Here is a 71,524-nt window from a genome sequence, read left to right on the forward strand (position 1 = left end):
GAGCTGCGGGTGGAGGTCACTGACGCACGTTAAAAAAACTACGCAAATAAAATGAATACTTGTCTCTCGTCGGGCCTGGGAACGCCTTGGGGTTGCACTGGAGGAGCTGGAGGAAGTGTCTGGGGTGAGGGAAGTCTGGGGGGGGGGTCCCTGCTTAGACTGCTCCCCCCGCGACCCGGCCCCGGATAAAGAAAAGGAAGGAAGAAAATGAAAATGGATGGATGTTTGTGTCTCAATGCTAACGCTAATGCTAATGCTAATGCTAATTTCGAGGCATAAATAATAAAATTTAAAACGACACCACAAACTGAAGTATTCAACATTTTAAAATAATTGCGTTGTCTTTATTCTAATTAATTTGAATTTCAATAGATTGTTTATTTCATGTTTTCCAATTTTAATAAACTAGCTAGCTTAAGTTAGCTTTGACGCTAGCTACGGAGCCTATTGTCATTAAAACTAGAGGGTTGGTCGTTCAATTCCCGCTCAAACAGCTCCCAACTGTGTCCTTGAGCAAGACACTTCGCCCGCCCCGCCCGTCTGAACGTTCTGCGTGAATGAGGTTGACGGTTCTATCTCCGTTTAACATTACCGACCTATAGAGGATTGTTGCGTAATCTGAAAAAAAAAACCCGGCAAATTGCATTGTTTCGTTTCTCTCTTTCTCCGCTGTTCTCTCACAGTTCGTCCCGTTTGCCCTTTGACCTGCCGCTCCCTCTGCTGCGCTCGGAGGGAGGGGTCTGGCTGCGTCCGCTCCGCCCCTGCGTAGCGCCCCCTTCTGTCTCCTGCTCTGCCTGTGCGGCCTCCTCCAGGGTTTTTCCGCTCCACAAAGCCTCCGCCTCGTCTCGCTCCTGCACGGAAAATATATATTGAACAAATGAAAACATAAATACGTAAAAACAATCACAACATGGTGTTTAAAGTAATAATCATAGTACTGTATTTTCCGGAGTATAAGTCGCACTTTTTTCATAGTTTGTCCGGGGTGCAACTTATACTCAGAAGCGACTTATAAATGTTTTTTTCTTCATTATTATGTATTTTTTGCTGGTGCGACTTATACTCCAGAGCGACGTATAGTCTGGAAAATACAGTAATAATACTTTTTTCATTTTATTTTATTTTATTTATGGAAAAAAAGAAACAGTACAGAACAAAACAACAGGTCGATAGAAACATGCACAAAGAAACAGACAGTAAAATGATAAACCAGGTACAAAGCAAAGGACAAGAAACAGAAATAAAACAGTGATCAGAGCTTGAGGCGGGTTGAGGGGGCAGGTTGTTTTTTGAGGGGGTTGGTTGTTTTTTGAGGGGGTGGGTTGTTTGAGGGGGCGGGTTGTTTTTTGAGGGGGCGGGTTGAGGGGGCGGGTTGTTTTTTGAGGGGGCGGGTTGTTTTTTGAGGGGGCGGGTTGTTTGAGGGGGCGGGTTGTTTGAGGGGGCGGGTTGTTTGAGGGGGCGGGTTGTTTTTTGAGGGGGCGGGTTGTTTTTTGAGGGGGCGGGTTGTTGTTTGAGGGGGCGGGTTGTTTTTTGAGGGGGCGGGTTATTGTTTGAGGGGGCAGGTTGTTTGAGGGGGCGGGTTGTTTGAAGGGGCGGGTTGTTTTTTGAGGGGCGGGTTGTTTTTTGGGGGGGCGGGTTGTTTTTTGAGGGGGCAGGTTGTTTTTTGAGGGGGCGGGTTGTTTTTTGAGGGGGCGGGTTATTGTTTGAGGGGGCGGGTTGTTTGAAGGGGCGGGTTATTTTTTGAGGGGGCGGGTTGTTTTTTGAGGGGGCGGGTTGTTTTTTGAGGGGGCAGGTTGTTTTTTGAGGGGGCGGGCTGGGGTCTTACAATGAGCTAATGTTTTATTCTTATTGAGCAGGTAAAATGAGTGAGTTTAGGTACAAAGATAAAACTTTTTACTCCGTTTTGACTTTCAGTTTCAGAGTCTCCATTCTCTTATTTCTTTTTTTCCATTATGATTTTCCTTCCTTCCTCCTTCCTTTTTCTTCCTTTTTTCCTTTCTCCCCTTTTTTTTCCTTCTCCCCTTTCCTTCCTTCCCTTTCCTTCCTTCTCCCTCCCCCGTTCTTCTCTTCTTTTCCTTCTCCTTTCCTTCTTTACCCCTTCTCTCTCTCTCTTTTTCTTTATTTTACATTTTAAAAGAAACCTGCAACAATATTTATTTAACACTCACCCCGTCAACAAGTGTCTGCGCTATTTTTGCTACGGACACGATGGAACTTCAAATGAATCAAAGCCTTTTTGTTTTCTCCTGGAATGTTCCACAGTTTGGCATTACACTCATCGTATTTATTCAGTTACAGGTGTTTTCTGTGTAATCTCTCAGGTCTGATCCATAAAACCCAACTTCCTTCTTTTGTTGCAGGTGTTTTGTTGCAGAAATCTCCACGGATACAGACAGATTTAATGCCCCGCTGTGGAACATATCTGTCATTGCATTCGTTTTGCTTTTTTTGTGATCAAATTTTTATTAAAGTCTCAGGTGCAAATACACAGGTTAGAATCTGATGACCTTTTTCCCTCTTCTTTTTTTTTGGGCATATAGACAACAACAAAAAAGAAAAAAAAAAAAGTAATAGTAAATAAATAAATAGTAGTAATAATAATAATAGTGACAAATTAAATACAAAATAAACATAAATAAATAAATAGTAGTAATAATAATAGTGACAAATTAAATACAAAATAAACATATAAATAAATAAATAGTAATAATAATAATAGTGACAAATTAAATACAAAATAAACATAAATAAACAAATAGTAATAATAATAATAATAGTGACAAATTAAATATAAAATAAACATATAAAAACAATACAATTTAGTAATAATAATAATAGTGACAAATTAAATACAAAATAAACATATAAATAAATAGTAATAATAATAATAATAGTGACAAATTAAATACAAAATAAACATATAAATAAATAAATAGTAATAATAATAATAATAATAGTGACAAATTAAATACAAAATGAACATATAAAAACAATACAATGTAGTAATAATAATAATAGTAGTAAAAGTAAAAAGATAAAAATAATCCCCATACAGTAACAGCAAATTTCCTCCATTATACATATTCATTTTGTACTAAATATATATATAAAAAGGACCTGAGCGTACACAAACTGTGCATCTTTCATGAATATACAGTTTGACATGATTATATTTGATAATAATAATAATTTTGAGGACTTTTCCCCCAGTCAAAACGTCTAATATTTCATTTCCTGCGGATTAGAACAGGTGCTGTCATGTCATATCCACACACTCCCGCACTATTTGCATTTGTATTGTAGTTTGAATGAGCCGTGATGGAGCTGTGGCACGACATCACGGGTTCAGACTCGGGGTTTCGTGACCATTTGTTTAAAAAAAATATAACGATCAGTCATAAAAAGCCTTACCATATCTCTGTAGTGTTTTTCTTTGGTGAACCACAGAGCCAGCGCGCACCTCTTCCCTCTGGTCACTGCAGAAACGCCGTGCGGATTCACCGGACCCGAGGAAAAACCCACCAGACGTCCACAAGATGGCGTCACACGGGCCTGGACGCGGACAAACACGGGGAAAAACAGGAAAATATACGGAAATATTAGCGATTGACAGTTTTTTCGTGACGTTTATCGTGATAAAAACGGTCGACGATAACCATTTTTGGAACATTTTATATAATCGAAATAATCGGCAAACAAGGATAATCGCCGTTGTGTCACAAGAGCGCGCAGAAAAAAGCTACTTCACTGCAGGGGCGTCGACAGGGGGAGACAAAGCGGGCTGTTGTCCGGGGGCCCCAGGGTGTTAGGGGGGCCCAGAATTGTGAGACTTCTTGACCCAGACCCCAAATTTCTGTCGACGGCCCCGTTTATCCGTAAGTTTTCCGCTAAATCGAGCAGTGAAACGTCTTCAGTCCTACAACGATTCGTCCAGTGATTGATTTAAACTTCGTCTTTTGCTACGGATCGGACCTGGACGACTGAAGGATTACACGGATCGTACACAACGCAATTTACAACAAATTTTATACACCCTGGGATAAATTTGCACGTTCCTGGTCTCGTCTAGGTGTCTGATTTTTCATTCGTGCGCGACTAAACTGTTTGGCTAACGCTAACGTGTGACTTTAATGTTATCTGAGAGTCACTTCTTTAACAGCACAAATCAGCTCAACCGTTTTAGCTCCAACTACGTCGGTTTTTACGCGGTCAGATTGTGTTAAAACGAAAGCTCAGATTAAAGTGTCGCGTAACAGACAGACCGAGCAGTGCCTCCGGTTAGCTTTACCTCTCCAGTGATTTCATCGTTGCCTGAATTAACACTGATTTTAATAATAATAATAATAATGTGTTTTATTCATTAGGGCGACTCACAGTGACCGTCTTGGCGTCTCTGTCGGTGAAGAACAGCTCTCCTCCGTCAAAGTCTTCGTTCAGATATAAAACGGCGCTGCGGAAAGAACAAAACGGCGACGTAAACGTTAAACGTCAGTTATGTCACGCAAAAACGGACTCTCGTAGCGCTAAGTCACGTTCTAATGCTGTTAACGTCTCAAAAACAGACCTGGAGTTGCGTTTTGTTTGTGTCCGTAACATCTCCAAAGCTCAAAACGCTCTGTTCCACCTTGTGATGTCATGAAGTGATATTTTTTAACCTTTTGTCCAGTAGAGATTTTGCAATTCCAGACGCTGAAACGATCCAAATGATTCTATAAATGAAGGTGTGTGGAGTTTAAAAACACAGCGGAGCACTTCCTGTATCGCCACATGATGACATCACAAAGTGGGACAGAGCGTTTTCAGTTTGAGAGAAGAACTAAAGCCTAAATATGCAGGTTTGTGTGTTAAACATGTGAGAATGAAACAAAAAAACACAACTCCAGGTTTGTTTGTGACGAGGAAACATCAAATCATGAGTTGAGGAGCAAAGTAAAAGCAGAAAAGTACCTGAAAATTCTACTTAAGTACATTTTACAGCGTGTACTTTTTACTTTTACTTCAGTACATTTGAGAGCAGTGTCTGTACTTTCTACTCCACTACATTTTTGAACAGGACTGAAAAGTAAAAAGTACTTTTCATCTGATTTGAGGGGTTATTTTTACCGAGTTCGTGGAAACAAACTAACTAAAGTTTTCGAGTTCAAGCTTCAACTTTGAGCAAAAATAAAAATAAAAACACCAAATTTATAAGAAAAGTGAAGAAATTGATTTGTCTTGTTACTGTTGAGCAAAAAATGAATCGTTTTTAATCAATATCTCTACATTTACACTTTAAAAATGCATTTTAAGAGTAAAAAGTCAAACTTGTACTTAAATACTTTTACTTAAGTACATTTTTTTCATGTGATACTTTTACCTGAGTAACTTTTTACCTCTGTATCTGTACTTTTACTTAACAAAACTGAGTACTTCCAGGCACTTTTAATTTTAATACATAACATCATTTTCTCCTGATTTAAAACTGAATAAATCATGTGGTGTTTGTGGTGTAGATCGCCCCCTGCAGGTCATTACATGTTAAAACACACACAAACATTAGATTCATTTGATTCTAAGTAAATGTATTTATTTAGAATCTTTTTTTTTTAAATAAATGTGTTAATTAATAATAAACTGGCTCCATATTAGCCACTATATCTGCTAACACACGCTCCAATGTTAAACTTCTCACTACTGTAAATAAAAACACGCTAAATATCCAGCTAAAAATATAGTTCCATCTCATATATCATCATCTATTGAACGATCAGTTGCTGTAGTAATCGCTCTTCGTACGTTTTATCAGGAAAACAAACCAAAAATAAACCTAAACGTGCCTGAGATCTCTGTGGATAAAAGCGGGCGGTTCCCTCCAGCACAGTTTAGTCTCAGGTTCGAGGATGCAGTTGTCCACGTGGACCGGGTGAGACAGGTCCATTCTGCCCTCCTGGTCTCCTGCAGCGGATTTACAACAATATTCATCTTTAAAATCTCATCCAAAACAAGTCATTTGGGGTTAGGTTAAGTCAGACACATTGTGCTTGTGTCTGTGGATCGTTATGTTAAAGCAGAGACGTCAAACTCATGTTCACCGAGGGCCACATCAGCAAAATGGCCGCCATCAAGGGCCAGATGTGACTGTGCGGCAGGATAAATGTCACTAAATGTAAACGAATGTCATGTAAAATAAATGTAATTACTTTATAATTTGTTAAATAATGGTTTCTGTGATAAAGTGACATTTTTAAAAGTGTGTATCTGGTCGGGACACACCTCCTCACAGACCTTCAGCTCTGCTTCAAATTCGTCCTTTTACAGACTTTTAATTATTGGACAGTTTGTTGTTTTTCTTGCAGATTAACTTTTTCACACTTAGCTCCGTGTTTGGTGTCAAAATGTCGACGTAGATTGTACCGACTCCGCCTCAAAACACAAAAAACACACAGGTTTTTCTCCTCAAAGCACAAACTTGTATTCGCCTTCACTTTTCTTCCTCCAAACTTCCTTCCACACCGACAATTTTCCTCTTCATGAACATTTTGTGATGATTATTTACAAATATTTCTCAGTTCCACTTGTTGGGGAAATCTCATTAGTTTATTGTCAGTGCAAACATTAAAGCAGCACAGACTTATTTTAAAATGACAGTCAGGCCTTTTAATTTATCTTCTCGTGGGCCACATAAAATGACGTGGCGGGCCGCATTTGGCCCCCGGGCCTTGAGTTTGACACATGTGAGTTAGAATTTGCACATTTTAAATCAAAATATTCAGGTTCAAATTCAGGTTCCAGGTTCAAATTTCTTGTTTCTTTTTGTTGACAGATTAAATACTAGAAAATACACATGGAGATCTTGACTGAAAATCTGCCTAAAAATTGAAATTTCGCCTCAGTTTTTGGGTTAAAACTTAAATAAATCAGACTAGAGTTCGTTGTGTGTCGTTGCTGCTTTAAGACGTGATCCTTGTGTCTCTAAAACTAAATGTATTTGGAGAAAACGGCCTCTAATCTGACTTAATAAAAGAAATAAATCCACTGAGTTTCTGTGTTATCTTGAAAATAAGCAATTAAAGATTAAACTCAAACATGAATCAGTCCAAAAACAACTTCGAGAGACTTCATCCATCATCATACTTCATCAAAACATGCAGAATTATCCATAATATTTGTTTGCAGTGTTGCGAAGTAACTAAATGCACCTCAAATACGACATATTCAGAATTTAAAAGTGTTTAAAACTGAAAATAAGATTTAAACGGATCCATTTTGATATTATCTTATAGACACTTTATTTCACTCGTCATTCTGTCTCTGACCTGAGATGGCGCTGCGACAGACCAGGTGAGTGAATGAGACGTAGAGTCCTGAGGGGCTCCTAAAGTACGAGTGGACCAGGGTCCTCGCTCTCTCCCCGAGCTCATGGAGGAGTTTAGCATCAGACTCGTTCACCAAACCCTCCTGACCCAACTGTGAGAGGAAAACACGGAGTTTACACGTTTACATGTTTACATGTTTACACGTTTACACGCACACGCCAAACATCACATCAACATCTGATCTATGGAGTGAGCTCGACTCAGATTAAACAACTTAACCCTAATGTCTAACTCCTAACCCCTAACTCCTAACCCCTAACTCCTAACTCCTAACCCCTAACTCCTAACCCTTAACTCCTAACTTCTAACTCCTAATTCCTAACTCCTAACCCCTAACTCCTAACTCCTAACCCCTAACTCCTAACCCCTAACTCCTAACCCCTAACTCCTAACCCCTAACTCCTAACCCCTAACTCCTAACTCCTAACCCCTAACTCCTAACCCTTAACTCCTAACCCCTAACTCCTAACTCCTAACTCCTAACTCCTAACCCCTAACTCCTAACCCCTAACTCCTAACCCCTAACCCCTAACTCCTAACTCCTAACTCCTAACTCCTAACCCCTAACCCCTAACTCCTAACCCCTAACTCCTAACTTCTAACTCTAACCCTTAACTCCTAATCTAACAAACTTAAAAGTCATTTATAAACTGGACCTTTGCCGCCCTGAGCACCGTCAGACCCTCAAACGTCTCATGGGGCGTGTGTGGAGAACGGCGCCCCCTGTATCCATCTCCGACAGAACCAGCGGTCTGTCAATCAAACACAACGCAGAGAAAACGCTTAGAATCCGACTTTTAAGAGCATTTTTCCTACGTCAGTGTTAAAACCAATCCAAACTCTGTGAAAATAGACCATTAACTACAACTTATCACGTCTAAACTCGGCAAAACAAATAAAAACAAGAATTCAAATTGTTCGAAATCACGTAGATCTTGTATTTATCTTGTATTTTTTTACTTGTACTCACTGACGCTAACTGCAGTATCGTGTCACACTCTTTTTGGGTCATGACTCCATCCAGAACGACCCGGTTTGTTCCATTCATCATTTCATCGTCCATGGTGATAGTCACGCCCTTCTGGGGAACAGTGCCCCCTACAGATCATAAAATAACACTGTAATATTATGTACGCTTCAAAAAACAAAAAGAAAAACAACAGACTAGAAGCTGTCATGGAAAATATATCAGCAGAATACTTAAGATCCACATTTTTACTTGGAATAAATAGTAAATCTGCATAAAAATACTCCAAAAGTTAAATAATATGCGTCGTACTCAGGCCCGTCGGTAGAATTTTGGGGGGCCCGGGGCAGGAAGCCTCACATGGGCCCCCCTCGAATATAAATCAATTCTGGGCCCCTAAAACCGTGGGGCCCTGGACAACAGACCCCTTTGTCCCCCCCTGGGTGTAACGCCCCAAAGCTCCAGAAATAGGGGGCCCCACACGCAGAGAGTTTAAGACGCTAAACTTGCTGTTAAAAGGCGACATTTTGAGGACTTTTGACCTTTGAAAAGATATAGATTTTGTCTCGAATTGTGAATTGCTACGACCGCTGCGCTAATTAATCGTCACGCTGAAAACTAAAGGATAAAATAACGAAAAAAATAGATGTTTTTACCTGCAAAGAAACCGCTATCGTCCACGTCTTCCTCTTGCTCTCCTTTATCCATCCTTTCGTTCATTTTTTCTTTCTCAGCCCTGAAATAATTCACGGAAAACGGTATAAATCTCAAAGCTAGCGGACATTCTGGAGGCTAAAGCTGTTCACATCTTGATCTGACTTTTATTTATTTGCATCTGTCATTTTTAGCACTTGTCTCCACAGAGAAAACTCCACATTAGGGCATTAAACTCGGCTGACTATCTCCGCGGAGACAACGAGGCCCAGTTAGAGGTCAGATCTGTCACGAGTCGGCCTCACTCATAAGAAGAATGTGTGTTTTTATGTTTTGTTTTAGTTATTTTTGCGAAAACATCTGTGATCGACGTAAAAACGCAAGAAAGACGTGTTTAATTTTTAATGCAATACTGTGGAACATTTACATCACTCGAACGACTCACCTCCAGTTTTCCCTCAGCGATTCGGGAACGACATCTTCAGGAGTCCACAAATCCTGAAATAAAGATAAAACAAATAAGATCGAAACAAACGACAAAAGGTTTACGCGTCTGGTAAAGTCATGATGGCGTGATGATGTCATCCGTCACATGACACTCGCCGGGTCTGTGAAGCTCAAGTCCAGGTTTTCCATCCCGAAGTAAAGAAGTTTTTTCTCCTGGAGCGAGCGGCGGACGTACGACTCGATCTCCTGCACGAAAGAAACGAGCAGAGTGTCATTTTGTTTAGTCGTATTGAATCGACACATGATTTTTGTGAATGAAAACTGAAAAAAAAACAGTATAATACATTAAAATATATCGATTATAACTATGTCCAGATGAAACGATACGAAAATTAAAGCGAAAAGTGGGGACAAGAGTAATTAAGGCCCCTGATTAACCGTAAAAAAATAAAAATTAAAATAGATTTGGTTGAGTAAAGAATTATTTAAGAATTAGCAGAAGAATTTTTGATTATGCTTCACTATAACAACATTAACTGACATTTGTTTATTTATTTGGACGCCCTAAGATTTACGCAGCCTCCTGTACAAAAATGTGAAAAATAAAATTACAAATACATTTATAACAAACTAAATCGCAAACAAAACACGCAATATACACAGGGAAATACTTATATACACAAAATATACAAGGAAATACAGCCTTTTATACCATTATTTTGTATTTTGTTGATTGTCTAACTTTTCATAAATACTGGAAACAATAGATGAATACTGTATTTTCTGGAGTATACGTCACTCTGGAGTATAAAAATATTATGCAAAAAATACATAATAATGAAGAAAAAACATATATAAGTCGCATTTTTGGGGAATTTATTTTACAAAATCCGAGACCAAGAACAGACATTTTATCTTTAAGTCAAGTTCTAATAATAATAATAAAATGGAGAGCTAGCATGCTAACGTAACACATTTATATTTATTCAGCTCCATGAAGCACAGACAGAACTGAACACGTGTCTGGTTTGTTAACGTAAGATATTAACAGTTAATCAAATAAATAAAAGAGAAAAAACAAGCAACATCTCACTCCAAATCAATAAATCCACTGAATTCTTCATCCTCGGTGTCGATTCTGAACAAATCCACCAACTCCAGAGGAAGATGTAGGGGGCGCTATTGTTCAGTGTTTCTCAGATGTTTTTTAAATCACCGTAATGTTGAAATTTTAAATGTTCAGTGGTTCAGGAGGAGGAGACGCTGGTACAAGTCTAGAGCGCCCTCGTGTGGTGAAGATGTGGAATTATATATTTGAATAATTTCACATATAAGTCGCGTCTGAGTATAAGTCGCACCCCCGGACAAACTATGAAAAAAGTGACACTTATAGTCCAGAAAATACAGGATAAAAAATGGATGATACAGAATAAACTGTCTGGGCTCAAATTATAATAATGGACATTTATGAAAAAGAAAAATACCCTCACAGTTTATTTTAAAATGCTTTTCTTTCCCTTTTCTCGTCTCGTGGTTACATTGGTGTGACATGAGTGAAAAAGCAGCAGACCTGTGCAGGCTGAGTGTCCAGTGACTCTGTGTCGCCCCCCAGTGTCTCCGAGTAGAGCTGCAGGTTGTCCAAGTTGTCTTTGTCAGTCGGGTAAAACAGGAGCAGAGAGCGAAGGGTTTGGACGGCCCCGGAAATGTCTCCAGCTGCGGAGAAACACAAATAAAGTAATATGTAAAAAAAAGATTAAAAAAAAAATCTTATGGGGCTGAAAATTAAATTGTCATAAGTAACTTTTTTTGAGTAAAATAACCACAGACAAAATATTACAAACACTAATTCCCAATCATTTTCAAATAAATTTCTATTTCTGATTAGGTTTTCCGGTGCTAAAAAGTGGTAAGTAACTGCATATAACTGACATAGAATTCAACTTAGTCTAATATAATTTATAATTGAAAAAAATGAAATTAATTTTGAGTAAGCACGTGCTGGTTTAAGTTTTGTTTTGTTTTGTTTTATTTTATTGTATGTTATTGTATTTTATTTTATTTTATTTTATTGTATTTTATTTTTATGTATTTTATTGTATTTTATTTTTATGTATTTTATTTTTATGTATTGTATTTTATTGTATTTTATTGTATTGTATTTTATTTTATTTTATTGTATTTTATTGTATTGTATTTTATTGTATTGTATTTTATTGTATTTTATTTTATTTTATTTTATTTTATTTTATTGTATTTTATTGTATTTTTTTATTTAACAAACCCAGTGAACTATAGTCTAACTGTCGCTGCTTCTCAGATGTTTAAATGTAAACAAACTGTTTTGACCTTTGAACTGTGCGATGTGCAGGTGCTCCAGCTGCGTGGGCAGGAGGTCCTCGTGGGCGGAGACTCGTCCAGGTCGAGTGGAGACTTGAGTGACACAGGACTGACGGCACGACAGAAGAGACAGAGAAAGAGCTAAAATAAAACAAAATATAAGGTTAAGACAAACTTGTGAATATGTGACGTAACATCTAACAAAACTATGAGTTTGTTTTTTAAGAGGTTTTATTTCACTTCTATGGGGTAATAATCGTTAACACGTAACTATTTAGATCATCTTTTATGGATTTGAAAATGCAGAGTAAAAGAAAAAATCAAATCTGAGGACCAGAGGGAGACTGAGGACCAGAGACTGAGGACCAGAGACTGAGGACCAGAGGAGACTGAGGACCAGAGCGAGATGAAGAACCAGAGGGAAGTGAGGACCAGAGACTGAGGACCAGAGGGAGACTGAGGACCAGAGACTGAGGACCAGAGGGAGACTGAGGACCAGAGGAGACTGAGGACCAGAGGGAGACTGAGGACCAGAGACTGAGGACCAGAGGGAGACTGAGGACCAGAAGAGACTGAGGACCAGAGGAGACTGAGGACCAGAGACTGAGGACCAGAGGGAGATGAAGAACCAGAGGGAAATGAAGAACCAGAGGGGACTGAGGACCAGAGACTGAGGACCAGAGGAGACTGAGGACCAGAGGAGACTGAGGACCAGAGGAGACTGAGGACCAGAGGAGACTGAGGACCAGAGCGAGATGAAGAACCAGAGGGAAATGAAGAACCAGAGGGGACTGAGGACCAGAAGAGACTGAGGACCAGAAGAGACTGAGGACCAGAGGAGACTGAGGACCAGAGGAGACTGAGGACCAGAGACTGAGGACCAGAGGAGACTGAGGACCAGAAGAGACTGAGGACCAGAGGGAGACTGAGGACCAGAGGGAGACTGAGGACCAGAGGAGACTGAGGACCAGAGACTGAGGCCCAGAGGAGACGGAGGACCAGAGGAGACTGAGGACCAGGGGAAAAGATGCTCTAGGAAAAAGACTCTGGACGCCTGACGTTGACCCGTCCGTGTCCAGGGCAGGTCTGGGTAAAACCTTTTGTGTATTTCATGACTCACCGGGCGTCACAAAATAATGTCTTTAAATGTCTGATTAGTTTTAGTTTCTGTGCTCTCCTTCCTCCCTGAGCTAAGTCCCTCCCCCTTCAGAGCTCATCTCATCAGTTTGGTCTTTCGTCCCCGTCCACACATGTCCCCGTCCACACACATGTCCCCGTCCACACACATGTCCCCGTCCTCACCTGCAGCCTTCTCAAACGCTCCGTGGACGCTCTCCTCTCCTCTGTCCCGGGGCAGAGGCTGTGAGGACGTGTCACACTGGACTCTACACTCCTCCGTCTGCCGCAGCGTTTCATTCACACACTCTCTCCATTTCTCCGCGGCTCTGGTCCAGTCCGCCGACGCCTCCAGGTGCAGGGCGGAGTCGTACAAAACCTGAGACACGGACGCAAATGTTTATACTTTAAATCAGCCGCACGACGCTGGAAAAACACGTGAAATTTGATCTTTATGTTAGAGACAAAGGCTCAGGAATAAACACAAACATGTAACGTATCACTATATCGAAAAATGGAACTGTACAAGGAGAAATATATGAACTACAAGAACTAAAGGTCCTGGTTCAGTCCTGGTTCAGTCCTGGTTCAGTCCTGGTTTTGTCATGGTTGAGTCCGGATTTGTTTTTTATTTAAAATAGTTTAGTCCTGGTTCAGTCCCAGAACAGTCCTGGTTGAGTTCTGGTTTAGTCCTTGTTTGGTCCTTGTTCAGTTCTGGTTCAGTCCTGGTTCAGTTCTGGTTGAGTTCTGGTTCAGTTCTGGTTCAGTTCTGGTTCAGTTCTGGTTCAGTCCTGGTTCAGTCCTGGTTGAGTTCTGTTTTCGTCATGGTTGAGTCCTGACTTGGTCTTTACTGGGACTGAACCAGGACTAAACTATGTGTAAACCAGGGCTATATAAAGTCCTGGCTGGGTTCTGGTTTAGTTCTTGTTCAGTTCTGGCCCAGTCCTGGTTGAAATCTGGTTTTGTTGTGGTTGAGAGTTAGTTTAGACAAAGTCTATTCCTGGTGCTGTCTTTGTAGAGTCCTGGCTGAGTTATCGTTTCGTTGTGGTTGAGTCCTGGTTTGGTCTTTATTTAGTCCTGGTTTAGTCCTGGTTTAGTCCTGGTTTAGTCCTTCTTTCAGTTTCGGTTGAGTTCTGGTGTAATTCTGGCCCAGTCCTGGTTCAGTCCTTGTAGAGTCCTGGCTAAGTTCTGGTTTAGTCTTTGCCGAGTTCTGTTCAATCCTGGTTTAGTTCTGGTTTAGTCTTGTTTTAGTCCTGGTTTAGTCTTGTTTTAGTCCTGGTTTAGTCCTGGTTTAGTCCTTGTTTAGTCTTGTTTTAATCTTTTTTAGTCTCGTTTTAGTCTTGTTTTAGTCCTGGTTTAGTCCTGTTTTAGTCCTGGTTTAGTCCTGGTTTAGTCCTGTTTTAGTCCTGTTTTAGTCCTGGTTTAGTCTTGTTTTAGTCCTGGTTTAGTCCTGGTTTAGTCCTGGTTTAGTCTTGTTTTAATCTTTTTTAGTCTCGTTTTAGTCTTGTTTTAGTCTTGGTTTAGTCTTGTTTTAGTCTTGTTTTAGTCTTGTTTTAGTCCTGTTTTAGTCTTGGTTTAGTCTTGGTTTAGTCCTGGTTTAGTCCTGGTTTAGTCCTGGTTTAGTCCTGGTTTAGTCCTGGTTTAGTCCTGGTTTAGTCCTGTTTTAGTCCTGTTTTAGTCCTGGTTTAGTCCTGGTTTAGTCCTGGTTTAGTCCTTACCCAGTGCCGTTCACTGTCCTCCTCTCTGTCCTGAAAAGCGTCCTGAGTCACTCCCTCCATCCTTCTGTATTTCTCGATGTTGTTCCTCATTTCCAAATGACTGGGATTAGCCACAAAATAAGTGTGAGCCGCTGACGCCGCCTTCTGCAGTTTCTCCAGCTGAGAAAAGAGAAAAGTTTAACAAGCACCACCCAGAACGCAGACAAAACACAACAGAGAGGTGGAAAAACATATCGTTTACAAGATTAATGTTAAGAAGATATTGAAAATTTGAATATTGGGTAAATCATTAAAAAAATATATAAAAAGCTGCAAAAAAGCGGATTTAAATACATAGAAATAAGGACTTAAGGGGGTATTTCTGCATTTTTTGGTTCATTTTACAGTCACGTTTGAGAGATACGGGGAACTGAAGATAGGAAATACATTTAAAAAAGAAAAGAACATTGCTTTTTTCCCTTTTGTTCCCATTTTTGATGCAAATTCAGAATATTGTGTTATATATTCAGGATTCAATCTATAATAAAAACCTGTCTCTGTTCTAATGTTTTTTCATGGAATTGTGTTTTTTTTGTTTCATTCTCACAGGTTTAACGCACAAACAAACCTACAGATTTAGGCCGAGTTCTTCTCTCAGACTGAAAACACTCTGTTCCACCTTGTGATGTCATCATGTGGTGATACAGGAAGTGCTCCACTGTGTTTTTAAACTCCACACACGGCATTAGAACATGACTTAACGCTCACAAGAGTCAGTTTTGTGTAATATAGGACCACGATACTGACACGTTTTAGCAAATTTATGCTGGATTTCCATAATATCGTCGATAAATTCAACAAATTTTGCAAGAAAAGGACAAACTTTGTATTAAGTTATAAATAAACTTTGAATTAACTTGTAAATATCACACATTCCGCTTGAAATTCAACCTAAAAATGTACACTCAAGTCTTAGTTTAGATCATTTTTCTCAATATCTTCCATTACTCTTATTAATCCTCAATAAACCGTGGCTCACTTTGTAGTATGTAACCTGGAGAAAGTTGTACGGGTTTCGAGATCCAAACTCATATTCGATATCAGAGGAGACGGGGAGCAGAGCGGCAGGAGAGAGCGACTTTCCCAAACAAAACCTGAGACATTCGGCTTTCTGCTGCACCCAGTCCAGAGCCCACAGGTCCCAAAGGTTCCCCGCTTCACTGTCTGTCAAAACAAGAGAGTTGTTTTTTTAAATTAAATATTAAATGTGCATCTCTGTAAAAGTAAAGGTCACATTTGGTCTCAATTTTATACAGCGCTTTTCCACCTTCAAGGCACTTAAAGCTCTTTACATTCACACACCAGCACAAACGGACACTGGGGGTGAGGTGGGTTAAAGTGTTTTGCCCAAGGACACAACAACAGTATTCATCTGTGGGAGCTGGAATCGCACCGACAACCTGTGGCTCAGCAGATCTGACCGATTTTCTCAACCAGTTTTGTTTACGTCAAGAGCGCCCCCCCTCATTCTTACGAAATCAAAAATAATAATTACAGTGACATAATTTATAACTAATTTAAATATATAAAAACAGCATTTCTAATCACAATCAAACCTTATGTCCTGGGAAAAGAGAGTTTAAAAACTGTTTGGGACTAGCCTATATATTGTTCTTTATTCGCTCATATTAATCATGTCATGTTAATTATGTTTTATTAGATGTATTTGTGAATTTTTAAACATATACAACACACATTTTGCACATTTTTACACACAGTTTTACTATAAGAAGGACATATACACGCCTATGTTGTCTGTGGTGCAGTTTTGTATAGATTTTCACTGATATTCTGCACATATTTGTCACATTACAAAGAAAGAGTGACATCTTTCTTATGAGTTTAGGACTTACCCAGTCTGTGGAGTGCATTTGTTCCTGCATTTTCACACTCATCATAACACTGTCTGCGGACTTTAAACAGCGTCTCTTTGGTTAACAGGGACTTCTCCAGGAGCTCTGCAGCTTTCCCCCACTCCCCTCCAAAATACGCACGCACTCCACTGTAATAAAGTAAATCATAAGGCTGCAAGTGCAAACCTAAACTACTGGAGCCTCCACTTCCTGCACGGATCACTGCGACATCCAATAATGCAAAAATAACTATGTGAAACGCCACGTATACAGGCAAATGAGGAGACAGCAGCGCCATGGTCCTGCAGAACAGCTCAGGGAGAAGCGGAGGAGGAGGAGGAGGAGAAGGAGGAGGAGGGACTATGGAAACTTTGCACATTTGGTCCATAATGTTTCCTCCCACTTGAGAAAACCTGGAGAAAGAAGCTAGTTTGTTAGGCTTATCTAATTACAATTACGTCAAAAATAATTAATATACGTACAGTTTTAGATTTGAAAAACTTTCTTCTAAATATTCAGTGTTTTTTTTGTTTTTTTTTCCTGCTCAAAGATGGAAAGATTTTTCTAAGAACATGCAGTAGTCACGTGTGGCCATGTGAGGGCGCTGGTGAATGTTTTGACTGGAATTACCATAAGTATCAACATAGAAGTAACTTAAAACTGCAAACATTTTAATATTTTGTCCAATTTACTTTATAATATTAATTTAACACATGTAATGATTTTGTATATGTCTGTAAGAGTATTATTGTAGCTCTAAAAAAAAAAATTTAAAGCAGAATCACTGTTTTGTTTTCGCGCTCTTTTTGTAGTACGGTACCAGGCGGGAGTCGGCGCATGCGCAGTGCGTTCGGCGGCCTTCAGCATCTCATGGTTCATTCAGCCGAACACAGACCAGCAGAAAGAGTCGTGCAATAACAGGCTGGGGCACAAACTCAGCTAAACACCCGTGTCACTGTCAGGCGGATCGTACGGACGAGCCATGGCGGACGTTGGCGAGGTCTTGATGTCGGTGCTGTCCACAATTCGGGTCCCTAAGTCCGGAGACCGAGTCCACAAAGACGAATGCGCCTTGTCATTTGCCTCCCCGGTGAGACACCCTGCTCATAGATGTCCACAGTCTCAGTGTCAACGCCTCTGTCCCCGTGTGTCCAGGACCATTTCAGGCTAAACTTTTAAAAATAACATGCTTTTGTGGAGGTTTGATCACTATCCGGGCTCAGTTTGTCTCCTGAATGACTAGCATGCTAGCGCTATGCTAAGCTAACAGTGCTGGAGTGTGATGTAGCAGCGTTAGCATCATTAGCATCGTTAGCTTTAAAGGCTGTTTGTAGCAGCATTAGCATCATTAACTTTAACTGCTGTTCTGTCAAAGTAGTGAATGTTTATCAGCCTCTCTTATTTTGTTTGGATTGGTGTTATTTAAGTATTTTTGTGAGTTAATGTTAGTTTAAAGTGACTTCTCATTTAGCTTGAAGTGATGTTAAACCATGACTTTGCAAATAATTTAACTGCAGATGGAAAGTAACAGCAGCAAAATCTGGTACAAATCATCTCTTCTTTTGTAAGATTAATGAATTTGTACATGGTCCCTGACAAATAAAGAATAAAGCAAGACAAAGCAAGTTTATTTGTATAACACAATCTGTACACAAGGTAGTTTAAAGTGTTTTACAGAATAAGAAAGACATTAAAATCGCAAAGCAACAAATCAAAACATAAATAATCATCATAAAATTAGTGTTAAAGGAGAAAAGTGCAGAATAAAACCTTTTCAATCACATTGCACAGTTAAACAGAATCGTTTGGAGCCTGGATTTAAACATGGTCAAAGTCGAGGTCTGTCTCACATCTTCAGGAAGAATGTTCCAGGTTTTAACTGCAGAAAACTGAAACACTGACTCCCCATGTTCAGTTCTGGATTAGTCCTGGTTTAGTCCACAGTGTGAGATGGTTCATGTGGCTCTAACATGTGAGAGATGTTCTTTGGTGCTGGTCCAACATGTGTGACGTACTTCCTGGTTCTAGTCCTGACCCGAGCAGTAGTGTTCTGGATGTTCTGGATGTTCTGTTCTGTCTTAAGGCTCGTTTGGAGAGGCCAGTGAGCAGAACATTACAGTCGTCTAACCTACTGGACACAAATGCATAAGACAAATGGATAAGTCTTTCCAAGTCTAGTTTTGACAGTTTACCTTTGATTTTTGCAATTTTCCAGGACTTTTTAGATGGTAAAAAGCTGCAGATGTTACTGATTTGATGTGGCTGTTAAAGTTCAAGTCTGAGTCCATTATTACCTCTAGATTTCTAGCCTGATTTGAAGGTTTTAGAGAGAGAGACTGGAGGTGATGCTGACACTTTCTATGTTTCTGTGGGCCAAAGATGATGACTTCAGTCTTGTCTGAGTTTAGCTGAAGAAAGTTGTTTTTCCTCCACACACTGATCTGTTGGATGCAGTGGCAGAGTGAATCCACTGGTCCATTTTCACCTGCTGCAGTGAGATATAGATCTGCTGTTTAATCTAATCTTTTATCTCTTTGTTTTAGGAAAGTGAAGGAGGCTTGTTTGTGTGCATGAACACGTTTTTGGGCTTTGGAAGTCAGTATGTGAACAGACATTACGCACGGACCGGTCAGAGAGCCTACCTGCACATCACCAGGACTCGCAAGCCCAAGGTTCAAACCATGTTAATGCCATGTGTATGTGGGTATTAATACTGTGTAAATATAGAGCATAAATGACATACTATACGTGTATTTTTCAGAGCGAAGATGACAGCAACTCTGCTGCTGGACACCCACCAAAGAAAAAGCCCACCAGACTAGCCATCGGTAAATTACTTTAATCTCTGCCTCGCCCAAATATTGCAGTCAGACGCTATTACAGTGTCTCCCATTAATAGAGGAGACTACAGTGGCCGTCCAAAGCCTAAAATTCTCCCCACGGTCTAAAAACAACCTGGGCTGTGTTATATTAGCATCACAGAATCACTCCATGTGGAATTGTATTATAAAAAATGTAAAAGTACTGATAATACTGGTAAAAAGGGCCTGCTAGAAGACCTTTACAGACAACAGATTTATACTCCACTAACTGTATGAGCTAAAATTATTCAAATAAAAATGATAGATGCCTCCATTGTATCTTCAGAATTTAAACAAAACACTGCTATATTTACTGTTTTTCCTGGCATAAAAGTTATTATTATTATTATTCCCAATGATAACACTCAGACTCCTTTTCATGGGTGCCCTGTTCAAATACAGAAAAATACAAACAAAAAACAAACTACCTAAAAATAACTACCCAAGTCATTTTAAAATATTAAAAACTGGTGCAGGTGTGAGTATAAATGTTTATCACCAGATTATTAAAATCTATTCAAGTTTTGTGAAGCAATACAACCCCAAACCCTTTTTCCTCTCTCAGTTCTGGTGCAGCTCGTCCTTAGACTCGTACAGTCGTGTGATCTTGTTTGTTGAACATTGATATGGGAACATTTAATACAGTGAGATATTCAGGCTGTCCCTTTATAAATACATTTTATACAGTGTTTTTCTTCTGACCGATGCGATGGCCGTCTACGTTTTCAGAGTCACAGTGGGTTTTAAATTCATCACCTGTTATGAAACGAAGGGCTGAGTGAAAGAGTGAATCTAAAGGTTTAAAGTAGAAGCTGAACTCTGCGCGTGTGTGTTATATCTCCATAATCCAGTACAGAAAGAAAAGTGCTTTTTATGCTTAGAGTAGAGCTGAGTCAGAGCTGTCCTTTTGTAATTTCAGTATTGGTTTACAACATAGTAAAATGTCTTTTTCCTGCCTGTCCAGGGATCGAAGGAGGGTTTGATGTTGACCAAGACCAATATGAAGAGGATATAAAAGTGGTGATTTTACCCGACCGACAAGAAGTAACAGCCGACGACCTCACGACGATGACGGAGGTCGTGAAAGAACGAGTGAGTCTTTAAAAACCTGCTCTCTTTGTTAATATTAATACTGGTCTTAGTTAAGTTAATATTGTAAGTATTTTAAAACCTGGTCTGTTTTTAAGTTTATTTTGTCTTGAGTTCATAATGCCACTTTTTTGTCATACTTTTTCATTGATGCCACAGGAATTATAAGAGATTTACATAGATAATGGTCGTATTTATGATAGAAATCAACACTTTTTGGGAGTGCTGGCTTTGCTGTTCTATCCATCCATCTACCAGTCTCACTGTGTGGACTAAGGACTGGAAGGGGACTGGAAGGGGACTGGAAGGGGACTGGAAGGGGACTGGAACGGGACTGGAACTGGACTGGAACGGGACTGGAACGGGACTGGAACGGGACTAAATCAGGACTAAATCAGGACGGACTAAATCAGGACGGACTAAATCAGGACTAAATCAGGACTAAATCAGGACTAAATCAGGACTAAATCAGGACTAAATCAGGACTAAATCAGGACTAAATCAGGACTAAATCAGGACTAAATCAGGACTAAATCAGGACTAAATCATTATTAATATTGAAAAAAACTTTATATAAAATGTAATTTATGTTAAGACATGTTATAAAAGCAGGACTAAAGCAGGACTAAAGCAGGACTAAAGCAGGACTAAAGCAGGACTAAAGCAGGACTAAACCATTATTGAAAAAAAAAAAAACTTTATATAAAATGTAATTTACGTTAAGACATGTTATAAAGCCAGGACAAAAACCAGGATTAAATGATGATTATTATTGAAAAAAACGTAATATAAAATGTAATGTACAATGACGCTCAGACATTTTATAAAGTGATCATCTCAGTGAGTGAAGAAGTTGAACAGAAGCTGCGTTCTTAAGTGGAGTTTAATACAACAGTGAGTATAAAACCACTGATCTATGTCCTTTCGTCCCCTCAGGTGTCCCGGTCGATGGCGGGCATCATGGCGGCTGACTCAGTGTCTCATGCTTTACAAGTCCAGCAGTGGGACGGAGAAGTGAGACAGGAGTCGAAGCACGCGGCCGACCTCAAACAGCTCGACAACGGAGTCAAGATCCCGCCCAGGTTCAGTAAAACAAATGCATTTTTATTACAATATTATTACACAGCAAAAGGCAGTAATATTTAAGAGCTTATGTTTAGTGAAACTGACTTTTGTTATAATGGAACTTTATCTAAAACGTGTGCAGTTTGTTTCGTTTATGCGTGTTTTTATAATCCTGCTCTTCGATTAATCACCTTTCGTATAAACTCACGACGCTCCTCCACCACCTGCTGATGTCACGAAGTGTTTTTATGTTCAGCTTCATTAGACATTTGGATTATTTCAGCGCTCAAACTGACTTCACTTCACGCACGTCTGTCTGAGGTTTTCCGTTGAACTGTTTTGCATCGTCTCAACTGTAGTTCTCTGTAAATTGAACCTGATAAATGCATAAAGTTCACAGGTTTCAGTTTCACTTTCACGTTTAACAGATGGAATAATTGTCCAGTGCTGCTTGTGTCGTCGCGATACTAACATTTCAAACTCGATACTCCAGTTCCATCCCAATCCTGACGTCACGATGATCAGTGGTGGAAGAAGTACTCCATTTTGTTTAGTAAAAGTACTGACACAGAGGCAAAAAATACTCAAGTAAAAGTGTCGCATGAAAAAATCTAGTAATACCCGTTTAAAAATGTACTTAAGACGTTTTTTGCACAGATTTTGAGTCTTATAAGGCTTCAAATGTAGTGATTTCGATACAGATTTGTGTTTATTTATTTATTTTTTTCAGTAGAAACAATTGACTCGATTGTTTTTTCTAACTATTTTTATTTATTTATATATTTTTGTTTTGCTCAGATTACAAAAGTGTTAAAAACAAACCCCTCAAACAATAAAAAAAGGAGTTATTTTTCAGTCCTGTTCAACGATTTTGTTTAGCAGAAAGTACAGATACTGCTCTTAAATATAGTGAAGTAAAAGTAAAAAGTATCCACTGTAAAATGTATACTTAAATACAGTATTTTACTACTTTTACTTACATTTAAATTCCACCACGGGCTGATGATAATATTAAACCCTCTTTTCTAAAACAACCACACCCTTAGAACAGGTCCAGCTACGTCCTATTTATTTTAATGTTTGTCAGTTGATATTATTCTTTATTACTATTATTATTATTATTATTATTAGTTATTGCTATGACAACGGTCCTCATTTTGTAGACAGCATTTCTGTCCCTGCATTAATGTGTAATATTGTTGTTCGTTGTAGTGGCTGGAGGTGTGAAGTGTGCGATCTCCAGGAAAACATCTGGATGAATCTCACAGACGGGAAGGTGCTCTGTGGGCGCAGGTATTTCGACGGCTCTGGGGGAAATAACCACGCCCTGCTCCACTTTAAAGAGACCGGGTACCCGCTGGCTGTCAAACTGGGCACCATCACACCCGACGGAGCAGGTACGGGGCCAGAAGAGAGCTGCAGGAGGATGGGTTTACACTAAAACATGGGACTGGAGCGGGACTGGAGCGGGGCTGGAGCGGGGCTGGAGCGGGGCTGGAGCGGGACTGGAGCGGGGCTGGAGCGGGACTGGAGCGGGGCTGGACCGGGACTGGACCGGGACTGGACCGGGACTGGACCAGGACTAAAGACTACATAAGGACCGGGGCTGGACCGGGGCTGGACCGGGGCTGGACCGGGGCTGGACCGGGGCTGGACCGGGGCTGGACCAGGGCTGGACCAGGGCTGGACCAGAACTAGACCAGGGCAGGACCAGAACTAGACCAGGGCTAGACCAGGGCTAGACCAGAACTAGACCAGGGCTAGACCAGGGCTAGACCAGGGCTAGACCAGGACTGGACCAGGACCAGACGAGGACTAAAGACTACATAAGGACCAGAGCTAGACCAGAGCTAGACCAGAGCTAGACCAGGACTAAACCAGGACTAAACCTGGGCCAAAGACTATACAGGGACTAAACCAGGGCTAGACCAGGATTAAACAGTCCACATCAGGACTAAACCAGTGTCAAACCAGATCTAAACCAGGGCAGGTGTGAACAGGTTCATTTGTGTTGAGTCAGATCAGTTGGCTCCACATTAACGTCTAATTTCGTGTTATTTTCAGATGTTTATTCTTACGACGAGGACGACATGGTTCTGGACACAAAGTTGGCAGAGCACCTTTCTCACTTTGGCATCGACATGATGACCATGGAAAAGGTTTGTCCTGATTTGATCTTGTTTAACCGGGTGATGTGTAAAACATTAGGCCTTGGTATATAAACACGTTTTAGCACATAAAAATTACTTAAAAACTAATAACTGCAATATTTCTTTTTTTTTTAATGATTTTGATGCTCATTAATGCAGGTCACACGTATCAGGAAAAAAGCCTAGATCTGAAAGTCCTGCTCCAGCCTGCACTCGTTTCTCTCTCTCTCTCTGCTCCGCACATACACACACATCCGTCTCTGTCTCTCTGCCTCTGTCTCTCTCTTTCTCTCTCTCTTTCTCTGCTCCGCATATACACACACACATCCGTCTCTCTCTGTCTCACTCTGTCTCCCTCTCTCACTCTCTGTCCCTCTCTCTCTCTCTGCTCCGCACATACACACACATCCGTCTCTCTCTCTGTCTCTTTCTCTCTCTGCTCAGCACATACACACATCTGTCTCTCTCTGTACCCCTCTCTCTCTGTCTCTCTCTCTCCCTGCTCCGCACATACACACACATCCGTCTCTCTCTCTGCCTCTTTCTCTCTCTCTCTCTCTGCTCAGCACATTCACACATCAGTCTCTCTGTACCCCTCTCTCTCTCTGCCCCTCTCTCTTTCTGTCTCTCTCTCTCTGCTCCGCACATACACACACATCTGTCTCTCTCTCTGCCTCTCTCTCTCTCTGCCCCTCTCTCACTCTCTGTCTCTCTCTTTCTCTCTCTCTCTCTGCTCCGCACATACACACACATCTGTCTCTCTCTGTACCCCTCTCTGTCTCTCTCTCTTTCTGTCTCTCTCTCTTTCTGTCTCTCTCACTCTCTGTCTCTCTCTCTCTCTCTCTGCTCCGCACATACACACACATCCGTCTCTCTCTCTGCACACACACACATGAGGAGGGTGGTCTGTGTGTTTCCACTGAACATGAGTAAGACGACCCTGCTCCTGTCTGAAGTTTTAAACTTGTCAAAAAAACCTCTGTGATCACGGAGAAACGGCCCATTAAAATCTTCCGAGAGTGACGCTAAATACATGATTAAACGTGCTCACGGAGGATTAGCGACCGTGTCAATCATGCTTACTTTGAAAACTGCAGAGGTTTTCATGTTTAGTAAGCAGAGAGCGGGATCGTACCAGGAATAAACCAGAACTGAACCAGAACTAAACCAGGACTTAAATAGAACGACTAAACTTTACCTGAATCAGACCTGAAGCGAGACTAAGCCAAAAAGTGAGCAGCAAACACGAGGAGACTGGACAACCACAGGATCAGAGACTTTTGAATTGAAAAAATAGTTTCAGCATCAAAAGGTTAAATAAGATTCCAATCCTATATTTGAATTTAGACATTAGACATTAATAAACATTTTTAAACAAACATATGCAGGTCAAAACAGCACAACAGTCTTAAACGGTAAAACAACAAATTTGAATTGTTGCCCAGGTCTAAAATATGAATGGATTAATGAATCTATTTTATTATTGTGTCTTGTACAAAAATGCCGAGCCCTTTAATGCTCTTATAAGGCGCCATTAACAAAATACAATAAAATTCAATGGGTCAGTTGCCAGACGTGTGTTACAAACCCCTATAGACTCATTTAAATAAACTCATTTGCCGCTTCTTCCAGGCTCTACACAGAAATGAATCCAACTTATAAACATTAGAATCAAACTAACATTTCATCTTGTTGTTGTCATTACACCAGAACATGTCAGGGCACTGGGAGAACGTTTCATCAAATAAAGGATTAATAAATTCATCATAAAATGGACAATAAAGCAAAAAACGAGCTTCACTTTCCACTTCTCACAACTCACCTAAACTAAAGTAAACATAAAATAAAAGTATTTCTTCTTCAAGAGCTTGAGAAAATGTATAAATAAAAGCACAGATCAGTTAAAAGCCCCACTGTGCAGCGCCTAAGCAAATAAATTGACAAAGGGCAATATACTTACTGGGATCGCTTGCTTCTCCATCAACCTGACTCGTAACTAGGCCTGTGGTGGGGACGCTGCTTGTCTCCATGGAGATGCTGTTGCTTTTGCCTGGAATGTGCTGAACTTTTACTTTAAGTTATTCATTTCCACAGAGAGAAGCAGATGGTTGTTTCCTTCACCAAATATTTCATGCGGTTGTCTCTCCAGTGTTAGATTTTTATTATTTTTTTTACAAGTGCAGACCGTTACTTTCTCTGTACTTTTGCTGTCAGACGGAGAGGACGATGACGGAGCTGGAGATCGCGGTGAACCAGCGCGTGGGCGAGTGGGAGGTGATCCAGGAATCGGGTACGACCCTGAGGCCGCTCTCCGGTCCTGGGCTCACGGGGATGAAGAACCTCGGCAACAGCTGCTACCTCAACTCCGTCATGCAAGTGCTCTTCACTGTGCCAGATTTCGAGGAGAAGTGAGTGTTTTAAATGCTTTGACATTACTGGAAAACGTGTGGAAAAAGAAAAAAAGATCCTGGAAAACATAAATTAACTATTAACTCTCCACACTTTGCTTTGCTGTATTATTGGATATCAAGTTAATACACTTTTACTGCCTTTTATCCGAGCTAAAATCCACCAAAATGCAGGAAATTACGCCTTTTTTTGGACAAACTTTCCCGGCAGAGGACCCTCAAACCCCCGTAGATCTTTTTGTCTTACCTCCTTAGCGTCGCTTATATGAAACCTTTATTTTCCTTTGTTATAAATGCAACACCAGACTCACAAAGTTCCTTTCACACGCAGAGAATGAGTCATCAACACTTGCTTGTTTATTGCAAGTCGATATGATTGTGTTCAGTGTGTTCTCCGTCTAATTTGAGTTCCACCAGATCATTTTTTGGGTCATCGCTGTGATTGCATAACTTAAAATGCCCTGGAAAATGATTTCATGCAAACTGTGGGAACCCTGGATTAACACCGTGCACTTTAAATCCAATGAAATCATGTTTGTTTAATGGATAAGATGTAATAAAGCCTTTTAATCTCGAGGTGGAGGAACTTTTCAAGGCTGATAAGGAGAGATTAGTCTTTACTTACAAGAAAAAAGTTTATACACAAAATATAAATGAACAGAAAATGAACTGTAAAACATGGATATGACAAAACACTTTTCTATAAAAATACTGGACAATATTTGGACTAAAACCCCGGACTAAAACCCCGGACTAAAACCCCGGACTAAAACCCCGGACTAAAACCCCGGACTAAAACCCCGGACTAAAACCCCGGACTAAAACCCCGGACTAAAACCCCGGACTAAAACCCCGGACTAAACCCCGGACTAAACCCCGGACTAAAACCCCGGACTAAAACCCCGGACTAAAACCCCGGACTAAAACCCCGGACTAAAACCCCGGACTAAAACCCCGGACTAAAACCCCGGACTAAAACCCCGGACTAAAACCCCGGACTAAAACCCCGGACTAAAACCCCGGACTAAAACCCCGGACTAAAACCCCGGACTAAAACCCCGGACTAAAACCCCGGACTAAAACCCCGGACTAAAACCCCAAAACCTGCAGAAAGAGACTGCTAATAATAAAAGTGAAACCCGTGAATGGAGATAGACCGATATCAGGTCGATATTTGGACTTTTTTGCGTACCAGCTCTAGACCTTAAATTTCCAACACAGGCCGATATTTGTTTTGGTTGATTTACTGCCTAAAAATACACACAAATATTTATATTAACACTTTTATACAAAGAGATCGCTGCAACGTGTTTACACAGCTCTCCTACTGGTTTGTGGTGAGTTTATAGTAAATTTTAATTAAATATTTGGGGGAAAATAATGAAAATGGGCAGAGCTTATCAGCCTAAAAATATTACCTCAGAGCTCATCGGCCGTCGGGTGCTCTGGATTCTAAACAATCTGCATTAGACATGAAAAAAAACATCAGTCTATCTCCATCTGTGGCTAATCCAGTGTCCTATACATCTATGTGCAACTATTTCTTTATCATTTGGATTTCAGGTATGTGTCAAACATCGACAAAATCATCGACGAAGCTCCGAGTGACCCAAGCCAGGACTTCAAAACTCAAGTGTAAGTACAGAACTGTTTTAAAATGGGGAAAATGTAAACGTTCCGTCCCATCTAGAACTCATTTTCAGTCTGATGGTTTTGGTTTGAGAAAGATTCATACTCTACTCTTGTCCTGGAGGAATTTTAAACTGAAACTTCCTTACACTGTTTATATTCTAGCCTTGAATATAGTTTTACATTTTAAGTTCTGTTTGTGCAGAGCCAAACTCGGTTACGGCCTTTTATCAGGAGAATACTCCAAACCAGCACCAGACCCTGGGGATGAAAACGGTGCGTCTGAGGCCAGGGTAAGAGCCACAGAACAGAGCACCATCTGGAGTTTACGTCTGCTCTCGTTTATGGTCTGAAGCGTCAAATACTGTCTTTATGTTTTGTGTTTTTTAGGGAGACCAAATAGGAATAGCACCGAGAATGTTCAAAGCACTTGTGGGACGGGGCCACCCTGAGTTTTCCACCAATCGACAGCAGGACGCTCAGGAGTTTTTATTGCACTTCATAAACATGGTCGAGGTGAGATGCAGATATATTAGATCTTAAAGCTACCATCTGGAAGTTTTGGGGTTTTTTTACACAACAAAAACATAAATATAAACAAGTGAAGTTCCTAGTCAAACTCTGTTAAAATTATAACTTGAGAAAGACCAAAATTGTTACGAAAACTAACAATTTCATGGATAATTTCTTACTTAAGCCATAACATTTTCTGAAATCTGCAAATCTCTTGGTTAGATTGAAGAACATTTGCTTTTGTTATTCATACTTTCCATTAACTCAGACCTATTGTGTTTATATTCTGTTATAATTTGCACATTTGAAATCACAATATTCATCTAAAACAACTTAATAAAAGAAACAGTTCCTCTCACTTGCAGAATCTTACGAGTATCACCGTTTAAGAAAATAAAAGTACGTCACAGTGGAGGAGAAAACGGGGATTGATTGGCAAAATGGCGTCTTGAAAATAAGCGATTAAAGATGACTCAATTCAGGTTTTTTTTTTTGTAAAGCTCAGAATCAGAAGACTTTTATTGCCTTTATCAGTGAACAAAACTCACAAACTAGGAACTTTCTTCAGTGATAAAGTGCAACATAAAACACTGAATAATAATAATACATAAGTTAAAAAAGAAATAAAAGAAAAAAAGATATAGGGGCTGAACATGAGAAGTGATTTAACCAACAGAAAGTTAGAAAATCAACAATGAAACAAACAGACCAGCAAATTAATCAATAGAAAACAAGCAAATGGAGAACTGTCCCAGAGCAACCTTGTCTTCTCAGTAAGAAAAACTACAAAAAAAACCCAGTGGGGAAAAAGAGAAACCTAGAGGAGAACTACAGTGAAGAGAGATGTGTCCAGTTTAATGTGCATCCATCTGCAGATAGAGTTAAAGTCTGTAGGGCCAGAGCCGCTCAAGTTCAACTGAGGGACAGAGGGAGACTTATCCACGACAGGACGGGTGCCACTCCATCCAGGCACCGGGCCATCCATTCAGGCGAGGAATGACTCAACATGAACCCGATCCAACTACAACGTCAGAGGCTCAGTGAGAAGGAAACGACTGTAACATGGTTCAAATCTCTGAAAAATAGGTCTGATTTAAGGACACGTTTCTCTTACAATGATCTCACTGCCCTTCTCTGGTTTGTGATCAGTCTGAAAAATAGAGGAACTGATCGGTTTGTTTTCAGGAGGCACGCGTTTTTCTTCACGCCGCGTTATCATGAATTAACCATACGTTTCCCCTCAGAGAAACTGCCGCTCGGGGCCAAACCCGTCGGAGGCCTTCAGGTTTTTGGTGGAGGAGAAAATCGTGTGTGAACAGTCTCAAAAAGCCAAGTACACACAGCGCGTGGACTACATCGTTCAACTGCCGGTCCCGATGGATCAAGCCACCAACACAGGTAAAGTTCTGTTATGAATAGTTTATATCAAAATGAAATCTAGATATTATTATCCCCGTGATGTATTGAGGCAGCACTAAAGGTGTAGAAATATTAAGACTGAAGCAAAATAAAAAGCACAGAAATCACTTTATTATGATCTCATTTCAAATAGATGATTCTGCAAGATTTGTATTTTTCCAGCTGTTTTTCTGCTACTTATTTGGACAGAATCAGCTCAGTTTGTATCACAGATGGATCCACGGACTCACAGGTTGGTGGTTTAATCCCAGGTCTCACAAGAGCCACTGTTGTTGCGTCCTCGGGCAAGACACTTGGCCAACCTTTGCCTTAGTGTGAGTGAATGGATGAGTGGTTCTTTATAAAGCGCCATTTACCATTTATTTTAACTTTAAATAAAAAACAAAACAACAACATTAAATCTTAAAAAAGAAGTTTTGGTATTACCTTATGAAGGAAAAAAAAGCACTTTACCAGCTAATATCAAGGAGAATTGATTGAATTAAACAAGACACCAGCTGCTCTTCAGGATAAAAATGGGTTTTACTACAATAATAAAAAGAAATTGGGGCCGCACAATATATCATAATATTGGCTGATGCAATAATCGATATCGCATGACAATAAATATACCTCAACATTACAAAGTTCTTAATTTTGCTGAAGTGTTTTTTGAAAGTAAAATGGACAAAAAGGCAGAATGTATCAGTGATTTTCCTCATTAGGTCCTACACTAGACTCAAATTGGTCTTAGTTTTGCAAAGTTAATGGTTTTTTTTTAATTAGAGATAGGCCGATATATTAGGCAAATACTTAGACTTTGTAGGTAAGGCAAGTTTATTTGTAAAGCACAATTCGTACACAAGGTAATTCAAAGTGCTTTACAGAATAAGAAAGAGTGAAATGGCTGTTGGCCTTAAATCTCCAGCAGAGGCCAGTGTTTAGTTTGGCCAATCAGCTGCCTCCGTGTGCATAAAGAGAATATGCATAACACTTTATTTAAACAATTTAGTCCAGAGAAGGTGCTGCAAAAATGTGACCACACTGCTCTCTTATCCAGTTTGTAGTAAAACAAGGCTCTGGATGAGTTTCTACTAAATTCAGATGTGATAATTTGAGTAAAATTGCCAAAATCGGCTAAACATATCAGCCCAAAAATATCGACCAGAGCTTATTGGCCATCGGTTTCTGGATTTTAAACAATCTGTATCGACATCAGTCATGAAAAAACTCGTATCGGTCAACCTCTTTTTATTTTTGACCTAATCTGAGGAGTAAATGAAGGCATGTGCCTTTCAGACTTCCCTGATGTTATTCTGTTGAAGTCTCCCCTCCAGCTTCCTCCCATGTCTCTGTTTGGCCTTTCTCAGCTTCACCTTCAGTTCCTTCTGAGCAGACCGGGCCTCCTCCTTGTTGCCAGCTCTGTAGGCCATCCTCTTTGTGATTTATATGGCTTTAATGTCCTTGGTTATCCACGGCTTGTTGTTTGGGTAACATTTAACAGTTCTTGATGGGACTATTGAGTCCTCGCAGATGTTGATGTAGCTGGTGATGCAGTCATTCAATCCATCCAGGTCTTCTCCATGTGGCTCTGTTAGTACAGCCCAGTCTGTCACCTCAAAACCGCTCTGTATCATCTTCATGCTCTCATCCGTCCATCTCCTCACAGACCTTGTTGTTGGGGGGAGGTGCTTCACCATAGGCAGGTAAGCTGCTTTGAGGTGAACCAGAATGTGATCAGACCCACCCAGCGGAGGCAGCGGTGTGGCCAGGTATGCAGTCCTGACATTAGCGTAGCAAAGGTCTAACGTCCTTTCCTCCCTGGTGGGACAGTTCACAAACTGGTGAAAATGGGAGAGAGTCTTGTCCAAACTAACATGGTTGAAGTCCCCAGAAATCACAATGAGAGCGGTAGGGTGAACCGTCTGTATCCGGGCTACAGCTGCGTGAATGGCGTCACAGGCGCTGTGAGGGTTAGCTGAGGGGTGTGTGTAGACTCCAAACATTGCAATAAAAACGTTATGGTGATACTAGACATGGTTATGGGATATTGCTGCTTTTTCTCATATTGTGTGGCCCTTAAAGACACATCTAATTGATTTTGAATGAATGTTTAAGCCACAACTTTACAATATATGTCTTAAACTATATATATTTTTCTGTTTATGTCTAATTCCTTTTCTTGTGTCTCTTGTGTCACAGAGGAGCTACAGGAGGCCGAGCGGCGTCGTGAAATGGGGGACACGTCGTCCACAGTCCGGGCTCAAATCCCCTTCACCTCCTGCATGGCTGCCCTCACGGAGCCGGAGGTGCTCACCGACTTCTGGAGTTCAGCTGTGCAAGCCAAGACTACTGCCACCAAGTAAGACGCAAGACTAAAGAACAGATTTAGAAATGACACCTAGAAAATACGTTATTAAAATACTTTTTTTTGTTTTTACCAGAACAATGCGGTTTGCGTCTTTCCCCGATTACCTGGTTATACAGATTAAAAAGTTTACATTTGGCCTTGACTGGGTCCCCAAAAAACTAGGTGAGTAAAAACAGTCCAATGAGGTTCATCTGGTTTTCTGTTCATTTATTTCCGTTAATAGATTTTTTTTTCCAGACCAAGGTTTAGTTTGTTTTCATACCTGATAGTTTGAACTGCTCACTAGCGCCTCAGAGTGGTCACATGTTACTGTGACGTGCCCAGTTAGCTGATTTTAAACCCTAACCTGTCATATTTCCACCGGTAGGACGACTGCGCCATCTGCAGTTCGACTTCTTCAGGACAGTATCTCCGGTGTGTGAGAGTAAAAAAGACCCCCTCAACCCGGTTTAACGTAAACGTGCCACGGGACTTTAAACCGGGACGAGGGGCCTTTCTACTCTCACACACCTGGGATACTGTCCTAAAGAAGTCGGACTGCAGATGGCGCTGTCGTCATGCCTCCACCGGTAGGAGGCAGGAAAACAAACAAAACCTTTGTCTGAAAAAATCTATTAAAATAAATTCATCAGTACTAAAAAATTGCCGCCTTCTCAGTGAAAAAGTCAAATAGTGTAGAGTTAAAAATCTAAAAAGCACATTTTTCAGTTGAGGTGGAGGAGCTTAAACTCTGGTACTATTATGTTTCTATTAACAGTCATTTTAAAATGTTGATGTTTTGACCTGATAATTCCTGGGTCTAATCTCATTTAAAAAAATACTTTGCTCACATTTTTATGTTGTTTCTATCAGCATAAATGATATAAATGATATAAATAAAAATCAGGCATTCAAGTGTCAAGACTTTAAAGCACATATGTCAAACTCAAGGCCCGGGGGCCAAATGCGGCCCGCCACGTCATTTTATGTGGCCCGCGAGAAGGTAAATTAAGGCTTGACTGTCATTTTAAAATAGGTCTATGCTGCTTTAATGTGTGCACTGACAATAATCACAGTGACTGGGAGGAAGAGTTCTTTTTTATTAACGTGAAAGAAGACACTTCAATATGTTTAGTTTAGTTTAATCTTTATTTAAGGGACCATGTACAGAGACATTAAGCATAAAACAGATGTTCTGCAACAGATTATAGCTAATTTCCATCTGCAGTCCCTGGTTTACAGAGAAAAAATACAGTAGTCACAATAATAATAAACAGATGCACACACATTACCACACTTAAAATACATTACACATTTTACATATTACATTTAAAACACAATAAAAAAAACTCAGTGCTGGCAAGTGTAGTTGTCCCAAAGCCATTTTTTTTAGTTCAGAGGAGAATGTAGTATAGTTTGTGATAGTTCTTATTTCAGGTGGGAGGTTGTTCCATTGTTTTATTGCGTTGTAGGAAAAGGCTGTTTGTGCAAAAGCAGTTTTCCGTTTTGGGGTGTTACATTGTCCGGTGGTGGAAGCTCGTGTGGTTATGTCACAAAAACTACCCGCCGAGCAGCTAACTACGGCGTCTTCACATAAAGTATCAATAATTATTTAAAATTTTAAAAAGGCTGGTGATCCCTGATGTAGTATATTATCAGCTTTAGTTTGAAATATTTCTAAAACACCGCCTCAACCATCTTTACTTTGGCCCCTGTCCTCCACCTAACTCTGCTCATTCTCAAAAGTGAAAGCGACGTTACAGAAAGACTCATTCCCTGTTTCAAACCCTCTGTTCAGACGTGAGCATCGACGTCCCGGACACGTTGGACCTGAGCGCGCTGCGAGCCACCGGCCAGCTGCCCGGAGAGGAGCTGCTCCCTGAGGTGGCCCCTCCCCCTCTCATGACGCCCGATGTGGAGGTCAAAGGTATCCTGGGCTCCTATGGCACCGAGGAGGACGACTCGCTCTACTCCCCTCTGCTGTGTCAGTCTGTCCTTTCTCCCTGTCACGATCACTCACGCCTGTCACGATAATCAGATAACAGAGATGGAACGTTTTGTGTGGGGTTCAGGACTTTTTTTTTTTTTTTTTGGAAGGGAAGGCAAGTTTATTTGTACAGCCCAGTTGGTACACAAAGTAATTCAAAGTGTTTTGCAGAATAAGAAAGACATTAAAATCACAACACAACAAATCAAAGCATAAATAATGATCGTAAAATGAACATTAAAACAGAAGAGGTAGAATAAAACTCTTTCAGTTACAGCAGATAAACAGAACCGTTTCAGCCTGGATTTAAACAGTGTCAAAGTCGAGGCCTGAGTCACATCTTCAGGAAGAATGTTGCTGATTCTCCAGATTTAGTCCAGGTTCAGTCCAGGTTCAGTCCAGGTTCAGTCCAGGTTCAGTCCAGGTTCAGTCCTGGTTCAGTCCTGGTTCAGTCCTGGTTCAGTCCTGGTTCAGTCCTGGTTCAGTCCCGGTTCAGTCCCGGTTCAGTCCTCCTCGTGTGAGATGGTTCTTGTGGTTCATGTGGGAGATGTTCTTTGGTGCTGGTCCATGGAGAGACTTGTTCACACTGAGCTGCTTTAAAGTCTGAGCCACAGGAGCCACAGACCTGAGCCACAGGACACATGTGTGAAGTACTTCCTGGTTCTAGTCAGGACCCGAGCAGCAGTGTTCTGGATGTACTGCAGCTGTAGTAGTAGAATGAGATTTGAGCTGTGGAGGGTTGAGAAAGGGGTGGCTCAGGCATTTGTTCCGGTTGCCGTTTGGTTCCACCGGGAGGAATCCCAGCTCAGGACACACTGAATGGACTGTGTCTGGCCTGGGAACGCCTCAGGATGCTGCCTCCGCTCAAACCTCAGATAAAGAGCAAGAAAATGGATGGATGGGTTGAGTAAATAACTTGACTTATTATAGATATCAACTAAGTATCACAGTGTGTTATTGTGCTATGATTTGACGCAGCTCATGGTTTGTTTGGGTTTTTTTTTTTAGCGTTTTTGTTCATTTAGAAAAGGGTTTACTGAGATTATCCTGCGTTCTGGTTGTTGTCATCACCATAACATTTTTTTTTTTTTTTTCATTTAAATTATATTTTCAGTTCAGTTTATTTTTGTAAAGCCCAAAATTAAAACTGCAGTCACCTCTTAAAACTGAACACGAACTGATTTAACCAACAGAAAGTTAGAAAATCAACAATGAAACAGAAACAAACAAATTAATCAATAGAAAACAACCAAATGAATCCGTTTGCAGGTAGAGTTCATTTGTTGTGATATTTGCAGTAGCAGTACATCGTGACAGGCCTCGTCTCACTACAGATGCGTTTATACTCCTCTACTTTTTCCTACTTTTCTGTTTCCCCTCCTTTTTTGGTTGCCTTTTTACTCATGTAGATTTAAAATTACAAAAATACAATACAAATACATCACGGTGGACGGGGTTTTGGAGCCGGACGTTGGAGTGATTCTGTCGTTTCTTTCTCTCAGCTCCGGTCCTGGACGAATCCACTGTGTCTCAGCTGTGTGAGATGGGCTTCCCTCTGGAGGCCTGTAGAAAAGCTGTTTACTACACCGGGAACTCGGGCATCGACGCCGCCATGAACTGGGTCATGACTCACATGGACGATCCAGGTGAGGAGCAGTTTAACCTTCTGCAAATCGCATTTAAATCAAGATTTATACGCTAGTGTTCAGTTTCAGAGGAGCTCAAAGTGCCTGCCCTTGGTTCTGGAAGTAAATTTAGTTTTCATTTTTTCCCATACACTCAGAAAATAATTTATATACTGAAATTTTGAAAGCTTAGGGCTGATCAGCTCTGTCGTAACTAATGATAAGACCAGACCTGTAATTTTACTTCAAATCTGTTTCTGAAACATTATAAACTGTCAAATTATTAAAACATTTTGCAGAATCTTGCGTTTTAAATTCACTTTTTCGACTTCAAACCACCGCATTGTGGATATTCGTTAGCACATAGCTGGTTAGCACGCAGCTGTTTAGCCTCTACGATGTTTTTGAACTCTTAATATTAGATTTTTTGGGGAAAAATGACTAGAAAATGTATTTCCTGAACGTAAGCCTGAGGTCACTGTTGAGCTCCATAAAACTTGGTCTGAAAGGTTAAGAAAACTCCCACACACTGTCGCACTCTTGATTCACTTTTATTCTCAAACGTTTCGGTCCCTCTGACCTTCCTCAGGTCTGACCACAGCCCCTTCCTCTCTCCTTGTAGAAGTTAAGGAACCGCCCCCTTCATTTTAGTCAACCAATCACAACAGTGAAAAAACACATTTACATTTAGACCGCAATGTAATCGAAAAATTGTGCATAATTCACTTTACATCAGTCTTTTGTGAGTTAAAACAAACGGATAATGACCAGAAAAATGTAAAGATTATTATCACACTAAAAAGGCAGCAGTTATAAACCATCAATTTTATATTTTTTAACAAAATAAGTCCATAAGTCCAACTCCATAAAACTGAATATAAATGAAGGCAGCTCAAATGAATGTAGTTAAAATGAATATGATGTTTAATGTTTTTGATTTTTGTTATAATATAATGAGTTCTAGGGTTAAATATTTGTAAATTTCCCTTTTAAGAATCGTTTTGATCCTAGTTTTGAACATTATAGAGGCCTGTTTTGGCTGTATAGAACTGAAACGCTCATTCCCCATGTTTAGTCCTGAGTCTGGGCGACTGAGGCGGGACTAGACCGGGGACTAGACCGGGGGGGCTAGACCGGGGGGGCTAGACCGGGGGGGCTAGACCGGGGGGGCTAGACCGGGGGGGCTAGACCGGGGGCTAGACCGGGGGCTGAACCAGGGCTAAACCGAGCCTAGACCGAGACTAGACCCGTCTGAGATGGTTCACATGGCACTAACATGTCAGATGTTTTCATGCTACCATCACATCATATTTTCTTCCTCGTGTGCCTCTCCTCTTCCTCAGACTTCGCCTCTCCTCTGGTTCTCCCCGGCAGCTCTGGAGCAGGAAACACTCCCACAGAGAGTCTATGTGAGGAACACCTGGCCACCATCATCTCCATGGGCTTCAGCCGAGACCAAGCAACCAAAGCACTTAGAGCCACGGTAACAACGGAGTCCTGATGTTTAATCTGTGTTTAATCTGTCTTTAGTGAATTCACCTGGGTTTAGCAGTTTAAAGGTGCACTGTGGAGCTTTTCTGGTGGAGAATCTGCCATCTCATTGCCCATGGAGATGTCATCGCTTTGCTTGGGATGTTTCCATCTTCTTGGTGACCTCCTCACAGTAAAAAAGTGTTAATGTGAAACTGAACAAGTGGAACATATCTGTATATTTAATAACAACAACACTGTGGAACATTCCAGACGAGCTGTAAAGAAGAAACAAGGCTCTAAACGTAAAACTAGGGATGTGTCAATCTGATTTCTGTGCTGATATTGAAGCATTTTCTAGATCTGATATCATCTTCCAAGTATCAGTTCAGTCGATATCCCATTTAGACATATAAATTGATGTAATAAGATTATTTACAAGTCATAGTCGGCCCAGAAAGTCTCATAATGTTTGAATTTTTACTAATACAAAGCTGTTACGTAGTTATTTGAAATATAGATAACAGATACATAACACTTTTGGATCAGTTTTGTCTTATTTTATTTTTTGTTTAGGAAATAAATGCTAAATAAAACCAAAAATAATAAAGATGGACTGTAGTATGAGACATGTTCTTGTTAATTGAAGGGATTTAACTTCATTTATTTATATATTTTCATTCAAAATTTTAGAAAAGTAATGTTTGTTCGTGTCGGGAGTGAAATTGTCTAAAAATCTAAACATAAACATGATGTAAAACTCTCAAAAACATTCTCTGTTTGTCTCAGAGTAATGTCCTGGACCGGGCAGTGGACTGGATCTTTTCTCACGTGGACGATCTGGAGTCGATGGACGTGTCTGAGGGACGCTCCGCCGCAGACAGCGAGGGCGCCAGAGAGCCGCCGCTCGGGCCCCGAGTGAGAGACGGGCCAGGAAGTGAGTGAACTTTAACTTGAACTTATTCTGCTCATTATCCCCGCACACTTTTGACTCTAAATGCTCCCAAACCACACTTCTTCTTTTGTTGTGCCAATTTCGGTGAAGAAATTCAAATTCTTAAAAGGTGCTGCTGCTAAAATATTATATAAAATAGACTAATTTGTGTAAAATGTGAAGGCGAACTAAGAGCTTTAAAGGGGACGCATTAAATAAAATCATCGTGACCTTTTAACCATGTTTTTTAAGCCAATTCAGAGCTGTTATTTTGATTCTTGCAAGTTTGAGTACTGTATTTTCTGCGCAATAAGTCGCATTTTTTGGGAAATTTATGTTACAAAATCCGAGACCAAGAACAGACATTTTAACTTTAAAGTCAAGTTCTAATAATAATAATAAAATGTGGACCAACAGGCTGAATATCAGTGCATCACGCTAACGTAACACATTTATATTTATTCAGCTCCATGAAGCACAGACAGAACTGAACACGTGTCTGGTTTGTTAACGTAAGATATTAACAGTTAATCAGATAAATAAAGAATAAAAACAAGCAACAAGTTTAGTCTGGATCTCACTCCAAATCAATAAATCCACTGAATTCTTCATCCTCGGTGTCGATTCTGAACAAATCCACCAACTCCAGAGGAAGATGTAGGGGGCGCTATTGTTCAGTGTTTCTCAGATGTTTTTTAAATCACCGTAATGTTGAAATTTTAAATGTTCAGTGGTTCAGGAGGAGATACTGGTACAAGTCTAGAGCGCCCTCGTGTGGTGAAGATGTGAAATTATATATTTGAATAATTTCACATATAAGTCGCGTCTGAGTATAAGTCGCACCCCCGGACAAACTATGACAAAAGTGACACTTGTAGTCCGGAAAATACTGTAGTCCTGTATTAACCTGCGTTCACTGCTCAGAATATCCCTGTTATCACCTAACCCCTGTCTCCGCCCACTTCTCTGTACTTAGAATTATTAAAACAACTCCAGTTCTCACATGTAGGGTTCAAAAATGTCATGTTTTTTTCTGAAATAATCTAAAAAACTTGTGGTACAACGAGGCTTCTTGGCTCTGCACTTTTGAAGAGGAAGCGAATGGACCGGCGTCTGTTACGAAATCGTTTTTTAGATTGAATAAGATTGGAACCGCTCGCACATTCACACGAGGACGAGGCGGGTTAAGTGTCTCCTTTACTGCGAGTTTAACTGTATTTTCTCTTCCTGTTTTCCAGAGTACGAGCTGTTTGCGTTCATCAGTCACATGGGGACGAGCACGATGTGTGGACACTACGTTTGCCATATCAAGAAGGACCAGCAGTGAGTTCAGCAGCAAAATATACTCGTAGATCAAACATTAGATTAAAATATAAACTCTCCGTCTCAGTTTATCTGTAGAGACCACAGACTGTAAAGAAGTAACGTCACCACAGCGTTCAGCTCCAAATGAAACTTATCGAGGCTAAAGCAGATATAGCGGCTAATATGGAGCCAGTTTATTATTAATTAACACATTTATTTAAAAAAAAAAGATTCTAAATAAATACATTTACTTAGAATCAAATGAATCTAATGTTTGTGTGTGTTTTAACATGTAATGACCTGCAGGGGGCGATCTACACCACAAACACCACATGATTTATTCAGTTTTAAATCAGGAGAAAATGATGTTATGTATTAAAATTAAAAGTGCCTGGAAGTACTCAGTTTTGTTAAGTAAAAGTACAGATACAGAGGTAAAAAGTTACTCAGGTAAAAGTATCACATGAAAAAAATGTACTTAAGTAAAAGTATTTGAGTACAAGTGTGACTTTTTACTCTTAAAATGCATTTTTAAAGTGTAAATGTAGAGATATTGATTAAAAACGATTCATTTTTTGCTCAACAGTAACAAGACAAATCAATTTCTTCACTTTTCTTATAAATTTGGTGTTTTTATTTTTGTTTTTGCTCAAAATTGAAGCTTTAACTCGAAAACTTTAGTTAGTTTGTTTCGGTAAAAATAACCCCTCAAATCAGATGAAAAGTACTTTTTACTTTTCAGTCCTGTTCAGAAATGTAGTGGAGTAGAAAGTACAGACACTGCTCTCAAAAGTACATTTTACAGTGGATACTTTTTACTTTTACTGCAGTACTTAAGTAGAATTTTCAGGTACTTTACTGCTTTTACTTTGCTCCTCGACTCATGATTTGATGTTTCTTCATCACAAACAGACCTGGAGTTGTGTTTTTTTGTTTCATTCTCACATGTTTAACACACAAACCTGCATATTTAGGCTTTAGTTCTTCTCTCAAACTGAAAACACTCCATTCCACCTTGTGATGTCATCGTGTGGCGATACAGGAAGTGCTCCGCTGTGTTTTTAAACTCCACACACCTTCATTTCTAGAATCATTTGGATCATTTCAACCCTAGAATTGCCACTTATCTCTACTGAACTAAAGGTAAAAAGTAGCTCTGTTTACGTGAAAACTACCACTTTATAACATCACAAGGTGGAACAGAGCGTTTTGAGCTTTGGAGATGTAACAGACTAATAAAAAACATAACTCCAGGTCTGTTTTTGAGGCGGTAACAGCATTACAACACGGATTAAAGCTCGTAAAAGTCCTTTTCGTGTGATCTGGGACCTTTTTTAAAGTGTTAATCCTCGTCTGTTTTCTCCTCAGGTGGGTCATCTTTAACGATCAGAAGGTTTGTGCCTCTGAGAAACCTCCTAAGGACTTGGGATACCTCTACTTTTACAGACGAGTGGCGGACTAAACCAGGACCTGGAGTTACACGGTTACCAACACAGCGCCCCCTGCTTTTTTTTTTTTTTAGCGTCAGACATCAGACACACTGTAGATACGTCGATGCTTTCACTTATCCGCTACTACCGTCTATAATCCAAATCTGGGGTGTGATTTTGGTGTCTCCGACCTCACTGCCCTGTCTTTTTCAAAAACGTTCAGATGTTTTGAATTGAAGAGTTTGTGGTTTGCTCCAGTAGACACACACACACACACACACACAAACACAAACACACTCCTGTCCTCTGCTTCCAGGACGATAGTTTAGGTCCGTAAAAAAGGCTTCAGATTCTCTAGTTGACGACGTGCAGTTGCGGTAAGAACGTGTTCACAATAAGACCACTACCAAATCAGTTGCTTTTTTTACATGCTAAAGTTAAAGTGAAATCTTGCTGTTGGTTTGATTTTTTTTTTCCAAATAAAACCTTTGTTACTGCTGTGGCAAATAAAACATGAATTTTGACCATTTTGTTTCAAGGTTTTTTGGTTTTTTTTTAATCAAAATCCAGTTATTTTTAGACAAAAGCGACTTCCAAACTGCCGTAAGATTCAACAACGTCCATCCATTTTCTTCCTCTTATCCGGGGTCGCGGGGGCAGCAGTCTAAGCAGGGACTCCCGGACTTCCCTCACCCCAGACATGTCCTCCAGCTCCTCCGGTGGGACCCCAAGACGTTCCTTTCAGTCATTACCCACAGCTCATGATCATAGTTGAGGATAGAACGTAGATTGATGGTAAATCGAGAGCTTTGCCTTCGGACGCAGCTCTTTCTTTACCACAAAAGTACAACATGAAATTTAAAATATAATAAAGATAAAGATGTGTTTAACCTTAGAGCGCCCGTATTACACTGTTTTCTAATCTGTTCTAATGTCGTTTCCTCGTCACAAACAGACCTGGAGTTGTGTTTTTTTGTTTCATTCTCACATGTTTAACGCACAAACAAACCTGCAGATTTACACCGAGTTCTTCTATCAAACTGAAAACACTCTGTTCCACCTTGTGATGTCATCGTGTGGTGATACAGGAAGTGCTCCACTGTGTTTTTAAACTCCACACACCTTCATTTATAGAATCATTTGGATCATTTCAGCTTCTGGAGTTGCCACTTATCTCGACTGAACTAAAGGTAAAAGTATCTGTTAAATGGAGCTCAGCAGTGGCCGTTTGTTCCGGTGCCAGAAGTAACTTTTCTGTAAATTTTTCTGAATTTTTTCGAAAAGTCTGCTGGTTAGCCTCCACGATGCCTTTGAACTCTTCATTTTTCCCCACAATGCGCTAAATAATATCCATAATGCTGTGGTTTTAAGCCCAAAAAGTAAATTTAAAATGCAAGATTCAGCTAAATGTTTTAATAACTTAGCGAGTTATAAAGTTTCAGAAACAGATTTTAAATAAAATTCTAGTTGTTGTGGTTATTCATTTCCCCACAGAGCTGATCAGACTTGTGTAATTTTTTTTTCTCCAGAAAGTCAATGAAAAGTGAATGAGAAATGTAGTTCTGATACCAGGGGTTGAGCGATCACTGTTGAACTCCATAGAAAACTACCACTTCACGACATCACAAGGTGGAACAGAGCGTTTTGAGCTTTGGAGACGTTACAGACCGATAATGGAGTTGGTCAAACATGTGCGAATGAAGCAAAACACAACTCCAGGTTTGTTTTTGAGGAGGTAACAACATTTGAACATGATTTAACGCTCACAAGAGTCAACTGTGTGTAATATGGGACCTTTAATTTATCCTTTGCAAACTGCAGCAGAGTTTTAGAGCCTTGTGACTGTTCAGTGTTGAAACAGCTGATTATTTCTACATTTTCAGAGTAGCAGTAGAGCTAGAAGAAGAAGAGGGAGGAAGTGAAAGCTCGTAGACTCAAACCACTCATCCTGGCCTAGAAATGTAAGCGTGTTCCATTATTTTTAGTATCAATTTCTGTTCCGTATTCTGACTTTTTATTAATGTGGTGAGTATCTGTTTGTTAAAGTGCAGATCCAGTTTCTATACAAACATTTGACTCCAGTTGGTGTTTTTGGACAAGTTTATAATGTTCAAAATGACTAAAATGATATGTTTTTATATTATTATGTTTAATACGTTACATGTTCCTATAGAATCCCTTCTCTCTCGGGTTTTTTTTAAAATGCAAAACGTGTCTGTACTTGGACAAATGCACATCTTCATCTTCATACACGAGTTTATATGAAATCACTTATATACTTTAGCTCAAATGCACATGATGGTTATGATTAGAAGAGGATGACGCCTTTATTTTAAGGTTCCATATGACACAAAACTGACTCTTGTGAGCGTTAAGTCATGTTTTAATGTTGTTTCCTCCTCAAAAACAGACTTGGAGTTGTGTTTTGTTTCGTTCACACATGTTTGAGTCACACTGCGTTATGTTTGTCTGTTAAAAACACAACTCCAGGTCTTTTTGTGACGAGGAAACGACATTAGAACAGATCAGAAAACACTAAGTAGCAGCTCTTTTAAGTGAAAGTTTAATCCTCTTTGCTCTTAAACGGTCTCTGCTTTTTGGGTCAGATTTGTGGGGTTCATTTCACAGGTGGAGGCTTCAGTTTTACTCCTCTTTACTGCCGTACATCTTGAACTTTTTCTACTTCTCAGCTTTTCCCACAAACTACCACTTAAAGAGCGTAAAACTATGATACCGTCCTGAGACCTGAGCTCTTACATGGTTTTATTAATGTCTCTTTGTTATTTGGACTGAGAAGTGTAAAAATAAAGAATTATTATTATTATTATTTTTTTTTTTTATTACCGGTATTTATTTATTTATTATTATTATTATTTTTTATTTTATTTTATTTTTTTTTATTATTATTATTGAAAAATAATGTCCACATATGAGGACATTCGTTTTACGTTTTAATCATTTTGACAGAACAAAATAAAGTCACATTTTAATAAAGATTTGCAAAAACTAAAACTAAAACTGGCCAAAAAAAGAGTCGCTACCTGGATTTAACTCCGCAAATATGTCGGTGTCGCTGCAGTTGGTCCGGTCTAGGTTCAGCAGAATGAGGTCACCTGAATAAACTGAATGACCAGGTTATTCCATCAGTGGATTTTTGGGCATATTCCAAGACGACAATGCCAGGATTCATCGGGCTCAAATTGTGACAGAGTGGATCAGGAGTAGGAGACGTCATTTTCACACATGGATCGTCCACCACAGAGTCCAGACCTTAACCCCATTGAGAATCTTTGGGATGTTCTGGAGAAGCTGCAGCGTCAGACTCGACCATCATCAATGCAACAGGTGAAAAATTAATGCGACACTGGATGGAAATAAATCTGGTGACGTTGCAGAAGCGAAATCGAAACAACGCCACAGCGAATAATCAAAGCTAAAGACGGAACAACCGAATCTCCTGGAACATTGTGTCTCATTTAAAGAACTGCTGACGCGAACCTTTAACAAAATCCATCTGGAATCTAAACTATAATGTGTAATACTCTTCTGTCACCACTAAGAGGCAGTGTAATAAACTCATATGTGAACACCAGGAATTTATAGAGAAAGAAACATTGTATTGTGGCGTAAAAACAACCCACATATTCACTTGTACGACTATTACTTTCCCACTAAACCTCATTTTCATTTATTTCGAGCACATGTATCGTGTTCACTTAAAGCACATTTCACAAATTAATCCTTATATAAGCTCGAAAAGGACTGGGAAGAAGAAAACTTAAATTAAACCCTGTCTTTATTTATACTTTGTTTAAGCTTCATATTCAGGCCTGAAACCTAAAAAACACGAAACCCTGTGACAGGCAGCGGTGGAAGAAGTACTTAGTTGTGTTACTTAAGTAAAAGTACAGATCCTGGAGCAAAAAAATAGTCAAGTGAAAGTACGACATGAAAAAATGTGCTTAAGGAAAAGTATTTTGAGTCTTATAAAGCCTCAAATGTGGTGATTTTGAAGAATTGTGCTGAGTTTTGTTCAACGGAAACAACCGATTTTTGATTTTTAATTTTTCTGATACGTTGCTGCAAATTACAAAAGTGTTAAAAATAAAACTTCAGGTCTCAAACTATAATAAAAAAATACTTTCACTTTTCAGTCCAGTTCAAAATGTAGTGGAGTAGAAAGTACAGATACTGCTCTCAAATGTACTAAAGTAAAAAGTACCACTGTAAACTGTACTTAAGTAAAGCACAGATACCAGGAGTGTATAGCAGTACTTCAGTGCAGTACTTTTACTTTTTCCAGAGCAGCCTCAGCTCTAAATCTGTCGTTTAAGTTCGTCTTCACATTCCTACTTTTGACTTGAGCCTCGCTGCAGCAAAGCCACAGTCACAGCTGCATCTGCATCTGCACCGACTCAAACTTTACAGAGAGAAAGAAAAGAAATGAAGAAGAGGAAGAGGAGAAAGAGGAGGAGGGGAAGACGAAGTGTTTTTGCGCTCGTGCAGTTCTCCCTCAGACTCTGTGGAAGTTCAGCGTCAGCTACAAAAGACGTTTCAGGTACGTTTCTATTTTTACAAACAAAAATTCACAGCTTTAATGTTTCAGATTTAAAAAGTCAAATGAAAACTTAAATATAAAAATATAAACGTACAGTTAAAAGTGAATAATGTGTGAAATGAGCCTGGACGAGGTACTTTTGTAGTACTTTTAGTTTGAGTATTTCTTGTTTTTATCGTCATAAAATGCTCTTAAAAATCAAACACAATTTTTTTTTTTCCTGCGTAAACTATTTCCAGTGGATAAAAAAAAGCATAAATGTGTGAACTTAAGCAGAAAAGATGATCATTTTGTTTTTTATTTTTCAGAAATTGAAGAACGTACGGCACAATGCTGCTTGTTTGGGGTGAGTTTTGTTTTCATATTTCAACATCACATTCGAGATTATTTCTGTTCATTTTTTTTATTTTGTCGTTAATTAAACTGACAAAACTAAAAATCTTTTGCTAGTTTTGATTTTGAATAAACCATAAAACCATAAAACTGTGTAAAAGAAAAAAAAGAAAGACATTTTTCTTGTTAAATTGAGCGTTTAAACAAAAACTTGAGGAGAAACTCGTCTGAAATTGAAAAAAAAACCAAAAACATTTTAGTTTTTTTGCACAGACGCAGTTTCCAATGTGGATTTGGAATAATGTGTATTTATATTTATCTGAAATATATTTATAATAATAATGTAAGAAAGTGTAAAGTGAAATGACGTAAATGCAGTCGATAAAAATCCATTTATGAGCCGCCTCCATCTGCATCTGGACGGGAATCAAAAAATAAATACAATAAAATAAATAAATAAAAATATACAGACAATACCAAAACTCAACTTTGCTACTTAAGTAAAAGTACACATACAGAGGTAAAAAGTTACTCAAGTTAAAGTAAAAGTATCGAGTCGACTCGTTTAAAAATGTACTTTAAGAGGAAAAAGTCTAAGTATTTCTAACAACTGTAGTTTATTTAAGTTAATTAAGTGTTAAATGTAGTGAAAAAAATCAAACATGTTTTGGTACGAATCCATTTCTTAATTTTTCTTTCGAATTTTGTGTTTTTATTTTTGTTTTGCTCAAAGTCAAAGCTCGAACTTGAAAACTTTAGTCCGGATGTTTCCACGAACACGGTAAAAATAACCCCTCAAATCAGATGAAAAGTACTTTTTACTTTTCAGTCCTGTTCAAAAATGTAGTGGAGTAGAAAGTACAGATACTGCTCTCAAATGTACTCAAGTAAAAGTAAAAAGTATCCACTGTAAAATGTACTTAAGTAAAGCACAGATACCTTAACATTTGACGTAAGTGCAGTACTTTACTACTTGTACTTTGCTGATCGTGCAGAGGAGCCAAACGCTGCTTTAATATTAATCAAGCCGATAGTTTCTACAAAAGTTTTTATTCTTTTAAAATCACAATTTCCTGAAAACTAAGTCTGGCAGAGTAAACGTGACCTCAGCCTCCCACGTCTCCACCGCTGTGATTTTGTGATTTTGTGATTTTGTGCTTTTGTGTGTTCTTTGTGCTGTTTTGTGCAGTGTGTGTGAGTGTGCTGCAGAGCGTGTGGCTGAACGCGCCGTGTGCTGCAGAGATCATGGACCAAACCAAACCAGGAGGAACCGTGGCTCTGACGTGCAGCATTTCAGACTCCACAAATACCTTAAGCTGGTTCCACGGCGGCAAGCTCATCCACAGCATCAACCCCAAAAATGGGCTGCCTTTAAGAGGTCAGTCGACTCTGTGGAGAAAAAGGTTACTGGGGTTAAAATGGCTTGAATTGAGTAATTGTGACTTAGTAATTAATTTTTTATTTTTATTTTAAATTTAATTTATTAATTTTATATATATATATATATATATATATATATATATATATATATATATATATATATATATATATATATATATATATATATATATATAGTTTTTTTTCCATTTTATTTATTTTTATTATTTTTTTGTTATTTATTTATTTATTTTTATAATTTTTTATTTATTTTATTATATTTTTAATTTTATTTTATGTATTTATTTTATTTTATTTTTTTCAAGACCAATATCTCTAAGTACAGAATAAAAATTGCTGATATCTTACTCCACACATGAGTGCCTTTAAGAGGTTTGTACATTATACAACAACAGCAATAATAATAATAATAATAATAATAATAATGAGTCCTTGAGCTTTAAATTCATTTGTTTCATGGTTTAACTAAAGTTTATTAAGTTGGTTTAGTTTTTGTCATTTTTATGACTCTAGATAAACTCAAATGACATGAGCGGAGCATTTTCCTGATGTCACTCTGAGTTAAACCGTGTAATAAGGGAATTAGACGTTCCCAGCAGACCCTCACAATGCGCTTGGGCCTGCCAGGTCTGTCCGGCTTCCTCCTCCGCCAGCGGATCCAACTCACCACCAGGTGGTGATCAGTTGACAGCTCAGCCCCTCTCTTCACCCGAGTGTCCAAGACACGCGGTCGGAGGTCAGATGACACGACAACAAAGTCGATCATCGACCTCCGACCTAGAGTGTCCTGGTGCCATGTGCACCGATGGACACCCTTGTGCTCGAACATGGTGTTTGTTATGGACAAGCTGTGACTAGCACAGAAGTCCAATAACAAAACACCGCTCGGGTTCAGATCGGGGAGGCCGTTCCTCCCAATCACGCCCCTCCAAGTGTCACTGTCGTTACCCACATGGGCGTTGAAGTCCCCCAGGAGAACAACGGAGTCCCCTGTTGGTGCACTGTCTAGTACCCCTCCCAGGGACTCCAAGAAGGCCGGGTACTCTGCACTGCTGTTTGGCCCGTAGGCCGACACAACAGTGAGAGACCTGTCCCCGACCCGAAGGCGCAGGGACGCGACCCTCTCGTTCACCGGAGTGAACCCCAACACGCAGCGGCTGAGCTGTGGGGCAATGAGCAAGCCCACACCAGCTCGCCACTCGAAATGGAGAGTCCAGCCCCTCTCAAGAAGTTGGGTTCCAGAGCCCAAGCTGTGCGTGGAGGTGAGGCCGACTATGTCTAGTCGGTAACGCTCAACCTCCCGCACAAGCTCCAGCTCCTTCCCCCAACGAGGTGACATTCCATGTCCACAGAGCTAGTCTCCATGTCCAGAGATCCGGTCGTCGAGGTCCCGCCTTCGACTGCCGCCCAGACCTTCAAGCACCGGCCCCTTACAGATCCTCTTGCGGGTGGTGGGTCCACATGAGGACGGCCCCACGTCACTCCTTTGGGCTGAGCCCGGCCGGGCCCCGTGGGGAAAGGCCCGGCCACCCCAGGCCTGGCTCCAGGGTGGGGCCCCGGTAACGCCGGTCCGGGCGACGTAACTGGCCTTGATTTAATTTTCTTCATAAGGGGCTTCTGAATATATATTTTATATTCAATTCCCTGACGGGCCACATCAGGTCGATACACTTCAACATCGAGATTTTTGAAGCATCAATGAGGAAACTGCAAACAGAAAACACATTCCAATCTTATACACAGATAATATATTTTTTTATTTAATATATTAATTCTAAATAAACATCTTCCTGAAGATGTGACTCAGGCCTCGACTTTGACAATGTTTAAATTCAGACTTAGACGGTTCTGTTTATCTGTGAATGTGACTGAAAGGGGTTTATTCTGCACTTTTCACCTTTAATGTTAATTTTATGGCGATTATTTATGTTCTGATTTGTTCTATTGTGATTTCAATGTCTTTCTTATTCTTTAAAACACTTTGAATGACTTTGTGGACCTAAAAAATTATTTTTTTTAAGTCGATCATTTACACCTGTGTCTTATTTTTCTGCAGTGGAACCTAAAACGTCTTTATCTTTGTCACAGGTAAAGCGGAAATGGTAAAAAGAAGTCGTCTGAAACATGAGACGACACTGGAGATTTCTGGAGTTACTCGTGGAGACGCTGGACTGTTCACCTGCAAAGTCGGACGTCAAGAGGAGCAGCACAGGCTCATCGTGGCGTCGGGTAAAACGCACACGAGCCTTTAGAACGACTCTTCCCACATTAATCTGAGCAAATACAGCACCGAGGAACGAACCCTCATTGTACAGTGGAACTTTGAGTCACATGGGTCAAATTTGACCCAACACCAGAGATGCCCCGAGTGTAAACGCCATTAAAGGAATAATAAGTGTTTTTCAAAGACAGGGGGCAGTATCTCCACAGACCTGACTCATCCTGATTTCTTCCTGTGGGTTAATCTTAAAGAAAAGGTGTTTGTGAATAAACCTCAGACGACTTAATAAACGACTTAAAACGTGATATCAAGGATCAAATAAGAGAAATAAGACGGAAATGCTTTAAATGTGATGTAAAGTGAGTTGGATCGGGCTGTTCAGGGTCAAAAACAAAATGGTGGACACAAAAAAAACATTATTTTTACTTCTCAGAGTTTAAACAGTGATAAGTTCAAGTGGAAGTGAACAATTAAATTAACTAAACACTGATTCAGTCCTGGTTTAGTCCTGGTTCAGTCCTGGTCTAGTCCTGGTTTAGTCCTGGTTCAGTCCTGGTTCAGTCCTGGTTTAGTCCTGGTTCAGTCCTGGTCTAGTCCTGGTTCAGTCCTGGTTCAGTCCTGGTTTAGTCCTGGTTCAGTCCTGGTCTAGTCCTGGTTTAGTCCTGGTTCAGTCCTGGTTCAGTCCTGGTTTAGTCCTGGTTCAGTCCTGGTCTAGTCCTGGTTCAGTCCTGGTTCAGTCCTGGTCTAGTCCTGGTTCAGTCCTGGTTTAGTCCTGGTTTAGTCCTGGTTTAGTCCTGGTTTAGTCCTGGTTCAGTCCTGTTTTAGTCCTGGTTTAGTCCTGGTCTAGTCCTGGTTTAGTCCCGGTTCAGTCCCGGTTCAGTCCCGGTTTAGTCCCGGTTCAGTCCCGGTTCAGTCCTGGTCTAGTCCTGGTCTAGTCCTGGTCTAGTCCTGGTTCAGTCCTGGTTTAGTCCTGGTTTAGTCCTGGTTTAGTCCTGGTTCAGTCCTGTTTTAGTCCTGGTTCAGTCCTGTTTTAGTCCTGGTTTAGTCCTGGTCTAGTCCTGGTTTAGTCCCGGTTCAGTCCCGGTTTAGTCCTGGTTCAGTCCTGTTTTAGTCCTGGTTCAGTCCTGTTTTAGTCCTGGTCTAGTCCTGGTCTAGTCCTGGTCTAGTCTTAGGCAAAATTAACCAGTTTTGTTTTTCACGTTCTCGCCTTTAACTCTCCTCGTCTTCCCTTCCAGCGTCCGTGGCCCCCCCTGTTCCCCTCGTGGTTGGCGGCGGTGCGGTTCTTCGCTGTGACGTGGACGGACTTGCCGACGGTTGGACGGTGCAGTGGCGAGGACCCGGTGGGCGGAGCCATGAAGCGGCTACGGTCCACCTGAGTCCCGTGACCGAGCAGGACGGAGGAACGTGGGAGTGCGCGATCACGCCGAGCGGAAAAACCATCACCGACGTAAAGATTCAAGTCAGAGGTGCGATTTAAGGAAACTACGGCGACACAAACGGCGGAGACTTTTTAAAGCACCACCGTGTAACTTTTTACCCGAAAGCTAGTCCAAAATGAACGTGTTTTTTTTTGACTGCGAATGTTTTTATTGCATCGAAAAACACAGAAAACCACAACTCCATAAAAAAACCGCAGCGTGACATAAGACGTATCTACACGGGTAATGTTCCGAAGTATGGTTTTACCGTTCCACCTCCAGAAAGTTACACGGTGTTGCTTTAAAAACATTTTACTATCACACTTTATGAACGTGATAATTAGTTTTGGATTAACGTAACGTGATTAATCGTGTTTATTCTGGTGAAATATATTTTTATAATGAGATATAAGAGTCACTGAAAGTCAAAATAGTGACTCAAAAACAAAATAAAACAAAAAAAAATGTAAAAACTGATTTTCAAAAATGGAAAGTTTAATTTTTTGCGTGTTTTTAAAGCGCTGATATTACACAAAATGGATTCTCGCGAGGTTTAAATCATGTTTTGATGCTGTTACTGCCTCAAAAATAGACCTGGAGTTGTGTTTTGTTTCATCCGCACGTGTTTGGTCACGCTCAAAACGCTCTGTTCCACCTCGTGATGTCATCAAGTGGTAGTTTTCAAGTTAGTTAGCAGCTACGTTTTACCTTTAGTTCAGTAGAGATCGGCAATTCCGGCGCTGAAACGATCCAAATGATTCTATAAATGAAGGTGTGTGGAGTTTAAAAACACAACGGAGCACTTCCTGTATCGCCACTTGATGACATCACGAGGTGGAACGGAGTGTTTTTTTCAGTTTGAGAGAAGAACTGTGCGTTAAACATGTGTGAATGAAACAAAAAAGCACAACTCCAGGTCGGTTTGTGACGAGGAAACGACATCAGAAAACAGCGCGACACGAGCACTTTAAAAACTATAAAGTCTTGAAAAAACAAATTAAATTGGGCCATGTTCACGCGCAACAAAACAGGATTATAATGTTTTTTTCTGAGCTTTTAAGATTATTAAAATGAAACGCAAACTGCAAAATGTGACGTGAGTAAACAGAGGAAGTGTGAGCAGAAATAAAAAAGAGGATTGTGCTGCTGTTTATGTCATTTTAATAGTAATTATAACTTTAAAAAATCTGTTAAAAATCGGATTTCGACTGTGCTGCTTTGATTTTTTGGGTTAATTTTATATTTTTAAACATCAATTAGTGTTTTTTTCTTTTTTTTTCTTTTTCTTATTTCGATTAGATCCACTTCCTCCCACCTCTCCGCCGCCCCCTACCACAAGAATGACCGTCGGCAACAAGGAAGCGTGTCCGCACTGTGAGTATCCCGTTGGGGCCGTTGCCGTAGCGATTATCAATTTAAAACAAAATATGAAAACATTTGAATGGGGGGGGGGGGAAACGTCCTCAAAATGTGGCGTGTAACAGGAAGCTCGAAACCCACAAAGAGGTTTAGGCTTAAAAAAAACTACTTTGCAGCTGGTGCCGTCAGTATTTTCTGGGCGTGTGATGCTAACTGGAGGCACTGCTCTGTCTAAAGCTGTTACTCCATTTAAAGTTTAATCCGGGTTTGATTTCATTAGCCTGAAGTACAATAAGTGAGATGATCTGTGCTGTTAAACAAGTCCCGCTCACATAACATTACAGCCACAAGCTAGCATTAGCATTAGCGTTAGCATTAGCCGACAGTTTTTCAGTTAGTCACTCTCACATTTTTGTTGAAAATCTCCTAAACAGAACCGTGAACGTGAAAAATGTGCCGTTTTAAACCCATTTTGTATTTTTATCTTAAGTTTTCAGACGCACTTTTGACTAACTTTTTTGCTAATGTGCGCGGTTGCGTCTCTACGCTAACTGCCGAACATTCCGCCGTAGAGATACATGTGAGACACCCCACTGCGAAGTATCAATTGGTGGTTTTCAGGTTTTACGATGTCAGGATGTCGTACTCCCAGATTGGGGGGGGGGGTCAAAGGTCAAAATTCCCTATTAATTAAATTGCACTTTGTCATAAAGTACGATAAAGATAAATTCACAAACGTTAAACCTTTTTTTTATCATTTCGATTAGTGACTGGACCCAGGGGAGTTGACAGAAAAGGGCAAAGGAGTCTGTTGTCCCGGGCCCCAGAATTTGACCCTCTTCCTATTCAGTTACATTAGAGGGGGGCCCATGTGAGACCTCTTGCCCCGGGCCCCCAAAATTTCTGCGAACGGGCCTGACTTTTTCATTAACTTCTTATTTTACGACAAAATCAGTATTTCAACAGTATTTATTTTACCTTCCTCCATCTGTATTAAATATTACACGTCTGTAGAAGGTTTTAACGTCATCTGTGTTTGTTTTTCTGCGTTAACCCCGTGTTTTTTCAGGCGTGAACGGCACACAGACGGCACAGACTCCGCCTCTTCTGCCGATGGAGCTGAGCTGGTGGGTGTGGGCCGCCATAGGAGGAGGCTGTGTGGTCGTTTTGCTCTGGGTGCTCGCGCTCATCATGTACAACCGTTTAAGCCGGAGAAAGGTAAAAACACCAGTACAGACGGGATTTATTTACAGAAAAACAACAAAACAAACAATAAATAAGTCCATATAAAACAGTAAAAACAGGAGCAGGTGGGTGGATAAAAGTTTGTCACCAGATTATTAAAGAAAGACGACCCGCTGCCCTATCTGTACTGACCCTATTTAGCAAAAAAATAAGAAAAAAGAAAGCGAAGGGAAAAAATGGAAAAAAAATAAATCAATAAAATGGAACCTCATGAAATTATTTTTATTTTATTATTATTTTATTTTATTTTAATTTGTTTTATTATTATTTTATTTTTATTTATTTTATTTTTATTTTATTATTATTTTATTTTATTTTAATTTATTTTAATTTTTTCTTTTTTTTTTATGTTCCGCCCTTTCCCTCTTATTTCCACACTCTTTTACACTTAAACTCCTATATACGAAGAACAGGTCCCATTCTTATCGTCTCGTCACCCCCTTAAAACCTTAAAACCTCTTTTTTCCCTCAAATCTAAATGTCTAATGTCTTTTATTGTTTGTATTGTCTCTAATATCACCAAAAAAATGATTAAATTGCGTTTTTTTCACTAGCGTATCCAGTTTTGCTTTTCCTTGGAGTATGTTTCATTTTGGTGACGTCTGTCTGAGTTTTGTCGCGGCTCGTCCTTAGTCTCGTTCAGTCGTGTGATCTGGTGTTAAATGTTCCCGTATCGATGATTAACAAACAGCTGAGGCATTCTGGGAGTTTTTGAAGTCGTCCTTTATAGATACGTTTCATAAAGTCTGTTCTCTGCTGATAAACAGCGACGGACGACCCACTTTTTCATTGGGAGCGTTTGAGTTTCAAACCGGTGCAAAGACATACACTTCCATTAGGGGGCGTAGTTTTACATGTCTGAAATTAGGACGCAAGAATTAATGTTTTTTGTTTTTTTTTATATTTTAGTTTGTCTATATCACATATGTCAAACTCAAGGCCCGGGGGCCAAATGCGGCCCGCCACGTCGTTTTATGTGGCCCGTGAGAAGGTAAATTAAAAGGCATGACTGTCATTTTAAAATAAGTCTGTGCTGCTTTAATGTTTGCACTGACAATAAACTAATGAGATTTTCCCAACAAGTGACACTGAGAAATATTTGCAAATAATCATCACAAAATGTTCAGGAGGAAAAAAATTGGCGGCGTGGAAGGAAGTTTCAAGAAAGACGCTAAAGATGAATACAAGTTTGTGCTTTGAGGAGAAAAACCTGTGTGTTTTTTGTGTTTTGAGGCGGAGTCGGTACAATCTACGTCGACATTTTGACACCAAACACGGAGCTAAGTGTGAAAAAGTTAATCTGCAAGAAAAACAACAAACTGTCCAATAATTAAAAGTCTGTAAAAGGACGAATTTGAAGCAGAGCTGAAGGTCTGTGAGGAGGTGTGTCCCGACCAGATACACACTTTTAAAAATGTCACTTTATCACAGAAACTGTTATTTAACAAGTTAGAAAGTAATTACATTTATTTTACATGACATTTGTTTACATTTAGTGACATTTATCCTGCCGCACAGTCACATCTGGCCCTTGATTTGCTGATGTGGCCCTCGGTGAACATGAGTTTGACGCCTCTGGTTTATAGACTCCACTCCTCAAAATTATGCTCATGTATTTCAGTGAAAACCTATAAATAAATCCTGTAATTCAACATAATGCAGTTAAAATTCATATAAAATAATTAATATAAAATGACTAAATGAACAGAACGATATGGAAATAACTGCGTTTATTTAAGTATATATTTTTTGCATGTTTTTTAAAGTAATTCAAAAATAATGCAGTTCAAATTGATTTAAATGAAATGATATAAATTGGTAAATGAACAGGAGAATAAAAAAGAAAGATGTAAAAAAAAAAACAGTGAAAGGAATAAAAAAGGGCCAAGAAATTATAAGTAAAATAAAAAAATACTTTGAGTAAGAAAATGATATTATGAATGTGAAGTATACTGTGGTAAGTGTTTTGTTACTTAAGTAAAAAGTAAAAGTATCACATGAAAAGTAAAGTATTTAAGTACGTGTTTAAAAATATACTTTAAGGGTAAAAAGTAAAAGTATTTCACACAAGTGTTGTTCATATATTTGTGTAAATTTGGTGATATTGATTCAAAATGACACGTATTTTAGTCACAGTAACAAAACAAATTCATCTTTTTTTATTTTTCTTATGAATTTTGTGTTTTTATTTTTGTTTTGCTCAAAGTCAAAGCTCGAACTTGAAACTTTAGTCCGGATGTTTCCACGAACATAAAAATAACTCCTCGAATCAGATGAAAAGTACTTTTTACTTTTCAGTCCTGTTCAAAAATGTGGAGAAACTCGGCTGAAATTGAAAAAAAACAACAAAAAAACAGAGAAACATTTTAGTTTTTTTGCACAGACGCAGTTTCCAATGTGGATTTGGAATAATGTGTATTTATATTTATCTGAAATATATTTATAATAATAATGTAAGAAAGTGTAAAGTGAAATGACGTAAATGCAGTCGATAAAAATCCATTTATGAGCCGCCTCCATCTGCATCTGGACGGGAATCAAAAAATAAATACAATAAAATAAATAAATAAAAATATACAGACAATACCAAAACTCAACTTTGCTACTTAAGTAAAAGTACACATACAGAGGTAAAAAGTTACTCAAGTTAAAGTAAAAGTATTGCGTGAAAAAGTCGACTCAAGTACTCGTTTAAAAATGTACTTTAAGAGGAAAAAGTCTAAGTATTTCTAACAACTGCAGTTTATTTAAGTTAATTAAGTGTTAAATGTAGTGAAAAAAATCAAACATGTTTTGGTACGAATCCATTTCTTAATTTTTCTTATGAATTTTGTGTTTTTATTTTTGTTTTGGTCAAAGTCAAAGCTCGAACTTGAAAACTTTAGTCCGGATGTTTCCACGAACTCGGTAAAAATAACTCCTCAAATCAGATGAAAAGTACTTTTTACTTTTCAGTCCTGTTCAAAAATGTAGTGGAGTAGAAAGTACAGATTCTGTTCTGAAAAGTACTGCAGTAAAAGTAAAAAGTATCCACTGTAAAATGTACTTAAGTAACATACAGATACCTGAAAATACTAGTTGGGTCGACCCTGTAGACGCTGAACATGGCTCAAATTTTAAGTTTTAAATATTAAAAATAAATAATAAATAAATAAATAAATAATAAATCATTTTTCTTAATAAAAACCTGTATTTTCTTTCCCAACAGCGACGATTCATGAAGATGAAGGAGGCCGCGCTGTTAAGACCGAAGAACTACTGCCAGTGTCCAGGGTAAAACACTTTAATGTGAGGTCAAAGGTCAAAGGTCAGAGCGGGAGTTGAACCGGCAACCTTCAGATCAGGAGACTCTACCAACTGAGCCGCTGTAGTTTTGACTTACTTAGATTTATTTAGTTTGTAGCTCAAGATTTTTACATTTTAAGATAAGTTTTACCGTTCGTTTGTTGTTTTTGCGACTTACACGACTTATCGCGGTGACAAACTTTCCATTTTTCTCACGTCATAGGCAGATAATGTCGCGTTAAATACAGAAATAAATGAAACTAAAACACATTTAGTTTAAGGAGATTGATCATACGATGTTCACGTGTAAAAAACAAACAAAAACAGCACTGATAAATATTACACGTTCATACAGGAGGGGGGTAAGTGTCTTGCCCGACGACACAACAACAGCATCATTCATCATTAAATAAAAAAAAAATAAATAAAAAAACACGCTGGTTTCAATCTTCAGCTCCCACAGTTACAAATAAGAAAAAATACTATTAAACCCGAGAAATACACTTTATAACAAGTCAAATAAGAACTTTACACACAGTGGTACGAATAATGGAGGTTTTATTTATTTATTTATTTATTTATTTTTATTTCAACTAATTTCAAAATTTCGTCAATTGGACAAAAGTTTTGGAGTTAAATAAATAAATATAAGGTTCAAATCAAATGTATTTTTAGAGCACATTTAAAACACACCTGTAGTACTGCAAATACTACTGCAAATACTACTGCAAATACTACTGCAAATACTACTGCAAATACTACTGTTACTGCTCAGACAACTGCTACTTCTGAGGCTACTAATACTACTGCTACTACTACTACTATTACTACTACTGCTGCTACCAAGTACTACTATTACTACTACTACTACTACTGCTAATACAACGGTTGCTACGTGGCCAACTGCTACATCTGAGGCTAGTACTACTACTACAACTACTATAACTATAACTTCCTATTTCTATTATTGATACTATGTCGACTATAGTACTACTATTACCAATAGTAACGCCACTACTTGGACAACTGCTACTTCTGATGGTAGTACTACTACTACTACTACTACTACTACTACTACTACTACTACTACTACTACTACTACTACTACTACTACTACTACTATAACTTTCTATTTTCTATTATTGATACTACTACCACTACCAATACTACTGTTGCTACTTCGACGACTACTACTACTACTACTACTACTACTGTTGCTGCTTGGACCACTACTACTACTACTACTACTACTACTACTACTACTGGAACAAGAACTTTCTATTTCTATTACTGATTCTAAAGCTCCAGTGCTACTGTTACTACTACTACTATACTACAACTTCTTAAACTTGCGTAATAGCAGTTGCTACTTCTACTGCAGCTACTTCAAATACTGCGTGTACTAATACTCCCTGAGATACTACATGCAGCGAGTTCTCCTGGCTTCCTGCGCTCTCTTCTTTTCTCCGTTGCTCTTTTCTTCCGTGGTCACTTCTTTTCTCCGTTGCTCTTTTCTTCCGTGGTCACTTCTTTTCTCCGTTGCTCTTTTCTTCTGTGGTCACTTCTTTTGTCCGTTGCTCTTTTCTTCCGCGCTCTCTTCGTTTCAGTCTGACCGTCACAGACTCGTCCACTTCATGATTTGGTTTAATTCCTGTGAAAGTTTCTCCTGACGATTTGGTTTTTTTTATCTCAGCCCCAGAGTCACGACGGGCCCCGGCAGAACCAAACCCTCCGCTCCGGCGCCACCTCCGGCCCGACCCGAGCCGTGACCCGGAACACGAGGCCGAAGAGACGAGATTATATAATGTGTAAATATGTTTGTTCTGTGTTTCTGCGTAAACGACGACAAATTTGAACCACAAACTGTTTAAAGAAGCGACTGAAAGAGACGGTCGAGGCTAAAGCGGAGACGAGTTTTATGTTTGGAATTCAGGAGCCAATCAGGAGCGAGGATGTTGAAGGTAAAGCCCGTTCCCGCTCGCATCACTGGTTTATCAGGGAGCGGGCGCTTAGCAACGCTGTCAATCAAACCTGTTGCTAAGGAGCGACCTCGAGGAAAGAAGGACCTGATCTGTCTGTTATTAATGTTCAGATCTTGATTTACACAATAGTTTCTCTCTGTGTCCCTCTCTCTTTCTCTATGTCTCTCCCTCTTTGTCTCTTTCTGTCTCTGTTTTTCTCTCTCTCTCTCCCTCTCCCTGTCTCTCTCTCTCTCTCTGTCTCTCTCTCTCTGTCTCTCTCTCTGTCTCTCTGTCTGTCTCCCTCTGTCTGTCTCTCCGTCTGTCTCTCTCTCTGTCTGTCTCTCTCTGTCTCTCTCTCTCTCTGTCTCTCTCTCTGTCTCTCTCTCTGTCTCTCTCTCTGTCTCTCTGTCTGTCTCCCTCTGTCTGTCTCTCCGTCTGTCTCTCTCTCTGTCTGTCTCTCTCTCTCTGTCTCTCCGTCTGTCTCTCTCTCTGTCTGTCTCTCTCTCTCTCTCTGTCTCTCCGTCTGTCTGTCTCTCTGTCGGTCTCTCTCTCTCTCTCTGTCTGTCTCTCTCTTCACAGACACAATAGTGAAATAAAAACCCCAGGATGTCGAGGTTTAATCTGAACATTAAAATGACTCAGAACTTGTTTTAGATTTAAATAAAAATAGATAAAATAAAAATAAATAAATAAATAAATAAATAAAATCCTTTTGCATCGATCCCTGTTTTGCACTTTTGGCTTTTCTTGACCCAGATATGACACAGCTGTGAAAAGTGAAAGTAAAAATCTAAAAAAAAAAGTAAAATAAATATATAAAATGTAAAATATATTAAAAAAACAACAATTATTTTCTTTACTACATATTTCCATATTTGTTACGTCATATATTTGATGTTTTTTGTGTAAATAAAATGTACAAAGTGAAGAAAAGCTGCTGTGTTTTCTCTGCATCTGTTTTGTTATTGTCCGATTAACAGTAAGCACGTGTTAGCATGCTAGCTGTTGTTATTGTTAGCTTATAATGTTTTTTTGTTCTGTTACTTTTCAATCATGTTGTGTTTAAAATGCTCCACGTTTAAAGCTGTTCTGGATTAAATTTGTGTCAAAATATGAAAAAAATAAGTCAAAATCAGACCTGGAGTTGTGTTTTGTTTCATTCGCACATGTTTGAGTCACACTTTATTATTAGTCTGATACATCTCCAAACCTCAAAACGCTCTGTTCCACCTTGTGATGTCATCAAGTGGTAGTTTACAGCACTTCCTGTATCACCGCGTGACATCACAAGGTGGAGCAAAAAAACGCAAATAAAACAGGACTGAGCTGTAGAACTTGGCATGTTTCATTATATTGTCTTGATATATATTAAATAAACTTTTCACTTTCTTTACTTTTATTGTCTTTCATTCGCCGGTTCGTCTCCATGGCGATGACTAGAATGTTCCGCAGTTAAACCTCCTTATCTTCTTTTTACTCTTATTTACTTACTCATTTTTATTGCTAAAATATCTGAAAATACACACATTCTTATGGTGAGCAGGGCCATTTCTCCACAGATCTGATTTGTAATGTGGCTCACCAGCTCGTCTCCATGGCGATGCCTAGAATGTTCCACGTTCCACAGTTAAACTTCCTTAACTTTTTTTTTATATTTATACATTTTTATTCAATCACAGGTGGTTTTACTGCTAAAATATCTAAAAATCCAGGCATTCTTTGTGTGAGCAGTGTCACCTCTCCACAGATCTGATGTGTAACACAGTCCATCAGCTCGTCTCCATGGAGCATGAAGATAAACTGAGGTCAAAGGAGCAAACGAGGAAAACAAAACAAAACATACAATCAAAAATGTGAATAAAAACATAAAAATGTGCATTTAAATATAAAAATATGAATAAACTGAACAATGAAACATCTGCTCAGAATAAACTAGAGCTGCACTTCTGTTGTGTGTTGTGTTTAAGTTGTGTTGTATTGTTGTGTTATGTTGTGGTGTGTTGTATTGTAGTGTTGTGTGGCATTGTTACGTTGTGGTGTGTAGTGTTGTGTTGTATTGTGTTGTGTTACTTGTGTTGTATTGTGTTACTCATTGTGTTGTATTGTGTTGTGTTACTCGTTGTGTTGTGTTTCTCGTTGTGTTGTTGTGTTCCTCGTTTTGTTGTGTCGTATTGTGTTGTTGTGTTCCTCGTTCTGTTTTGTTGTGTTGTGTTCCTCGTTGTGTTGTGTTGTTGTGTTTCTCGTTGTGTTGTATTGTGTGTTGTATCTGTTGTGTTGTATTGTGTTGTGTGTTGTGTTCCTCGTTGTATTGTTGTGTTGTGTTGTGTTGTGTTGTGTTCCTCGTTGTATTGTTGTGTTGTGTTGTGTTGTTGTTGTGTTCCTCGTTGTATTGTGTTCTGTTGTTGTGTTGTCTCTGCTCCACTGACACAGAATGAGAATCTGCAGTGTGTGTGTTTTTTTTTTTCAGAGAAACATCTGCTTCAGTTTCAGGCCAACGAGACACAAGTACAGAGACCACAGGACCGACAACATGTAAGTACTCTGAGCTACTACTACTACTACTACTACTGCAAGAAATACTACTAATGCTGCTACTACAAATACTACTATACATTTATATGTCTATATTTCTATTTCTTATTCTTATTTATTTTTTTTCGTGTTAATACTACAGCTACTACACTACTACTACTAACTATACTACTGTCGCTACTTGGACAACTGCTACTTCTGATGCTGCTGCTGCTACTACTACTACTACTACTACTACTACTACTACAACTATTACTACTATTACTACTATAACTTTATATTATATTGTATTATTAATGCTATGGCTTCTACTACCACTACCAGTACTACCATCACTACTAGGACAACAACAACTACTACTGCTACTGCTACTACTACTACTACTACTACTACTACTGCTGCTACTACAAATATAGTACTACTATAACTTTATATTCCTATTGTTAATACTGTGGCTGCTATAGTACTACCACTGCAAATACTACTGTCATTACGTGGACAACTGCTACTTCTGATGCTACTACTACTACTACTACTACTACACTACGACTTCTTAAACTTACTCACTAACAGCTGCTTCTTCTACTGCAACTACTTCAAATATTGCTTGTACAAATACTACAAATACTACCACAGAAGTACTACAGACGACTCTAAACCTGTGTCACTTTATCAGAGAGTCAGAGTTTTACGAGGGAAAAATACTTTTAAAATGTGTTTATTTAGAGACAGAACAGCCAAAAGAAAATGTACTATGTGATTCAGGTACACGGTCCAATCAGAGTACTGTGTTCTGAGTACTTCAAATACATTTACACAGAGTTGTATTTGAAGTATAATGTAAAAAACACAACGTAGGAAGAGAACAGCTTTATGTTTGTGTCGCTGTTTTTTTTTCGCTGCGTTTCGTCGAGATCTGGAGAAACTAAAATACGATCAAGTACTGCCAAGTATTTTAGTAAAGTAACTGTACTCTGAATACTTCAAAATGAAAAAGTAACTGTACCAGATTATAGTTACTCCAATTTAGTCGTATTCTCGTACATGTTTTCAGTTTCTTCCCAACGTCGAGGTGGAGTTAAGTCGTTTTTATGCTGAAAAAAAAAACCTCAAAAACCTTTTTAAAATGTGAACGAGACGCTACAGCAAAAAACACATACACAAATACACAAATACACAAATACACAAATACTCGGATCAGTATTTCATTTGTATCTGACTCGAAAACAAAAAACACACACAAAACACACACACGAAATGAGCCTTTCTCTGTTTAAATAACACGTTTGCGAGTGCGTGGAGGAAATAATAATAAATAATTTAACCCACAAAAAGCAAAAAAAAGCAACAAAAAAAAGCAACAAAAAAGCAAAAAAAAAAGCAACAAAAAAGCAACAAAAAAGCAACAAAAAAGCAACAAAAAAGCAACAAAAAAGCAACAAAAAAAGCAACAAAAAAGCAACAAAAAAGCAACAAAAAAAGAAGCAAAAAAAAGCAACAAAAAGCAACAAAAAAAGCAAAAAAAAAAGCAAAAAAAGCACATTTGGACTGTTGTGGTTGCCATAGTTCTGCCTCAGTCTGATGTTGAGGGGCTTTTATTCAGCTACAATCATCTGTACTACTACTACTACTACTACTACTACTACTACTACTACTACTACTACTACTACTACTACTACTACTACTACTACTACTACTTCAGTCTTATCCTCGTAGTATCAGGCCCATTGATATAAACTACACTAGTCCTGATCAGTACTACACAAACTTGTACTTTTCACTCTATAAAAGCTGCACAAATATATTCTGAGGGTCTGTATTCATCGTACTTTTTTTTTTTTTTTGCAGCACTGGGTGATTTTTGTCATTTTTACGTAATAATGTGTATGTTTTATGTAGTAATGTCAGATTTGAGATGAACAAATAACCGTCATGGAGAATTATCAGTTCATTTTGCCGTTTCTAAAAGTAAAAACGTTTAAAAATATGAATCAACAGAGAATCAAAACGTCACATTTATTGAATCGTCGTCTCAAATGAAGCCTCGGCTGAAACATGAACAAACCCACGGTGTATTTGTACCGTCGTATTTGTACCGTCGAAATACTCGTACCAGTTTAATTTAGTCCGAGCGACTTTTACGCTAAAAATCAAGAGACACGTCCAGAGAGAATCAGGAAAATGAGGTCAAAGATACAAACATTACATCAACAAAAGTCAAGATTTAGAGCAAAGAAAATCATAAAACTGCCATTTCATACAACTATTACTACTACTATTACTACTACTACTAGTACTACTACTACTACTATTACTACTACCACTACTATTAATACTACTACTACTACTACTACTAAAACGTTCTATAACTTTTTTTTTTGCTATTAATACTACGGCTACTACACTACTAGCACTAACAATACTACGGTCGCTACTCAGGCGACTGCAACATCTGATGGTACTACTACTACTACTACTACTACTACTGCTACTGCTACTGCTACTGCTACTGCTACTACTACTGCTATTTATACATCTATATATATTAATACTACTATGCTGCTATAGTACTACCACTGCAAATACTACTGTTTCTACTCAGACAACTGCTACATCTGATGGTACTACTACTACTGCTACTACTACTACTACTACTACTACTACTACTACTACTACTACTACTACTACTACTACTAAAATGTTCTATAATTTTCTATTTTTATTATTAATACTATGGCTACTACACTACTACAACTGCAAATACTACTGTCGCTACTCGGACAATTGCTACATCTGATGCTACTAGTACTACTACTACTACTATTACTACTACCACTACTATTAATACTACTACTACTGCGACACATAAATATATAACGTCCATGTTTTCTGACTTCACTGTTTTACAAAATTGTGTCTTTTGCGCTCGTGTCTTTAGCTTAAACGTTTGAAAAACATACTGTGTGTGTAGTAGTAGTACTGTACGTGTGTATGTGTGTGTATTTGTGTGTATGTGTGTGTATTTGTGTGTATTTGTGTGTGTATTTGCCGAGCACTTCATTAAACACAAAAATTGGGTTGAACGAAGCAAAAAATCTTACAAATCACTTCTAAAACGAGATCTGCGCTCGTTTATTTAATTTCAAGTTTAAGTTTATTTTTGTAAATTGTTTTTTCTTTTTCTTTTTTTTGACGGTTTGAAGACGTTTATTTTTGTGTTTTCAGTCAGAAATACTGCGTGTCCATAAAGTCTTTACTATTTAAAAAACATGTAAGACAAAGACAGTTGATCAGATGTGTTTTGTGTTTCCGTTAAACACACGAACAACACAACAGATCGAATTTTTTTATTATTTTATCCCTCGTCTTTGTCGTTACATTTTAAAGTCTCTAAAGCCGAAGTGTCAAACTCGATTTCACTGAGGGCCAATTTGTGTAGATGTAAAAAAAAAAAAAAGACTGTGTAACTGCCTATTTACTGATAAACTGACATTTTCAGACAGTCATATGTTTTAATTTACCTTGTCGCGGCCACATAAAATGACATGGCGGGCCAGATTTCGCCCCTGGGCCTTGAGTTTGACACATGTGCTCTAAAGTCTAAAGTTTCCATTGCGCAAAACATAAAACACAAACTCACTGACATCACATTTAGACAGAGTGTTTTTGTCTGAAAACTGTTTGGAACAAATCTCACAACTGTAACATGAAAATGAATCTGACATTTGGTTTCGTCACATTTTGAAACGTCAAATCTGCAAAAATAGAAACAAAACAACAGATTTTATAACTGCTCAGTGAACGACGTGTGACCCTGACCCCAAAACGGACGACTCAGATACTTCAAAAGTACACAGTAGTTGTACCTTTTTGTAAATGTGTTTGTCTCATGTGAACACGACATATTTATAAAACCAGAACTTTTGTTTTTCCAAATGTGATGTTTGTTGTGTGCTTTTGTGTATGAGCGACACAGAGTGAAGTGTTTGTGTCTGTGGTTCATTCATAAATCTGTAAATTCACCTCACTGAGCTTCATTTGAGCTTTTTCTGCCAAAAATGAACCGTAATGATCTGGTATTTTGTGTTTCGATCGGCGTCGACACCTTTTGTTGTTGTTGTTCCTGTTTGTGTTGTTGAGGTCGCTGCTTTTGCTTGTGACGCCTGGTTGCTATGACGATAAGAGGATGTGAAGATTCTATTGGTCAGTTACTGGTCAGTTCTGGCTCTAGTGAGTTGAGTCTGCTGTTGTTTTGCTGTTGTTTTGTTGTTTTTTGGCTATTATTTTACTGTTGTGTTACTGTTATTTAGCTGTTGTTTTACTGTTGTTTTGCTGTTTTGTTGTTGTTTTACTGTTGTTTTGTTGTTTTTTTGCTGTTAATTTGCTGTTGTTTTACTGTTGTTTAGCTGTTGTTTTGCTGTTGGTTTACTGTTTGGCTGTTGTTTTACTGTTTTGTTATTTTGCTGTTGTTTTACTCTTGTTTGGCTGTTTTGTTGTTGTTTTGTTGTTGTTTTACTCTTGTTTTACTGTTGTTTTGTTGTTTGGCTGTTGTTTTACTGTTGTTGTTTTGTTGTTGTTTTACTCTTGTTTAGCTGTTGTTTTACTGTTGTTTTGTTGTTGTTTTACTCTTGTTTTGCTGTTGTTTTGGCGTGTGTTAGGGCCTACAGCAGCTCTTTTGTTCAGAAAATTAAAACCAGAAGAACTTTGACGTGTTTCCTGAAACCAGAGAGTTACATTATTTTAAAACTCTCCCTAGAGCTGACCTGTCAATCATGTCTGTGTGGTGTCGTTATGGGAGAGTCACACCTCCATGTGTCCTCTGTGTTTGAGCCTGGTTTAGTCCAGTTCAGTCCAGTTTAGTTCTGATGGAGACTTGGTTTGGTCTTGGTTATAGTTCATGTTTCATCATGATTATTTATTTCAGTTGTGCATAATTCTGTAGATCTGTGTGAAGAAAAAAAAGAATCAAATAACACAATAGAACAGAGCTGCCTCCAGTCCTGGTTTAGACCTGGTTCAGTCCTGGTTTAGTCCTGGTTTAGTCCTGGTTTAGCCCCGGTTTAGTCCCGGTTTAGTCCCGGTTTAGCCCTGGTTTAGTCCTGGTTTAGTCCTGGTTTAGCCCTGGTTTAGTCCCGGTTTAATTCTGGTTTAGCCCTGGTTTAGTCCTGGTTTAGTCCTGGTTTAGTCCCGGTTTAGTCCTGGTTTAGTCCTGGTTTAGCCCTGGTTTAGTCCTTGTTTAGTCCCGGTTTAGTCCCGTTTTAGTCCCTGGTTTAGCCCTGGTTTAGCCCTGGTTTAGTCCTGGTTTAGTCCTGGTTTATTCCTGGTTTATTCCTGGTTTAGTCCTGGTTTAGCCCTGGTTTATCCCTGGTTTAGTCCTGGTTTAGTCCCGGTTTAGTCCTGTTTTAGTCCCGGTTTAGTCCTGTTTTAGTCCTGGTTTAGTCCCGGTTTAGTCCTGTTTTAGTCCTGGTTTAGTCCCGGTTTAGTCCTGTTTTAGTCCTGGTTTAGTCCCGGTTTAGTCCTGTTTTAGTCCTGCTTTAGTCTTGCTTTAGTCCTGGTTTATTCTCAGTTTGTTCTTGTTTCTTGTTGTTTTGATCTCACTGTTGTCTCTGCTCTCTCTCTCTTCCTCTCGAGTGTTTCATTTGTTTTTCTCTTCACTTTTCTCACGTACGATTTAAAAAACTCACTCCCCCAGAGTCAGACTTGAGGCTGAAGCAGCGTCTAAACTCCCTCAGTTTCAGTCCACTGCTTCAAACTGAACACAGAGACAACGACCTTAAAATGTCACTTTTCTGTTTTTATTTCCACTGACGTTTGAGCTGTTTCCATCTTCAGAGTCGACTGTGATCGGGCTCCTGTCGACTTTACCCTCATCATCAGTCTGTTTCCTTTAGGATCAATCCAGTATCGATACATCTGATCTCGATTATCTTTATAAATAAATGCAGGTCGTAAAGGTTCATACTTGATGCTGATTGGACGGTGAAACCAGCAGAGAAAACAAACTGAACTGAAATTCATTCGAGAGACAAACGCAGTCGTCTTTCTCGTCCACAAACCCGCACGTCTCCTCCGTCTGCAGGTTTTTAACTCAAAATATTCACTTTTCCTGCTCAAATTGACCTTTTCACATGTGTCAGCGTCACCAAACACACACACAACATAAACAAAAAACACAAACGAAACAAAACTTCAACGAACAGGAGCCTGAAAAACGCCCCGTCCAAACGCTGTGATGTGTTTGTTGATCTAAAGACGTTGAAACGTCTCGTGACGGTGTGAACGTTTATTATTACTGTTGGGACGCAGCTCGAGTCGGGACAGGTCACGACACCTTTTGTTGTTGTTGTTCCTGTTTATGTGTTGTTGAGGTCGCTGCTTTTGTTTATGACACCTGGTTGCTATGACGATAAGTGGATGTGAAGATTCTATTGGTCAGTTCTGGCTCTAGTGAGTTGTGTCTGCTGTTGTTTTTCTGTTTTGCTGTTGTTCTGTTATTTTTGCTGTTGTTTTGTTGTTGTTTGGCTATTATTTTACTCTTGTGTTACTGTTATTTGGCTGTTGTTTTTCTCTTTTGTTGTTGTTTAGCTGTTATTTTACTGTTGTTCGGATGTTGTTTTACTGTTTTGTTGTTGTTTTGCTTTTGTTTTGCTGTTGTTTTGCTGTTATTTTGCTCTTTTGTTGTTGTTTTGCTGTGGTTTGGCTGTTGTTTTGCTGTTATTTTTGTTGTTATTTTTGTTGTTGTTTTGCTGTTGTTTAGCTGTTGTTTTACTGTTGTTCGGATGTTGTTTTACTGTTGTTTTGCTGTTGTTTTGCTGTTTTGTTGTTGTTTTGCTGTTGTTTGGCTGCTGTTTTACTATTGTTTAGCTGTTGTTTTGCTGTTTTATTGTTGTTTTGTTGTTGTTTTGCTGTTATTTTGTTGTTGTTTTGCTGTTGTTTGGCTGTTGCTTTACTGTTTTGTTGTTGTTTTACTGTTGTTTTGCTGTTTTGTTGTTTTATTGTTGTTGTTTTGCTGTTGTTTTGCCATTATTTTGTTGTTGTTTGGCTGTTGTTTGGCTGTTGTTTTGCTTTTTTGTTATTTTGCTGTTGTTTTACTGTTATTTTGTTGTTGTTTAGCTGTTGTTTTGCTGCAGGGAAGAAACAAAACAAAACAAGAAGGAAAAATGGTAAAGTAAGAAGCAATTTAATGAACAAGTCTGTAAAAGGGTAAACGACACAAAAATTATCTAAAATACTTAACCCTCTGGTGCAGCGACTAAAACAACTTTCTCTTTAATGCGTTGGTTTATGGTGGAGCCTCTGGAGTGCTCTCTGCTGCCACACTCCATTGAGATCAATTCAGTGGTCAGTCGGTGTAACTGCAAGTACATTTCCTCTGGTTTTCTTATTCAGGCCTAAACGTTGCATCTAAACAGTGTTGAAATTTCCCAAAAAAATGTTGAAATGTTTTTAAAAGCATAAAAATAAAGATGTGTTTGTATATTTACAATAGAACAAAAGTTAATTCATATTTACAGGCAGTTCACAATGTCACAAAATCTTGACCAAGGCTTTGATAATTCATGCATCAGAGGGTTAAACAGAAGGTCCTTAAACGTTAAAATAAAACATAAATTTGACAGTGACGTAACAAAATCTCGATGAACAAACACAGAGTCAGTGCTGGCGGCTGCAGGTCGGTCCCACGATCGGCCGAGCTGAGGAAAAGTCGTCCAATCACCGATAAAAACCCCAACAGACAGGATTTTATGGGGAAAGTAGAAGATTCAGGGACACACACTGAACATAATGGACAAATACAAACGACGAAAAGAACGTAAGGCCCAGAGCTGCAACGTTTACATCAAAAGCTTCATCTGAGCTTCATCTGAGCTTCATCTGAGCTTCATCTGAGCTTCGTCTGAGCTTCGTCTGAGCTTCGTCTGCAGACATATATTTAACCTCCTGAGACCTGGCGTCCTCACATCTGGACAACACATTTTGGATCATTGGGCCACAGTGTAAACTTTTAGAAGAAGAACAGCAACAACGCAAAAATGTTCAGTTTAGAATATTTTTAAGAGTTTAGAATGTTCAGAATGTATTTTATTTTTTTGTAAAGTCACGTCTCCTGCTCCTGTCTCTTCACATCAGACACTTTGTTCCAAGAGGCACAATTGTTGTTTCTCATTTTGTTTTTACTCAGGACAAATTGCTGTTTCAGGGTCTTAATAAATAGTTTTTGTAAATCATTATTCAAATGTTTTATCAAAATGATTCAAATGTCACATATGAGGACATTTGAGTTACATCACTTTTCTCAAAAACAACTAAATTCTTTATTTTTACATCATCAGGTCCAATCAGCCCAAATAACAAAGAGAAATGAATAAAGCCACGAAAGAGTGCGAGTCTGAGGAGGTTAAAAAACTGTCATTGTGCAAGAAAAAGTATGTGTTTGAGCCCAGTTTAGTCCAGTTTAGTCCAGTTTAGTCTTGGTTTGGTCTTGGTTCCAGCTCATTTTTCACGATAATCATCAAAAACACAATGTAAAGAAGCAGCTTTTGATATGTCTGATTGTGTAAAGTCTCTAAAGTCGCTCCAACAGCCTCGTTCTGACCCTCGCTCTGTGTTTTAGTCTCACAGTCTTGGTCAAACATCAGGCTCCATGTTGCTCCACTTGAGTCTTTTTCTCTGGGTGTAAACTGAGCTGATGGAGTTTTGAAGCCGTCCGTTCCCCTTGAGCGAGTTGTGTTGATGTTTTGCGTCGGTTAAAGACGATAAAGAGGACATCCCTGTGTAGGAGCCGAGGAGGAAACAGAGATGAACCAGAAACAGTGAATCAGACGAGTCTTTTTCAGTTTTACTGTGATGAGCTGGAGCCTCAGGGGGTGAGTAATGGGGACTCCTCACAAACAGCGAGGTGGAAAGTGCAACCTCTGGAAATAACAAAGACATCGATGTTTTTTGGTTTGTTTTTTTTAAGATAATGCAGAATTACTGTTGTTTCTCGCTCATTTACAGCATCTGCAGCGAGACTCATGAACAAACGATAAAACCTGACACTTTAAATATCCCATTTCAACAACACAAACGCGACTCTTTACGATTTAAAAACGGTAAAACAAAAGCAGGTGATAAGAAATGTTAATCGGACTCGTTCTTGTCTGATTTGTTGGATCCATTTCTTAGATTTTCCTTCAAAAGTTTGAGTCTTTAATCAACAGGACGCTTGAAAAACAGAAATACAACGTGACAAAACAAATGTAATTAATATATTTCATCACTCGCCTTTGTGATTAAATGTTAAAATTGTAAAGAAACTTAATAGACGCCCTGTAGATCTTTTGCATTTATATTTAGTCAAAGGCTCATTCTATAAAACCTCATCGTTTGCACTTATTTTATTTACATTTTCGTTTTATTCAAGGAACGACAATTTGTGAATTTTGTTTTCTGACCCAGACTTGTCCCGATAAAACATTTTAAAGCTCGATAAAAGATAATATTGAATCTACATTTTGCCGCTGATAGAATTAAAACAGATTAATTAAACAGATTAATCCCGTGTCTTTATGTTTTATGTGTCATTAACGTGTCTGAGGAGCAGTTTCGCACATGTTCCGTACGACAGCTTTACTTTCGCTGTGGTGAAAGTCTTTTTTTTTTTTAACTATAATCTTTGCTCCAGGGCTTTGAAAATAACCTTCAAAATAAAAGCATCGGAACTGAGTGTTAGTCCAAAACGCCGCTGTCCGACTTTGAACAGGAAGTAAAAACATGAACACGTCTTTGCACTGGCTCCCTGTTCATTTTAGAATTGATTTTTAAGATTTTATTGTTTGTTTTTAAAGCTTTGAATGGACCGGCCCCTGATCACATCTCGGGCCTCATCCACATTTATCCTCCGGTGCACACACTGAGGTCCGAGGTCCAGACGAGACTTAAAACCAGAGGAGACGGAGCCTTTTCTGTGTCCGGTCCAAATGTTTTAAGTGTTTTAAGTCTCGTCTTAAGATCCACTTTTACTCTGTGGCTTTAACTCTGCGTGAGTCGTGTGGTCCTCTGTCTTTATTGATTGTTCCTTTTGATTTTATTTGCTTGTTTTATTAGATTTGATCGTTTTTTTTTTATTGGTAATTGTTTTATTGCTTTTATTTACATATTTATTATTTTATTTTTGCTATTTGATTTTAGTCTAAATGTGGATTTACTTAATTAGGTTGTTTTTATTTATTTTATTTATTATTTATTTGTGAAATGTGCCGTTTAAATAAAGTGGACTGGATTGGATTGTGATGTTTATGAACGAGTCGGCTCTTTTGAACGGCTCCTTAACGTGAACAGCTGGATCTGAATCTCACGTTTTTAAAAGAACCAATTGTTTATTTTTCTTCTTTTTCTGATTTGTGTGTATTTTTATATCGATTAACGCCAAAACCAACACAAGAATCTGCACAGAGTCAGAGCAGGAAACACCAGAGCGTTTTTTTAAAGATTATTGTTATTATCAGGCTGTTTTATTAAGATTCTGCATA

General features: G+C 39.0%; 3 protein-coding genes across 3 annotated transcripts; 2 read left to right on the forward strand and 1 right to left on the reverse strand.

The window, feature by feature from the left end:
- Window positions 1-579: 579 nt before the first annotated feature.
- p3h3 (prolyl 3-hydroxylase 3) lies at window positions 580-16,799 on the reverse strand. The gene is made up of 16 exons (XM_033981570.2): window positions 16,487-16,799; window positions 15,613-15,797; window positions 14,595-14,753; window positions 13,063-13,255; window positions 11,770-11,901; window positions 10,994-11,136; window positions 9,580-9,669; window positions 9,422-9,474; window positions 8,979-9,058; window positions 8,326-8,453; window positions 8,012-8,107; window positions 7,296-7,446; window positions 5,817-5,934; window positions 4,375-4,450; window positions 3,412-3,552; window positions 580-851 (listed from the first exon to the last, which is right to left on the reverse strand). Exons 1-16 carry the CDS (start codon window positions 16,782-16,784, stop codon window positions 678-680), a joined length of 2,217 nt encoding a protein of 738 aa, XP_033837461.1. The 5' UTR covers window positions 16,785-16,799; the 3' UTR covers window positions 580-677.
- A 522-nt stretch (window positions 16,800-17,321) lies between these two features.
- Window positions 17,322-41,224, forward strand: usp5 (ubiquitin specific peptidase 5 (isopeptidase T)). Its single transcript, XM_033980680.2, has 20 exons — window positions 17,322-17,576; window positions 19,030-19,158; window positions 19,248-19,314; window positions 20,312-20,439; window positions 21,373-21,518; window positions 22,714-22,898; window positions 23,566-23,660; window positions 25,866-26,059; window positions 27,623-27,694; window positions 27,894-27,981; window positions 28,079-28,204; window positions 29,446-29,599; window positions 31,802-31,961; window positions 32,044-32,132; window positions 33,748-33,876; window positions 35,439-35,582; window positions 36,905-37,044; window positions 37,821-37,968; window positions 39,204-39,288; window positions 40,639-41,224. Exons 1-20 carry the CDS (start codon window positions 17,469-17,471, stop codon window positions 40,730-40,732), a joined length of 2,481 nt encoding a protein of 826 aa, XP_033836571.1. The 5' UTR covers window positions 17,322-17,468; the 3' UTR covers window positions 40,733-41,224.
- A 3,991-nt stretch (window positions 41,225-45,215) lies between these two features.
- Window positions 45,216-59,136, forward strand: LOC117384172 (T-cell surface glycoprotein CD4-like). The gene is made up of 9 exons (XM_033981454.2): window positions 45,216-45,258; window positions 45,567-45,604; window positions 46,781-46,969; window positions 49,078-49,218; window positions 50,446-50,676; window positions 51,928-52,002; window positions 53,057-53,205; window positions 56,441-56,505; window positions 58,211-59,136. Exons 2-9 carry the CDS (start codon window positions 45,589-45,591, stop codon window positions 58,284-58,286), a joined length of 942 nt encoding a protein of 313 aa, XP_033837345.1. The 5' UTR covers window positions 45,216-45,258; window positions 45,567-45,588; the 3' UTR covers window positions 58,287-59,136.
- The last annotated feature ends 12,388 nt before the right edge of the window (window positions 59,137-71,524 follow it).

The sequence above is a fragment of the Periophthalmus magnuspinnatus genome, chromosome 16 (genome assembly GCF_009829125.3).
Source record: "Periophthalmus magnuspinnatus isolate fPerMag1 chromosome 16, fPerMag1.2.pri, whole genome shotgun sequence".
In the NCBI taxonomy this organism is placed as follows: Eukaryota; Metazoa; Chordata; class Actinopteri; order Gobiiformes; family Gobiidae; genus Periophthalmus; species Periophthalmus magnuspinnatus.

What these genes read in the sequence shown, in the direction of transcription:
- LOC117384172 (XM_033981454.2), top strand. An exon ending in AAATGGGCTGCCTTTAAGAG is followed by an intron (nt 46,970 to 49,077) that starts GTCAGTCGACTC and finishes TCTTTGTCACAG; the next exon opens with GTAAAGCGGAAATGGTAAAA. An exon ending in CAGGCTCATCGTGGCGTCGG is followed by an intron (nt 49,219 to 50,445) that starts GTAAAACGCACA and finishes CTTCCCTTCCAG; the next exon opens with CGTCCGTGGCCCCCCCTGTT.
- usp5 (XM_033980680.2), top strand. Translation starts at nt 17,469, where the DNA reads ATGGCGGACGTTGGCGAGGTCTTGATGTCGGTGCTGTCCACAATTCGG. An exon ending in CCAGGACTCGCAAGCCCAAG is followed by an intron (nt 19,159 to 19,247) that starts GTTCAAACCATG and finishes TGTATTTTTCAG; the next exon opens with AGCGAAGATGACAGCAACTC. An exon ending in GCCAAGACTACTGCCACCAA is followed by an intron (nt 31,962 to 32,043) that starts GTAAGACGCAAG and finishes TGTTTTTACCAG; the next exon opens with AACAATGCGGTTTGCGTCTT.
- p3h3 (XM_033981570.2), bottom strand. Translation starts at nt 16,784, where the DNA reads ATGGCGCTGCTGTCTCCTCATTTGCCTGTATACGTGGCGTTTCACATA. An exon ending in AGCGTTTGAGAAGGCTGCAG is followed by an intron (nt 11,902 to 13,062) that starts GTGAGGACGGGG and finishes GTTTTATTTTAG; the next exon opens with CTCTTTCTCTGTCTCTTCTG. An exon ending in ACTTGAGCTTCACAGACCCG is followed by an intron (nt 9,475 to 9,579) that starts GCGAGTGTCATG and finishes TCTTTATTTCAG; the next exon opens with GATTTGTGGACTCCTGAAGA.